This window comes from Dermacentor andersoni, chromosome 1 (genome assembly GCF_023375885.2).
Source record: "Dermacentor andersoni chromosome 1, qqDerAnde1_hic_scaffold, whole genome shotgun sequence".
Taxonomy (NCBI): domain Eukaryota; kingdom Metazoa; phylum Arthropoda; class Arachnida; order Ixodida; family Ixodidae; genus Dermacentor; species Dermacentor andersoni.
The window spans coordinates 70,474,661-70,546,749 of record NC_092814.1 but is presented as its reverse complement, the minus strand read 5'-3'; the positions used below and the strand labels follow the sequence as shown (position 1 = coordinate 70,546,749).

Genomic DNA, 72,089 nt, shown 5'->3' with positions numbered 1-72,089 from the left:
AAAAAATAATAATAATAAAGTACCAACAACACGGGGCTGGAGGAGCAGGCGAGCTATACCACCTGACTGCTGAACAGGACAAAAAACCAAAGCTTCCTGTTCGCAGAAGTGGAAGCGCGCAAGATGGGCAGTCGCACAAACCACGAGTGCATCCAGAGAACCTTGTTTTGGCGGGCTACACTTTCATAAGGACCATTTTTTTTTCTTTGAAGCGAGGGAATTAGGCAAACTGGAAGCATAAAGAAAATTTCGTAAAAGAAAAACAGCTGAAGATGTCACACAGGACAGTCATAATTAAGACTTCGTGCAGATGTTGCAGCTGAACGTATGCATTTGCTTATGACGAGCGCCGCAAGAATTACATGCCTGTGCAGTCCTCCAACTTTGCACGCAAGGCGCCAGTCAGAGTTCCTGGACTAGAATGCAGCGTATCCATGCAGCTGTTCGCAGTAACCAAGCATTAGCATTCGCCAACACGGCAAGATCAAATTTTAGCGCTGTGCCAAGAAGAAAAAGTCGGATGAACGCTTGCATGCGAACCAACTTCACAGTGACACAGCTGTCCGCCGAATGACTGCCAGGCTCAAGGAGCCATTCGGAAACGTAAGCGCGTGACAAACCCTGAGAGAAATGAAAAGGACCACAGCCTGCTTCATAATGTATTCTTGAGGAAGTTCCGGAAGTGGAGCCGCTTTATGTACACGAAACATAATATTCAGGTGTCCCGATTCGACACACCCTGCGACTGTCGGATACTTTTTTTGAGAAATATTCCTGTTCTGCGTGGCGTGAAGCACACCACCCCACGACGGATGACCCGTCGCCTGCGCCCCCCCCCCCCTTACGGCGAAACTCTTCACCCAATTTCAAACCACCTTTACACGTCAGAACTCACGCTGCTGTAGTTATGCCGTCTAACTTAACATGAACAGTGAAAATTCAGGTCAGAGTGTCGAAATGAGACGCGATTCCATCATTGAGGAGATTTGTCGTCAACGGGCATGAGTGCCTACGTGTGGTGCACAGCAAGCTACACAGTCCACCTGAGAATGCGCATTTCGTGCCACTCCAAGCTGCTCGCGCGTTTTCAATCCCTTGTCCCTCTGACACGAGTGCACTGGTATCGCAGTTGGGCTTTCTTGAGGCCGTTCTTCGCACTCTGTCGATGGAGACTATAAACGGGTGGCAGTTTTCATTTAGGATCGTCCCCGCGGACTGTGAGGCAACGCATGCAGAAGGCGTCAGAAGGTATACCATAGATAACGCAGATTACATTAAATGCATACAGAACCCTCATTAGATCCGCTTCAGAGTATGCTGACACTATTTGGACCCCACACCAGAAGTATTTAACCGACAAACTAGAACGCATACAGAACTTAGCATTGAGATACATATATTCGCAATATTCGCGTCAAACGAGCATTACGAGCCTGCGCGTCAAGGCTAACGTTCAACCACTAGCTCAACGTAGAATGATCTCCAGACTAAAATTTCTATACTTACTTTATCACGGCTCCTATCGAATACCACAAGCAATATACATTCAAGCACCATTTAGACGTTCTGCCCGAACGAATCATGATAAATCAATACGGCACCATCCCAGCCATAATAACACTCACAAGTACTCTTCATTGCCACACGCCATTTCCCATTGGAACATGCTACCCTCTGGTGCTGTAAACTGCTCATCTGTCAATGCATTTATTGACAGTATTCAGAATCTGGAATTCGAGTGCTAATAAAGTGACTCATGTTATCTGTATTTCATATGAAGCCTCTTGTCGCTGCATACTTATCGTAAACGTTGCTTTTCCTGCTTGTACGAATCGCTCATTTAAGCAGAGCGTATGTATTTATTGAATATGTTCATTCTGTATACGTGCTAATGTTCTTTGTTTGGATACAGTGGTTTCACTTTTCTTTTTTCTTTTTGTACTGCATTCCATGTTGTAACCACTCCTGCATGGGCCCGAGGAGGGCTTGCAGCATTGTAAAATACGTAAATAAATAAATATACATAAATACATCGAAGGAACACTCAATCGGGCCTGCTTCCCGCCCACGAAAGGTACACGAGACAACACACAGCGCTGTGTGTTGTCTGAGAGTCTGTGTCTGAGCGCGCGCCACAATTTGAAGGTAACCTACCAACAAGTCCACAGAGCTATATACTCTCACCGCCCTCTGCTTCAACTGTTGATAATCTCACCGTTAAAAAACCGGAGTATAGGTCAGACCGGAATATATAGCTCCAACCCCCAAACATTAATTCTAAAAAAAAAAAATATTTAAAAACCAGTATAAACCGGTAAAGAATGACCGGTACAAAAGATGGGGTTTGAATTTTTGCCACGGTTTTTTTAAAGAAAGTTTGACCTATATTCCGGTTTTTACGGTACATCGCTTCGGTAGCGCCACCAGGATGCCTTCTTTTGTACCACGGTGGCATACAAGGCTGCATTCATGCTGACCGCATGGCGAAGTCGTACATATACATATATATAGCAGCTCGACGAAGTACTTTCAAAAACCGCCTTTGAGGAAAGACGCACCGACTCTGCTATCTACTGTCGCGCGGGGCGTCCGCAGCGGTCTGTCCGGTGTGATGCAAGCCTACAGAACGGTGCCCTTTATAAAATTTGATAAATTTTGTGCGCTTATCCAACAGTGTATACACCTGGAGTAGCATGCCAGGACGTCAGCACTTGAAACCCACCGCTGGTCAGTGCATGCGAGCGTGGTGCGATATCGTGCTGAGCACGCCCTCAGACACACAGGCAGCTGACGCGGCACGCGTGCGACCTGTCGCCTGAAGACAACGCATCGCGCATTGAGTGCTATGCTAGAACCACGGCCGCTCAATGCGAGTTTTCACAGAGCGGCCGCGCTATAGAAGGCTCTGGCACGTTCCTTCAGGAGCTATTAAGCGGCGGCCGCGGCAGCTACCACTCCCAGGGCTATAGTCTTGTAGACATACACAAATACCCGGGAAAGTTGATGGGAGGAAGGCCGCCGCGGTAGATTAAATGGTATAAAGCACCGCACGCGAAATGGGGAAGATGTGGGTTCAGCTCCAAACTGCGGCAAGTTTCCGTATTTCTGCATATCAATTAAGACAACTGCTAATTTCCCCTATATATGCCTTCTTTGGCTTCATTATCTGTTTGCTTAAGATAGGTCCAACTAAAGAAAAAAAAAATAGAGCACCTCGGTTCCTCTCATTCTTCTCGATCTATTGCGAATGGGTTCAAGAATCTGACTTCGTGCGCGCTCATGTGAACTTGAACCTCTCTTTTCTGTTTTCTTTGGGAATATACTGTCAGTGATTTACACGTAGCATCTGTAGTGATGCCATTTGTACTGCGCTGTGTGAAAGTAACTTCGCTGTTTCGATTTTTCGTGTAAGTGCACAAATGTCCTGGTAATATACGCTCCGACTGGACGTTCGCGCGTTACTGATATATCGCACTCTGACTGTACATACAGTAAAGCAGGCTGTCGTTGATTTACGCAATTTTTCACTCCATTGACGCTTTTTTATTTTCTTGATATTTCTTAGTCGCTGATGTGGGTTATTTTTTTATGTTTGAGAAAGCCCGCGAATCGGTGGCCTACTTTCCCGGGTTAAAGAAAGAAAACAGCCAAACTGTTAGCTTTTGTCGTCACTGAGTCTTTTTAAGCATGAAATGCTAATTACAGACGGTCCCAGTGAAGTTATCTTGGGATTTTGCGTAAAAGAAAAGCTTGTCGCTTCTGCTCAGGGAAACGTTACTAATGGAGTATGCATCACTTTTCATCAGCAATAATACCGGCGAACTCAAACACAGCGACCTTCAACACACGTGCGCGATGGTTTCCCGGTTCCTGGAAATCCGCTCACCATATGCGGGCACTTCACGTAGACTAAGCTACGGGCCCGTAAAGGTTTCTACCATCGTTCGAGACTATTCATCCCACTGCGTTCGTCTGTGCTTATTCGTCACCGTTTAGATCAATTTTAGCCAGTTTATCTTAAGACAACGCATGAGCTTATTTTTTCGCAAACAGCTAAATGAGCGTTAGCATTCATGACGACTCGGTGCCGAGACTTCGCGATATGTGACCCAAAAAGACTTTATATTACCGAAATCTCACGACTGATCGCGAAAACGCTCCTCCTGTACGTGCACGCGTACGTCCCGCTTCCCTCATTTAGCTGCTAATGGCAGTCCTGCTAGTGCATTAATTAATGGAAAAAAGCATATATGCTAGCGTCTGCAACATGTGTTATTGGCAGACTGCCAAGGACAAAACCATGATATGCACAGTGTGTTAGACGAACGCTGTACCGAGTTCACGGGGACAGGCGTAGAGTGCGTATTGCATTAACCCTCACCCGGTCGTCTGCAATTAAGCGAAAGTCGGTCTAACTAAGAATCCTGATGGAGCTTACGAGGCTGAAGCAGACCAAGTAGAAGGCGAAGGGGCAAAAGGGACGATGTGTGCCGCCGACGTCAGCACTTAATTAAGCAGCAGTGAGAAATACATGCAGTGCCGAAGAGGACAGTCAAGGAAGTCGCCAATTAAAGAACGAGGGCCACTAAAGCGCAGTGCGATCAAGCCGCTGAATAAATGGTTTCAGCGTGTGCGTCGTCGTTAAGCTAGAGCGACCTGAATCCCTATACAGAGTGTCGCCGTTTCCACAGGTCTGTTCTCGACGTTGAGATAGGCATTAAATATATTTTGTTTATTTCCTGTCTGTTCCTGCAACCACTAAAATTGTTAACCCCCCAACCTCGCTCGCGCGGTGCAGTCAATCTCGCGCGTTGTTAGACTTGTAGCAGAAAGAACCGGACATCTACACTCCGCGATGTCTCTCGACGTCTGTGAACGATTCTCGCGTGGTTCCCTATCACTAACGTTACTCATAATTTCTCGCTGTCCAAAGTTCGGCAGAGCTCCTCGCACGCACCACTGTGGTCGAGTAGTTGGTACATGCGTCATGATTTACGGAACTCCGGCATACACGGCTGACAGTCAATGAGAACAAGCTCATTACAGCGCTATCCTGAGCATGTTATCCCCCCCCCCCCTTTTTTTTTTATCCTCAGTGTTCCGGTGCTGCTTAAGAATCGGGCTGCAGCGGCGACCACTTTGTGCAGCAGCCGGTCGTCTGCGACGCGAAGCCGCGCTTTTGCAGAGCAACGCGGCGGCGCCCCTCGCTTGATCGCCACCCACGCTGCATACATGAGCGGATTATCCGCCGCGACGCTGCGCCTGGAAAAAAGCAGCAATCGTTGCGCCAGCCGACACAGAAGGGACACCGGCAACGCTGTTGGTGTACGCGAAATCACCGCGTCCATTAGGGCGCTTCCTGAAAAGGAAAGGACACGGCAGAGAGGAGCGTCTCCGGAAGGCGCGCTACCAGCTAAAGAAATCGCGTAGCGTCCAAAGCAGGCGATTGCAGCGCCGCTTGGACTGCCATCACCTTACGGAGGCCGCTTGATTTAATGCGCAGCTCTGCCAAGGGAAGGTCTCGTCTCGCATCGTCATCAGCGAGCGCCAACTCAGGAAATGAGCCTAGCGATCTGAACGAGTCCACGTAGTTTAACCAAGCGCTGTAGTTCCCCATTCTTCCGCGCATTGGAGTGAGTATCGAGGGGGCGTCACGAGCAAGCTCGACCCTTAACAACTAAACACCAGTCTCACTCGGTGCAAGCCGCATAATTAAATTCTGACGGGCTGCACGCGCGGATTACCAGGCTTCAAGAAGCGCACAATATTGCTTCAACGGACGGAGGATTCTCTCACGTTCAACGTTTTCATCAGCTGCCGTCAGATCACGTAATAAGCGCAACTGTGACAACGTGGTCGCGCAAGAAACTTCCGGGCCCGCAACTGCGCAGTACCGTAAATAGCGTTCCTTTACGACCAAGGGTTAAAATAAGTGAGGTCCCGTGCAAGAATGAAATGACTGTGGTATTCTTAATGATCAACTTGCTCAATATAAAGTACATCAGCACGCCTCTACTTTCCCCCACGTGCTAAGATTTCTTGCAGGAAAATCGTGGAGTGCATCTGTACGAGCGATGATTCAATTTTATACTGTCCTTTTGCTCGGGTTCATGCGCTACAGCTTACCCGTGGTCGGCAGGACCCGAAGAACAAACGCACCTGTGCTCCAGTCGATTCAAACTCAAGCAGTGAGAATATGCCTTGGCCTTCCGAGATGTGCATCTTCAGCAGCGACTGTTGTCATCGCGCGTGACCACCCATTACAACATATATTCGCGTCGATGCTTTAAGAATGCGCATCAAGCATTTCGCCCGGATTCCATCACACCACCTCGCCTCCCTTCCTGCTTCTAGGCCACACTCTGTGTTCAGCGATATTATTGCTTCGCATCGTTCAGTGCTTCCCTCGAACTTCCCGCCCGCAGCAAGACCACCATTACCGTTGTGGTGCCTACATCCCCTCGAAGCCCTCCTAACCATTCCTGGAATCAAGAAGAAAACACAATCGTCGTTTTTAGCCCTACCACAAGTCACACTATAATGCTCCTGCATGAGAGACACAGCAGACGCCTTCACATTTACAAGGATGGTTCAGTTTCTTCAACAATCTCAGCAAGAGCAGTGATTATTCCCCCGAAGTCCGTCACCATAAAATTAAAGACATTGCATTTTACATCATCGACGGCTGCAGAACTAGCCGGCCTCCGTGCTGCTCTAGAATTCGTAATTCAAGAACCGTCACAGACGTGGTCAATCTTCTCCGACTCCAAGGTCGCTTTCCAATGCATTATGTGGCGATTTCGTCATGAACCGAATGAACAATTAGTCGCTGACACATGGGTTTTTCATCACCACACAATAGAGAAAAAACACAACATCGTTTATCAGTGGATACCAGGCCATTGCGGTATCTACGGAAACGACCGTGCAGATGAGGCCACCCGATCCGCTCATGACGGCCTCCACTGTGTAGCTATACCGTTATCCGGAACAGACGACGCTACAGGTCTTCATTTACTCGCACGTGAACTTACACTTGCACATTGGAACTCGACGGAATTTACCAACGTTCATCTCCCTAACTAGGATCCGCATCTACGGCTACGTCTTCCGTCAGGACTACCTAGAGCTAAGACGCTTCTGTGCCGCTTGTGGCTTGGCGTGGCCTTCGCGAGCGTGTACTCATTTCGGATCGGAATGGCCAACAGCCCTACATGATATAACTGTAGCTGCGAGGAAACAATCGCCCACATTCTCTGCGAGTGTCCCCGTTACAGTGCACCCAGGAAACAACTTTCAAGAGTGTTAGTCTTGACAAAAGCCATTTGTCTGAGGAAAGGTCCTGGGATACTGGTCGAAACCGTCCTCAGCACAGAAAGCTTTGAAAGCGTTGTTGCGCTTCTTGTGGCGGACTGGTCTTAGAGACAGACTTTAAGCAGTGCCGCATTCTCCTCCCCCCCCCCCCCCCTTGTTTTCGCTATTCTTTCCTTTTCTTTTGTAATATCTCTTTTCTATTATCTTTTATCCCCCTTACCCCCTTTCCCAGCACAGGGTAGCCAACCGGTCCTCCCTGTCTTTCTGTCTATTCCTACTCCCTTCTCTCGCTCTACTTTCCACATAATAAACTAATACAGTAATGTAATAAGATGTTCATTATTTTGATTTCTAGTTAGTACAGTCTTGTAGCTTAATTCAACATGTTTTCCAGAAATACTGAAGCGTATTATTATTATTGTAGTGAAAAAGAGGATGAAGAAAACGCTCTTGCGTCTGCCGTGCGCGCTATCAGCGTTCGTGTACTGCCGGTGCAACTAGACTGCGCGTAGTGCCTTATAATAAATCCTCATATGACATTCGGTGGAATGTGCTGCACTCCCCGACCTCACCCTGGAACTTTGCAGAAGAACTTTGACAACTGCTCCAGCCGCTACCATGAACCAGGCTCCCAACAGTCCGCTTGGAGCATCCGCCGGTCCTATCATGTGCGGCGCCGTCCAGCGGCAGCGGGACCCTCCTGTTTTTAGCGGATCAGGTGAGACTGACGTGGAAGATTGGCTCTCTACCTACGAGCGCGTCAGTGATCACAGCAAGTGGGATGACCCCACGAACCTACGTTGCGTCATCTTCTACCTTGCTGACGTTGCGAACCTGTGGTTCCACAATCATGAACGGGAACTATACAAACCGGCGAGACTTACACCAGCTACATAGAGGATGTCGTGGATATTTGCGCCCGTGTCGATTCCACCATGAGTGAAGAGGATAAGGTGAAGCATATATCCTCAAGGATATCGAGGACGACACATTTCAAATGCCTCTGGCGCGAAACCCTACTTCTGTCGCTGCTGTCGTCACTCTTTGTCAGAGCTTCGATGAGCTGCGTCGACAAAGGGTCCTTGCGCGCAGCGCTGTTGCACCTGGCGACTCTCTCTTGGGCCTCACGCTTCGCTCCAACTCCACGCCAGCATCATCGCTCTCTGTTGAGATTAAGGATTTCATTCGTGAGGAGATGGCGCCAACTGTCTATGCTGCCTCTCAGCGATCGCCCTACCCAGCCTGACACATCTCTGGCTGCTCCCATTAGGCGGGTCATCCGCGAGGAACTTGCTGAGTCGCTACCTTTATTTCAATCCTAACCTCCTGCGGCTGCATCTCTGACCTATGCCGAAGTCGCCGCGCGACCTGTGCCGCCGACGTTCGCGTTTCCTGCGCCAATACGACTTCAAGCTGCGCCTCCTCCCGCCTCGCCTCCAATTCCGTCTCGAAGCCCAGTTCAGACCCCTTGGCGCACACGCGACAACCAGCCCATATGCTTCGCTTGCGGTTTCGCCCGGCCATGTCGCGCGCTTCTGCCATCGTCGCATGCCACCTGCTAACCCTGCTGTCGCGACGCCTGGATATGGCTATTTCCACAATGCTACCGAACATGCGATGCTTCCCAACCCAGAGTTCTCGCCGCCTCCTCGACGCCCTGTCGACACCCATCGTTCGCCACAACCACGTCGTCGCTCGCTTTCCCCCTTACGTCGCCGCCAGTCACCTAGCGAGGGAAACTAGTTGCTGCAGTTCCGCGCACGAACTGCAAGCTTCGCGACTTCTACAAGGCCTGCACAGTCGCCACGCAATTTATTGGACGTTTTGGTCGAAAGAACCGCTGCAACTACGCTTATTGATAATGGGGCTGCAGTTTTGGTTAGCGACGAAAAGCTTTGTCGTAACCTCCACAAGGTCACAACGCCGTTGTCTGGTATGCTTCTACGCACCGCGACTGCGCAGCATATAGCCCCGTTTGCTCAATGTACTGCAAGGGTGGTCATCGATGGCATTGTCTATGTTGTTGATTTTTTTGTGTTGTCTTCATGTTCACATGTCATCATTCTCGGCTGGGACTTCTTGTTTCACCATCGTGCCATCATCGACTGTGCCCGGGCCGAAGTGGCGCTTTTCCCGCTTGCCGATGCCCCGCTGACTGACCCTTCTGAAGATAAAGCCTCTAAGCTCACCGTTGTGTCCGATACAGACATACCACCCGAAATGTCGGTGCTTGTGCCCGTCTCTTGCTGTAGCGTGCCAAACGCTACAGTACTTTTTACACCGTCGCCTATTTTTCTACGTCGCAAGGCCGTACCTCTCCCGTTTGCTGTCCTCACCACTGCATCTGGATTATCTTCTATGCTTGTGTGTAACCCGTTTCACTACCCTGTGACACCTTACTGCGCGACGAATCACTAGGTCGTATCCAGCTCCTTGACCCGCTTCACATTCTCGATACTTCCGACGACACGGCCTGTTATCAGCTCGACGCCCTCATTTCTCCCGTGCTGTGCACGTCATCATCATCATTGCGGTCGTCGTCGTCAGACGTTCTTGAATCTGTCGTAGACGCTGATCTGCCGCCTCCGTATCGCCAGCAAGTCCTCGCGCTTCTTCAGAACTTTCGCTCGTCGTCTGATTGTGAACAACCATCTCTGGGGCGTACGGCAACCGTCACTCACAGCGTCCACACTCGTTCCTATTCTCCTTTACATCAGCGACCATACCGCGTGTCGGCAGCCGAGCGACAGATCATTAACGAGCAAGTCGACGATATGCTGCACCGTGGCGTCATTCGCCCTTCCCACAGTCCTTGGGCGTCTCCTGTAGTATTAGTACGCAAGAAGGGCGGGTCAATACGCTTCTGTGTGGATTACTGTCGACTGAATGAGATCACTCGTAAATATGTCTATCCGCTGCCTCGGATAGATGTCGCCCTCGACTCCTTACAAGGCGCGGAGTAGTTCTCATCTTTCGATCTTTACTCCGGCTATTGGCAAGTGCCGAAGGCAGAAAATGACTGTGAGAGGACAGCTTTCGTCACGCCCGATGACTTGTACGAATTTACCGTAATACCATTCAGACTCTGCAACGCGCCCGCTACTTTCGAGCGTATGATGGACACCATCCTTCGTAACTACAAGTGGAAAACATGTCTGTGCTACCTTGATGATATCGTGGTGCTTTCGCTAGATTTCCCGACGCACCTCGTTCGCTTGCGTGAAATATTGACCTACCTCACCTCCGCTGGCCTCCAACTCAACATCAAAAAGTGCCGTTTTGCTGCCCGCAAGTTAACAATATTGGGACACGTTGTATTGAAGGACGGTGTGCTTCCTGACCCAGCCAAGATTCGCGCGGTCGCAGAGTTTCCGATGCCCACTACTCTTAAGGCGCTCCGCAGCTTTATAGGGCTCTGCTCTTACTTTCGGCGTTTTGTGCGCAATTTCGCAACTATCATTGCACCACTGACCAATTTGCTTACAGCTACCAACGACATCTCCGCGTGGTCAACTTCCTGTGACGAAGCCTTCAAGCAACTACGTCGCCTACTTACTTCGCCCCCGATTCTTCGACACTACGATCCCACAGCGCCTACAGAGGTACACACGGACGCAAGCGGCATTCACTTGGTGCCGTCCTCGCACAACGGAAAGACGGCTATGACGAGTACGTCGTCGCGTATGCGAGCCGCACTTTAAAGAAGGCAGAAGCCAACTACTCGGTAACAGAAAAGGAGTGCTTGGCCATTATTTGGGCTCTCGTCAAATTTTGTCCGTACCTATATGGTCGCCCTTTTGACACTGTTCCCGACCACCATTCCGTTTGCTGGTTGTCCTCGTTGAAGGATCCGTCAGGTCGCCTAGGCCGATGGGCACTTCGCTTACAAGAATATGACATACGCGTTGTCTACCGATCGGGCACAAAGCACTCTGACGCCGATGCGCTTTCCCGAGCACCGATACCTTCTGATGTGGCTTCAGTCTCTCCACTCTTCGCATCCATGTCAGCCTTCAACGTCCCTGATATGCCGGACGAGCAGTGTAAGGATCCCCTGCCTTGAACTATGCTGAATTTCCGCCACGACCCATCCGTCACACCCTCTTCTCGAACACTTCGTCTCCAAGCCGCTCACTTTGCTGTACGCGACAACGTCCTTTACCGCAGAAATTATTTGCCTGATGGTTGCAAATGGCTCCTTGTGATACTACGACACATGCGTTCTGGCATATGCGCTTATTTTTATGCTGCTCCTCATAATGGTCACGCCGGCGTTCTGAAAACGTATACTCGGCTAAGGCAGCGTTTCTACTGGCACGGCATGTATCACTTCATGCGCCAGTACGTACGCGCTTGCACGGCGTGCCAACGGCGTAATATTCCGCAGCGCCCTCCTGGTGAGCTACAGCGGCTGCTCTGTGGGGCTCGGTCCTTCGATCGCGTCGGCATAGACCTATACGGGCCACTTCCCTGCAGCTCCTCGGGTAACCGATGGATAATTGTAGGTGTCGACCACTTGACGCGCTACGCCGAGACTGCCGCACTCCCGGCAGCCTATGCGCGCGAAGTTGCGTTTTTCATCTTGCGGAACTCCGTTCTTCGACATGGCGCACCACGCAAACTGCTCAGCGACAGGGGACGTGTCTTCTTGTCCGAAGTAATCCAAGGCCTTCTCGCTGCATGCAGCATCGTTCACCGCAAGTCTACAGCCTACCACCCGCAAACGAACGGCTTGACAGAGAGGTTCAACCGCACACTCGGTGACATGTTGACTATGTACGTCGCCTCGAAGCACAGTAACTGGGACACTGTTTTGCCGTTCGTCACGTATGCCTATAATACGGCCACACAAGCTACCACTGGCTTTTCACCCTTTTTTCTGCTGTATGGACGAGAGCCCTCGTGTACTATGGACATACTGCTCCCATACCGACCCGACGCTTCCGAATGCACGCCTGTGTCTGAAGCCTCCAAATACGCCGAGGACTGTAGGCAGCTCGCGCGAACCCTTACGACCACCGCTCAATGTCGTCAAAAGCTGCGGCGTGACACTGGCGCGCATACGCCACTTTTCCCGACTGGTTGCCTCGTTTGGTTGTGGGTCCCGCCTCACAGCCCTGGCCTTTCAACCAAACTTCTTGCATGCTATGATGGCCCCTACCGCGTCATAGACCGTACCTCCCCTGTCACCTACGTTGTAGAACCTGTGACGCCATCACCTGACCTTAGGCGTCGCGGGCGTTACGCGGTTCATGTAAACCGACTTAAGCCGTACTATGACCCCCTCATCCTACCTACGCTGTAAGTCGCCAGGATGGCTCCTCTTCTTTCCCGGGGCCATTGTAGTGAAGAAGAGGACGAAGAAAACGCTCTTATGTCTGCCGTGCGCGCGATCAGCGTTCGTGTACTGCCGGTGCAACTAGACTGTGTCTAGTGTCTTATAATAAATACTCATATTACATTATTATTATTATTACTATTATTCAATTAAGTTAAGAGGCCTCAAGTGAATAACATAACGGCCTTTAAACGATGACGCCGGCGGCTCAACGACGTTGTGCAAGATGTCTGGACCCCGACAGAAATTTGCGCAAATTCCCTAACTGCGCATCGTACAGTACTCCTATACAGGCTAACTACAGAGCATAAGTGCGATCCGGTATAGTGCACATCACTTGCTCTTTCTTTTAATGAGAATAACATAGAGCTTTCCAACCCGATTTTGGAGCCGTGCTTATCTTGCTGCGTGACGCTGGTTCGAGCTCATGTATAAATCTCCATTTTTTTTTTTTTTACCACAGGGGCCGTGCCCGTATTTTGCAATTATACTTACGCAGTATCTTTCCCCTTCATGTCACACTAACTCGCACGAAGCCGCAATCGTTGGGATCGGTCACTCGATCAGTGGGATGGAATACAATAAACGAATATAACCGGAGGAAAAGAACCCTTACATCCTTAGTATCTGTTTCTGTACGTCTTCCTGACAACACGGCGGAACAGCTACCACCGAATACAAATGGGTTGCTGCGCCAACCATCAGGCACTTGCTGTGGGTGTGCCCCACGCACGCAGCCCTCCGACAAAGGCACCGGGGGACAAGTGCCCAGCTTCAAAGAGCGGATCCATTCCTCAGCCGAGGCTGTCCTGAGGGCACTGTACGCGTTTGCTGCAGAATCGGGCACTCTCCGCACGGTGTAACCGTGCGGGGGAGCATTCCTCGGTAGCTGACTCTGTCGACATCTCCTGATTCCCCAAACACATTACCCTTAGTAGGCCGATGAGCCATACTATAATTTATAAAGCTTCATCTCATCATCATCATCATCATTGTTCATTCGACACATATTTTATTACTTTATAAAAGGCAACTGCTCCTCTTTAGAAGGCCCGTTTTCGTCTACGTTGGCTACACAGTACATCGCCGCTGCCACAACCGCTTCCTCGGGGTGTGAACGAAACGAGTGAAACGTGTCACTTTATTAAGGATTGCTGCGACGAAAAGTTTTCAAACTATAAATTTCGGCGAAATTCCCAACGAAGCGTTCGCCAATAATTGTCATGCAGACGCTTGTAGTGTAGGAACCGTAGCAGAAACAAGCAACGGTCACTGCTTTGATTCGCGTTACAGATGCTACTCGCTATTCCTGCAGTCGGCGAAAAACTACTCGACGCGTGTGCTGCTGCGTTTAAGCACTGCATTCAGCGACAACAGTGAACGGTATCCTCTGCCGACCCTTGTCAGTCTGCGAATGAAAACCTAGCGCAATCGGTCTAGGACTGACCTCAGACGCCGGTTCCGCACAAGTCACGTGCGCCCGCCGACATGCTGTCCGAAATGCAAACGGGGGTCGCCCTGAAACAACCACTAGATACGTTCCCATGTCATGTCTTTTCAACGGGCCGCACAACCAAAAGAACACGAAGCGGCACGTAGGTTATCGAGACGCCGGTACACAGGCAAATACATATAGTTCCGTCGTGCACTAGGAATTTCAGGACATCGCTGTCGCACAAGCTACATCGGTATACCGCTGTTAAATAGACAAGAATGTGAACGACTCGGCGTTTCGCGGGCGAGAGATCTTCCTCTCTCTACAGCGTCAGGCGCACCAGTGTAGAATCACCCGGCGGTAGAATCTACCCGGTGGCCTGTGAAAATGCAACCCACGTCTCTGCTTCACGTCTCGAGCGAAAGAAGTACGTATATACGTAATGTCTCCCCCAGTCACGTCACGACCCCAAGCAGCAACGAAGAGTAGATTGACAGCAAAGCGTTCGCGCGTTGCAACCATTATATAATGCACGAGTTTACATGCCGGAACGCTATCGGCTCGTCGACGTCAATTGGTCAGACGGATGACGTTTTTGACGACGGGAAGCGCGTTTTCGCGTCGGCTTCTAGCACAGTCAGAAAAGCTTTACGGCTTTTCATGTCCTGTTCCATTACCATCACCAGTGTTTCGTCATAAGGGGATATGATAGGATATACGAGGGCGAATCAGAAAGTATTTGCCCCTATTTTTTATTAGCCAAAATAAGGTACATAAAGGTAATTACAAATATACGTACCATTCTACGTACCTTACACTGTTTTTCCACATAGTCCCCACACCGGTTCACACATTTGTCCCATCACAGCACTAAATTTCAGATGGCCCTGTCGCCAGTCGGCGACGCACGCGGCCTCCCCGAACGCTCGTTGTCATGCAAGTCTTCACGGCCTTTTACGAACTTACATCACCACCTCACATTTCTCAAAGCGAGACACCTTTTCCCATACATGGGCTGCATTTCCCTGTAGGTCTCGATGGGCGTTCGTCCCTTGCTCCATAGAAAACGAATCACACTACGTCGCTCGTACGCCGTGAACGTGTGAAGCACAACCGCCATCTTCAACAACTGACAGCAACGCCGTGCCACAGAGCTAGAGGCAGATAAGGCCAGGTCGGTCCAAGAAACGTCCACCGCTTGGAATGGTTATGTTGACTTCGCATTTACAGCCGTAAGTTGGCTAAACAATAACAGGGGCAAATACTTTCTCATTCACCCTCGTCGAACATGGATTGTTGCATACACACCTGCTGAGCCGGTAGAATGTAGCCATTCCTTATGATCAATTATATGCCGCTCTTATCGTTCCATTCATGGCCTGCTTTTATCCCGTTGATAACGCAGGCAGAGCGCCGCTCTGACCAATGACAAGCGCGACAAGGAATTGCATTGGCATAGAATCGTTACATTATCCTGGCCCTGGGTCTCTCTTATTCCAGTTTCGGCGCCCTTGTGCATTAAAGGAAGACGTCAACTCTCGCGAAACGAAACAGCTATAGGGCTTCGCTCATAAGAGAGATTTACATTTGGATTAAAGAACGTTATCAACTTGAGCTAATAGCAATTGCCTTGGTGGAAATCGGGCAGTTCTCGAATACATTCGCACTTTGGAGGCAACGTCGGCATTTCTGCATCCTCCTTCCCACTATTAACTGTCCGTAGGTCGAGTAACACGAGTGAGCGTTCTGTACTTTTTCCGGAGATCAAAATTTAACTAACGGCGCTCTCAATTCTGACCTGTGCCCCCCATTCAACCGCATTTACATGTCCACCATGGGTTCGAGTAAGCGCCACCGTTGCAAGTACGACCGCTGCATCGCCACGCAAGCGATGCAGACCGTTGTCAAGAGCTCGTGTTAGGGTTCGTTATTGCAAGAATGCAACCTCTGCGATTCCATTATTGTGTGCGGTTGAGATATAAGCTGAGCTCCTCTGCAAACTGCACGAAGGAGACGACGAAACCGGCAATATTAAGTTTTAGAATGCCGCCACCGCTGCACCGTTACAGCTGCAGCTACGGCTTCGCACGTACAGTCAACCACAAAAGTTTATAGACCACAGGGTATCAGAAAACGTTCAATTTCCGAGCAGCCTGTAACAGTAGTCAGTAAAACCGAACATCACAATGCTGTTCACATATACTGGTAGAGGCTGTAAATGCGAACACGAGGCTACGTTGTGTGGCTGCGTAGATATTCAGCTCTATCTCAGATTTCGTTTTCCGTAAAATTTTGTGGTCGAGTGAACGTAGTTGAGTGAATGTAGTCGACTGAACGTAGACTGAGCGTGCCCATCTGGCATTACCAAGCTATACATATAGTATGCACAAAGCTGCTGACCGCGGAGGCGGTAGCAGTAACGGTAGTTCTGTAGCGGTATGATAAAACTCGCTAACGGTGTGTCACCAGGCTATTTCTCAAGACAGAGCGCAGCGAGAAAGGTTTTCTTATTCTCGTCGACGTGCCAACTGCTCATAAAATGAATGAGTACGAATGCACTTGTAACGCTGAATTCCGAAGAATTAAAGAGACGCAGAACATTTTACACGCCAAGAAACATATTCAAGATGTGTCGGTTCTGAGTGTACATAAACGCACTAGGCTGTATGTCCGTGGAGCCGAATCGAGCCGCCCCGAGCTAAGCTGACAAAGTACATCAAATTTTAATCATAATCAAACACGATAGCGCAAGTTCTACAAATGACAATGCGCAATAAACATATCGTGGTGGTAACGAAATTTATACCGTACTTTTGCACACAACTACTGCTTTCTTGAAAGTTTCGGCGAGAAATGGGCTGCCCTATTCGATAGTCATCAATAGTTCTAGATTCCTGGTAACGAACGGCATGAGAAAGGTGGTTCCTTATTTGTACGTAAACATCTCCAATTTTATCATGTCAATAAATAAAAAGGACTAACATGCCACAGAATTTTATTGCTTTCACCAGCGGGTGTACCATCGACTTCATAAGCACCCCTCTTTACTCCGCCACAGCAGAGGGTTCCCACGGACGAAGTCCCCATGACTCTGCCATACTCTTATTAAAATTCACTTGAAATGTTAGTGTGGAGTACGAAGACTTTTCTAGCGCAATCATATAGGTGTTCGCAAGCGGGACATTTCCTATAGTCATAATTTATGTTGCCATCGTTCGGATGAAACAAGCGCTACCGCAAGATGATGTAACAGTGATGGTCCTAAAGTGTTTCCACGCTAACATTGCGACTACCTAGTACGTAAGTATGACTACTTTTCGGCTCCATTTGGCGATTTGTAGGGCTTTTATCGACCATTTGCAGGGTCAAAGAATGTCACACCATGTGATATGAGTCTAACACCCGCAGAATGCGAATAACGAACCTCGGCTGGCTTTCAGAAAACATGCTGACATCGTGACGTAACCACACAAAATGGTCACCCGACTACCGCAGCGACACCTGCTATCACCGGCTCTATGATAGTATACTAACGAAACTACCGGATAAGAACACTCGGCGAAAGGATGGATACAATATGATTTAGCCAAACCTGGGCTTATGAGTTTATGACCTGGGTTATGAGATTTAGCCAAACCTGGGCTAATTATGAGTAAACCGTACCAACTAGCCCAAGAATCAGCTTTCTGGGCCGCATCGCAATATAAAACAAACACGCCACGAAAAGTTTCTCAAGTTGAGGTAGGAGCCTGAAAAAGTTTTCGTGGACGCTCAAAAGACGCCTCACGAAAGCATGACAGCGTCAGAGTTCGAAAGACGAGCGCTCTAGCGCCCTCGTAGCGCTTCCGTAGCCTAGGAGCCGGCCTATTCAGACAGGTGGTAACTTTCGCGGTGTGTGTACGAGGCGCGTCGGATGCCTCCTCTCCCCCTCAAGAAAGCGCGCCTATACAAAAGTGCCGGCCTTCCAAACAACGCGCACCACCTGGCACTCACAGGCTCCCGCAAAAAAGAAGACAAAACAAGTTGACAAGTTCACCATCTCCCTCCCCCCTCCTTCCCGCCGTCACGCACACGCGTTTCTGCTATCGCTGCGCGGCTTGGCTTCTCGGCCGACCGACGCCACCAAATCGCGGTGGCTGCGTACGAGCGGCGGCTGCTGCTATCGGCGGCGCGCGTTCGCTCTTTGTGCAGCCGGTCGCCAAACACTCGGGAGCGATTACACAACACGAAGCCCAGCGTGCACACACACAACACTCACCTGCAGTCAAACTGGCGACTGGAGCGGGCAGACTGACGCGGGAAGCTCGCCGTCGAGCAGACTGCCGGCGATCGCGCGCACTGTCAGCACGGCGGCGTGCGTCCGCGAGGCGTCGGGCGAATGCAAAGCAGCAGCAGCAGCAGCGCGTCGCGAAGTGTGAGTCAGCCCTCGCGCAGGGGCCGAGACGGGCGCAGCGGCGAAGCCCAGCGGTAGCCCAAACTGCCGCCGCTACTGGTGTTTGAATAGGAGCCCCATTGTGAGTCGCAGGGCATGCTGGGAGCAGTGGTGGCGGCACCTGACGAGCCCCCCAGTTTCTAAAGCTGCCCAGTTTATGCGCTCGCGGCGCAGCGGCTGCCGCCGCCTCTTGGCATGCTGGTTTCCCGGCCGGCCGCCGTCGCTGCTGCTGCTGGGATGGGCTGCTGCTGCGGCCCGCTGGCGTTATGCGTTGATCCGGCGGTGGTCGGGCGATGGACAGACATATCGATTTTTCCCTTTCAACTCGCGTCTGCTTGATCACGTCGACTCAAGCCGCAGATTTCGGGCGCGTGCGCCTCGCTCGAATATTCTCGCTCTGCCGCCGGCGTCGCACATTGCTCTAGGAATGCCCAGTATTTTTCAATATACCGCCGATCACAACCATTCGTTGCTTTCAGCCTTTGAGCGAACTATTGCACGTAAATGGAGTACAGAAAATGCGGTTTCTGCTCTAGAAAAAGCACTTCTATAACTTGTTTAATATCATCCAGCGTAGATATAGCTTTGGCACCTTCTTTTCCCACTGCCACCGCTTTTTATTTTTCTGCCTCGTTCATCTCATAATGAAAGCCTTGAATAATAAAATCGCAGTCTTGTTCGCTTATTACGGTGGCCCTATCATCAGAGATGGAAATAATGGGGAGGGAAGGAGGAAGCAAGCAGTCATTACTGAAAATAGAAAAAGAAACCAACTCTGCAGCAATCAATAGAGAGTTTTAGATTAGGGGACGCAAGCGGTGTGCGGACGCAAGAACTAGGGGCCACGGTACTGCGCATGCGCAGACCATTACGTCTGGCTCCGCGCATGCGCAGTACCGTAGCCGCTAGGTTTTGTGTACGTAAGCTGCTTGCGTCCCCTAATCTAAAGCTCTCTAATAACTTTTGCTTATTTCTCAGTGTAAATTTTGTCACCCAACCACAATTGTCATCATTAAACTAAATTTTCATTTGGAACGCATGATATTTACATGAAAGTGCATCGAGCCTTGTTTGGACCCATAGCCGCAATGGCTAGTACCAAGTTCATTCTCGTCAGCGTTTTGTTAGGGTTCACTGTGTGCGGCGATGAATGGAACGGATGCCAAGCGCCTGAGACACGACGCGCCTAATCGGCACGCTCGTCAACATGAAAAGACTTGTCCATCGGGTGTGTGCAATGGGTTTATGCACCAGTGCAAATCCTACTTTCCTCTGTTCTCCGTTCTCCACCTCTATGCCAGGGAGTGGTTTCTCTCCGTATTCCTGTGTGTGGGTTGACCAGTGGGCTGACAAGGCCCTCTACCAAGCGAGCAAGAGAGAATGAGGTTGCCCGGATTGTGTAGGGTATAAGAAGGCCAGCGAGACGCCACAGAGTCATCGTCTCTGCCCTTGCATGCAGGAGCACGCCCGCCGAACATTTCTGTGCGTTTTGACTTGGAGCGCACTGCTCACCCGTAATGATGCATTAAACTTCTGTTATTGTTTTTACATAATCTCGCCTTCCCTGCAGGACCCTCTACGATGGTTACTTTGGTTCGAGATCCAAGCAGACGCTGTTGAAGGTCACCAAAACCCAGTCCTCGTAACAATAGGCGGCAGCCTTAATAACTGGTGGCAGCAGTGGCATATGGATCTACGAGCTTCGTCTACCAAGTCGCAACTGAATGCAGCGTTTGCGATGGTCTACGCCGGATTCTTGGCAGCAAGGTGGTGAGTGTGGGACATTCTCTGCTGAGTTTTGTCAGGTTTTATTGAAGGGTCAGAACAGAACAGGTAATTCGAGCTATTGTCGCCTAGTTAGGTTGCGACAAGATAGTTGTGTGCAGTAGAGAGAGCAGCTCTGAAAACAGGCATCAATTTGAAGTCATTGCTTAAACCGGAGTTGTTGGAGCTGGTGAAGGAGTTTCACCTGGATGTCACTGTCGCACTCCGAAAACCACGGTTGATTGAGGCTATTCTTGGTCTAGACGCTGAGGATGATGACCTTACGGAATGACTGGAAATCATTAGAGAGAGGGTGACTGCAAAAAGTCAGGCTGAAGAGCGTGAGCAATGGGAACGTAAAGAACGTGAAGAACAGGAACGTAGAGAACAGAAAAAACGTGAAGAACGGGAACGTAAAGAACAGAAAGAGCGTGAGGAAAGGGAAGACGTACTTGAAGTGAAGCGACTCGAGCTTGAAATGGAACGCGCTCGAGTAGCAGGTAAGGGGAACGAAGGAAACAGTGCAGGAGAGCGCGTATCGTTAAAGATGACAGAGTTAATGCGGCCCTTTAGCCCGCAGAGGACATTGGTTTGCTCTTGGTGAACTTTGACAGGAAGTGCAAGAAGCAGGGGTTCTCCCGCGAATCGTGGCCGCAGCGTCTGCTCACACTGTTACTGGGCGACGCAAGGGACGTAATCACTCGCTTAACTAGAGAGGAAGCAGATGATTATGGTAAGGTAGAGCCCAGTTTCCTGAGCAAGTATAGGCTGTCAGCGGAAGCGATCCTGCGGAAGTTCCACGAAATGGAAAAAGCTAGGAATGAGTCCTGTTTCTTCTTGGCTAATTTCACTCTTTCTCGCTTCACGTTGAGGGAAATCCTAGACCTCACTAACCTATAATCACTGCACTGTAGCCTACCTAACGCTTCCGCATCCTGCACTATGCTGAGATCGGCAGAGAGTATTAAATCTATTTAATTTATTGTTTCTCCATTAGGGCATTTCCAGGTCTTGCTACGCTTCTTGAAGCAGGTATTCATTATTTGAAGCTCATTCCTTTCCGCTAACTCTACCGACATCTCTCCTCTAGTGTTCCTAGAACCTGTTCCGCAGCTGACAATTGCTTGTTCACTAGCTTCTTTCTCCTCACTTCGACATTGAAGGTGCCCATGACTACAGTATGGTGAGGTTTTATTTTTCTCATCGCTAATTCAACATCTTCATAAAACTGTTATGTTTCATCATCGTGACTGGATGTCGGACTATAGGCTTTTACTACCCTTAATCTATACCTCTTATTAAGTTGATTACGAATACTGCTACCCTTTCATTAATGCTGTTGAATTCGTCAATGTTGCCTGCATGTCCTTATGAATTAGGAATCCTACCCCGTATTTCTTCTTATCTGGGAGATCGCTATAGCAGAGGACATGGCCGTTAGTCAGCACTGTGTAAGCCTCATCAGTTCTTCTAATCTCACTAAGGCCGATGATATCCCTCGCAATGCCTGATAGTTCCTCAAAGAGTCCTGCTAAGCTAGCTTCACTCGAGAGAGTTCGTGGGTTGAACGTTGCCAGGTTCAGTCTCCATTGGCGGCCTGTACGGATACAGATATTCTTAGCACCCTCTGCCGCGTCGCAGATCTGAGCGCCGCCTTGGTCAGTGCTCCGCAGCTGCTGGGGACTGAGGGCCACGGGTTAATTGTGGGAGTCATGAACGAGGTAGTGGCCGAATACTGCACCAGGGAGGCCGATTCCTGTTCTGGTGAGGGCGTCGGTCAGCATCTACTTTTTTTTCTTTTCTTGAAAAGCTCACCGGTCTTCCAGTAAAGCGTAAACAAGAATATAAAGCTTACGTTCCCGGGTTCTTACATCTAGAGTCGGTCGCGCTTTTGGGCGCAGCGTGACCGCTCCACTGGGTTCCTAAGTGGCGTCTCCCATCGCTATATATAAACACAAACTGTTAAGGCTGTCATCTGTTGTTACGAGGGATGGGTATTGGCGACCTTCAACAGCGTCTGCTTGGAGCTCGAACCAGGTTGACCAACGGAGAGGGTATGGCAGGCAAGACCAGGTGATGTAAAAACCATACGAGAAGTTTAATGCATCATTACGGGTGAGAAGTGAACTCCACAGCAAAAAGTACAGAAACGTTCGGCGTGCGTGCTCCTGCACGCAAGGACAGCGAAGACGAGTTTGTGGCGTCTCGCTGGCCATCTTATCCCCTACAGCATCCGGGCAACCTCATTCTCTCTTGCTCCCTGGTAGAGAGCCTTGTTAGGACACTGGTCAACCTACACACTGGAATACGTAAGGAAACCACTCCCTAGCGTAGAGGTGGAGAAGAAGGTCAGAGGAGAGTAGGATTTGCACTGGTACATAATCCCATCGCGCACACCCGATGGACAAGTCTTTCCATGTTGACGGGCGTGACGATTAGGCAATTCGTGTCTCAGGCGCTTGACATCCATTCATTGCCGCACACATTGAACCATAACAGACTGCCGTACCGCCGAAGGAGATCCTGTTGGGCAGGGGACGATATCCGCTGGCCAGAGGGATGGCGCAGGTCGGTGCTTGTAGTCGTTGTCGGTTGCCACGCAGCTCTCTGCAGCACGAAAGACTGTGGGCGTTTTCGCAGGTCGTTCAACGTCTCGGTCCGAGTCTAGATGCCCCTGAAAGGTATGCAACAGTTTCTCGATGATAGCACGCAACGGCAGAACTTCAGCGAGACTCAGCCGCTCAGTCAACAAGCACGATACAAATTCTCGCTGAGCTCTGCCAGGCTTATTTCCCACTCAAAAGTGACAGTTTTACAGAACTTACAGCGGCACTAAATGCATGCATGAACTTGTTAAACGCTTCACAAAGCATGACTCAACCCAACTGCGAAAACCAGAATGAGATCCTTCCCATCCTACGCCAGGAAAAAAGAAAACACAAGTTTTGGGAAACGTTTGAGGCTGATTCTCGATCTAGGGGCTTCGATTCAAGCCATCGACATTGTCATGGAGAGTTCCCTTTTTATAGCGTATCTCAAAAGACTGTTGCTGCAAGGCGAGAGTCCAACGCAGGAGACGGACATTTTTGAAAAAGGTTGTCTGCAACCATTTAATGGAGGACAATGATCTGTTTCGCTGAACAGCCTCGAGCCCACATGATAGCAAGGCAATCTTTGAACAGGCCATGCGAGACGTGCGCATTATTTCTCAATAGCGCTGTACGCCTGTTGTCGACTAGTGAGCTTCCGACTAGCGTAAAGCACGGGGTGTTCCTCGTCGTTCTCTCCCTTTTGGCATAGTACAGAGCTTTAGTATAGCGTAAAATCCTTGCGTTAGCGTTAGTGTGCGACGCAACGCTAACGCAAAGAAAGACTGCACTGCGCGGCACAAGGTAGTGTTTTAGAATAGCGGAACGGAGAAAAGCGTTAACGTTAACGCAAACAAATACAGCACCATCTAGATGTAAAAACACAAAGTACTGGAAAGCCAAATCCCCACGAAATGTCGAGCTTATCCAATGCCGAATCCGCAAGTGTGTCCCTAAGTCAAGCTTATCGCAAGCCACAGTCGCTGCGTTAATTACGCATGTAGGTGTTTGGTTTGAGCGTTGTTTTGTCGAGAGTCGCGAAACACACCGATTAATCTTGGCATGCCGCGATCGAGTGTTCTGTGGGACCCATATTACGTGTCCTTTTTAAGTTGGGATGACATAGACGCCCTCATGCTTCGGGAATGAGAGCGACCGCGCAGGTTATACGTGTCCTCAAGATCCACACAACGTCTAAGCTATACCGGAGGGGACGTTTCGCCGGCAATTTCGCTTCCAGAAAGCGGATTTCCCACTTCTTTCCAACTTTTTGCAACGGACGCCCACCTTGACGTCCATCCGAATGGGTTCAAGGCGAAAACCTCCTTCACGAGGTTCATATCGTCGTCGTTGGTAAAACGCACACACATTGTGACCACAGCACCGACCACACTACTGTGTTTTGCCGCGGAAAACATGACATGCATCGGCTTCACATGCGGCTTACACCAAGCGAACGAGCGAAATACACTTGGGCGCCATCTCGAGGCGGATACAGCAAACATGAGCAAACATTAGCAAACCCTCTAGTTAAGCCTACTGCCCGGCTAATCGAGGACGTATATCGCAAACAACGCTCATTTGTCACCTGTGCGCCGCTGCCGAAGCATCATCACACAAATCTAAGGCGAACACGAGCATTAGTGGGGAAGGATAGAGCCTAGCAGTTCAGGCAGACGACTCGATAGATCCGAAGCGGGCTGCTCTCACTTCGACTGGCGCCGCCATCTTGCCGTACGTAAGGCTCCCCTTGCGTGCGTTAGCGTTCAACGCTAAATCCTGAAAGCGTACGTACGTAAGAGCTCCAGCAGCGTTTACGTATAGCGCATGCGCAGTGTGGTGCACGCAACGCTAACGCTAACGCTAACTCTTTGCGTTTGCTGCTTTACGCTATACTAAAACTGTCTACTATAGTACAATGCCCATGCCTCGCTCGCTCGCATCGCGTTGAACCACAAATCCCCTCGTGTAGTCCGGCGATCTTAGCACGGGCTGCCTCGTCAGCGCACTCTTCAGGGCATTGAAAGAGGATTCCCTTTTTTCGTCCCATGCAGAGGTCACTCAGTTTTTCGAAGAGAATTAGAGCGCTAGCTCTAATTCGCTAGTTCAGCGCTAGTTCTAGCGCTAATTCAGAATATCTATAGGGATCCACCGCTGATAGTTCCCGGCGATCCCTAAGAAAGATCGCATGTCGGTCTTTGATCGCACCTACCTTTAGCTCAGAGGGACGGCCACGGCCTTGGCCGGTTACGTGACCGAGATAGACTACTTCCGCTTGCGCCATTTGGCATTGTGGTGCCTTGACGGTCAAGCCTGCTTCACGCAAGAGGGCCAACACTGCTCTCAGATGTTGCATATAATTCGACCAGGATGCGGAATATATAGCCACATCATCTAAGTAAGACAAGGCGAACTTTTCCTGTCCTCGCAACACTTTGTCCATCAGGCTTGAAAAACAGTACGATGCATTTTTCAAACCGAAGCTTACGACCTTATAGGGATCAACGTTCCCAACGGAGAAATGAAGGCGGAATATCTGCTAGCCAGCTCTGTGAGCGGAACCTGCCAGTAGCCCCGAACTAAATGCAGTGTAGAAATGAATCGGGCGTAACTAACTTTTTCGACGTGCTCTTCGATGTTTGGTATAGGAAAAATCTGATCTTTAGTGATCGCGTTTAGCCTGCGATAACCTACGCAAGGACGCGAATCCTTGCCCGGTACCTCAACTAAGGTGAAAGGCAAGGTGTAATCGCTCTCTCAACGCTCGATCACACCTAGAGTCAAGATTTTTCCCACCTCCGCATCCATAATCTCACGTTGGCGCGGTAACAGCCGATAAGCCTTTGAATGTACTGTCTCCGAAGAAGTGAGCTCGATGTCGTGAGGAAGAATCGATCTCCTTCCTGGCCTATCTACAAATAAATCCTGATATTATTGCAGCATTTCCTGCAATTCCGTCATTTATTCAGCCTCCAGCTGCGCTTTAGAGACTAGTTCCTTAAATTGTTGTTCCCTATCCTCTCTGTTAGTGACTGACACGAGCCCCGAAAGCTCTACCAGAATCTCTTCGGGAACGTCTACCATCATGCATACAACTACTAACCGTTCGCTGTAAGGCTAGAGCAGTTTACAGTGATAGTCCTGCTGCATCGTCCGCTTACCAGGCAGACTTATAACGTTGTTCGCGTGAGACATTTTCTGCGCTGTTATGATGGACCTGTCAAGTGTGACAAACGTTCAAGCGGGCGTTCCCATGTCGACATAATTGCCCTCTTCCCCAAAAAAGCGTCCCCCTTTTATTCCCTGAGCAGTTAGAAAGGGAAGGACGAAGAAGAGAAGACCCGAAGGGAGGAGCTCGTTGACTTCAGAACCTGACGAAGGCACTGGTAATTCCACAAGTTCCCCAAGTTTTCTACGAAGACATCGACGACAAGAAAACCGCGAGGGGTTATTTAAGGCCGTGCCTGGCTACCGTGTTAATCAGAACCACTCGAGACTCGGATAGAGTCACAACCATGTACCACTCAAGTGAATACATTCTTTGCTACTTTTTTTCGTCATCACGAGGCCCGCCTTCGTCATCGTTTCCTGATTCTTGCGGTGAATACCCACCTCACCCCGGTCGAGATTTTATCAGCTGGTTGGCAGCAATGGGATACTCCACACTTCATCCTGGCTTCAGAACAATGGTGAGCGCTTGACTTTCTTTGAGAATTTGCCAGGTTTTAGCTCGTGTGTTTTCTAAAACGGCAAATTAGTTTTGGTGCGTGCAGGCTCCTGTTGAAAGCTTCCTCACGTCACAGCAGAGTAAGAAAGTCCTCGTTTGGTATTGCCCATGGATTTAAGCAAACGGAGAAAGCCATAGTTGTTGTTAATTTGTGAAGAGCTGGGAATTGAGGTCGGGAAAAGTCAGAGAAAGCCGCAACTTCTTGAGGCGATTGAGAAGGGCGGGACTCTTGAGGACGAAATTTCAGAAGCATGGGAAGACATAGAGAAACGAGCTGAAAGCGAGAGCGAGAGAAAGAGAGCAAAGAGAGGAAAGGTAGGGAGGTCAACCAGATGAGCGTCCGGTTTCCTACCCTACACTGGGGGTGGGAGAAAGGGGGAACAGAAGGAAGAAAAGAAGAAGGAAGTGATAACTGTGTGTTCAGTGAAGCACCGTGACACTAAAGTGGAGTTCCATGGCTGGTAATCTGCGTTGATGACATCTGGGACGACCAAAGAGCCAGTGGTCATTGCGCGAATAGGAGGCTGCGGGTGAGCTATGGGGCTTAGTCGAGACTTGCAAGCACTCGATTAAGATCATCCAGCACTTGCACTGCACTTCGCGCTGACGGGGTATGCAACTTGCTGAAAAGTACATGAAGGTTATTTATGAGGGACAGAAGCATCAAAACCACTTGCCGGTCTTCTTCAGACAATTTATCGGGAGTCGGTGCTATGGACTCTACCGCGGTGCGCTGTATTCTTTGATGTGACTGTGGCTCCGCTGTAGCTCCGGCTGTGGTATCGGCTGTGGCATCGGTCGTGACTCCGGCTGTGGCTTCGGCTGTGGCACTAGCTGTGGCTTCAAATCTGGCTTAAGCTGTGCTATCGGCTTTGGCTCCAGCGGTTGCTTTGGCTGTGGCTTCCGCTGTGGCTTCAAATCTGGCTTAAGCTGTGCTATCGGCTTTGGCTCCAGCGGTTGCTTTGGCTGTGGCTTCCGCTGTGGCGGGGGCTGTCGCTTTGGTAGCGCGGGCCATACTTCAGTATTTGGGTTGTGCGGCACGACCTTAGACTCAACTCAGCTAGGTCTAGGGGACAGGGGAGGAGGAGTTATCGGATGTAGCGCGCTCTTCACGGAGGCATCTGCGTTCTGTGAAGTCCTACGGCGTGGGGAGCGTCGCTTTCTAAGTGCCGCAACAACTTCTCGACGAGACGAACGGTCTCTCGCCATCTGCTTCAAGACCTCCATTCATTTCCGGACAGTCATTTGAGGTAGCATCATGGGACTCTATGCAATTGCGGCATTTGAGAACCGTGGCTATACAGGAATCTGCAGCATGGGGCTCTGCGCATCGCGAGCAAACTCTCGCACACAGCGCTTATATGCCCCAGCCTCATGCAGTTGCGGCATTGGAGTGGCCTTCGAATAAATGGTCGTACGGGGTGTCTAAAATGTCCCACATTCAAGTGTGAGGGAAGAGAGTAGCCGTGAATATTACCTTCACAAAGCGGGATGCGTCGAGTCGAGACACGTGAGTTATGACAAAGCCATCGACATCTGGCTTCACTAGTATAGGCAAGTCAGCGCTGGAGATGGAGTTCCACGTCGTAGATGACACCAGTAGTGGTGTCACTCTCCAGAGGAATATACGAGCGGTCCTTCATGCCGCCAAGTTCCGTAAGTTTGCTCAAAGTTCGCAGCGCAGTCTCATGTACAACGTCAATAGCCAAAACATTTTTTCGTGTGTTGACTCTGACGTCCGTGACTTGATTTGGCGTGTCATTGCTTCAAGGAGCACCGAGACAGTCTGTTGAGTCACCTCAGGTTGTCGGTAGTGAGTTCCGGTACAAATAGAATTGTATTGACTAAAGTATTCCGAGTTGGTCCTGCAGTCGACGGGCTCGAAGACAGGTATAGGCCCTGGTATTTCTTTCGCCTCGCGGCTCCTCACAAGCTGAAAGTCGTCATCGGAGATGTCCTCACTGCTTAGCGACTAAACACTGATATCGTCGCCGTCAGTGTTGCTCTGGAGGCCAACCCGCTTCCTAGACGCTGTCAACACTGAAGTCGCCATCCGCAGCAGAGGCGTGGGGACGTCAAGTTGCATCTGTGCCACAACCCGCGGCGGCTCCCCCGTTATATACATAGAAATCAGGCGAAAATAGTTGAGCTCGAAAAATAGCGCTCTGGCTCGCAGTCACTTTGTCTTCGTCGTCCTCGTTGTCCTGAGAAAGCTGAGAAAGCTGAACAAAACACTGGAGAACAAAGGCAGAGAACTGAGAAAGCTGAACAGAACGCTGCAGAAAGAAAGGAACGAGAGGAAAAGAGAGCTCACGAACTAAAGCTAAAAGAACTACAGGTGTAGCGGGATTTGGACAGGCAGTCGGCAAATAAGCTCTCAATAGATGCAAGACGTTCAGATGAAGCAGGAGTAAAAATAAGGGATCTCATGCCGTCGTACAAGGTAAACGATGACATGCGATTCTCTCTCGTTACTCTTGAATGACTCTGCGAGAAAAACAGGTTGGCACTAGAAAGTTGGCCATAACAGATTCTGACCGTTCTTCCTTGCGAAGCAACCGAAATAATTGCAAGGCTAACGAGAGATGATGCAGATGACTATCAGAAAGTAAAAGCTGCGTTGCTAAGGAAATATCGGCTCTCAGCGGAGGCTTTCCGCTGCCGTTTTCGGGAGGCAGCTAGAACACCGGGCGAATCTTTTCAAGATTTCACTTCCAAGCTGAATACAAATTTAATTGAGTGGCTAAAAGGGGAAGACGTGTTCGGATGTCACGACAAGGTTGTGGAGCTAATCTGCATGGAGCAGTTCTATGGGTCCTTGAGCGAAGAGACGCACCTGTGCATTCAAGATAGGTCGGGCGAAAAGGGCTTGGAACGTGCTGCAGTGCTAGCAGATGAATTAGCCGCACGTCGCGAATGCGAGAAAATGCGTGTCAGGCCACTGACAAATTCAGCAAAGAGGAAAACCGGGGACCCGTTCACCACGAAAAAGGTGGAGGTGGGACAAAAGACGTGCAGCCCGATAATTCAGGAGAGAAAAAGACCGCAGTAAAAGACAAAAGAAAAAAACTGAAAAAGCGCTTGGGACTAGAAAACCGGTCGTCTGCTTCCGTTCCCAAGAGTCTGGACACCTTGCGATCGGCTGTCGTAAGCCTAGAATTATTTTTTTTTCTTTGGTGAATGACAACAATGACAACTTGGCCTTCTTAGAACCCTACCTTCGCGACCTAGTAGTGAATGGAATGCCGTGTAGGGTTCTCAGGGACTCAGCGGCGACAATGGACATTGTACAGCCTGTATTGGTGAAACCTGAGGATTTCACCGGGGAACATGCGCGGATCCGGCAGGTAGCCGCGGAGAATAGTGCTTGCTTGCTCATAGCCAGCATGAAGATTGAAGGGCCGTTCGGACTATTCGCCAAATCTGCCGAAATAATATAACTACTTATTTTCAAAACACTCGGAAATGCTGTTGAAGAAAAAGGGCATGTATTTTGGCGACCATACGGTCGAAGCTCTCACGCGTGCCGAGGCTCGAGAGATTGCCGCGGAGATAAATCACGGGAACGAAGCCAAAAATATGCCTCGTGACATAGACACTCAGGAAGCACAACCCATAGCTAGTGAAATCAGTGGAAAAGGCGCCAGCGAGTAGGCATCCGGGTCAGTGAGAATACCGCAGCAAAGGCTAGCAGAGGAATTATAGGCTAATTTGGTACTGACACATTCGGAAAGCTCTTTAGACTTACTGAAGGTTGTTAAATAAGGAATCGTGACAGAAGAGAGCAATTATGTCGAGAAAGTAGAAAGAGTGACTATTCCGGAGGACGTTCCTTGCTGAGATTAGGCTTGTTTAAGGAGCCCCAAAAATGTCAAGGAGGCGCTGAAAAACTCCCTCACACCTCCGCACTTGATCGACGTTCCGTAAGCGTCAAAAGGAGAAGAGAATGCCATGGCGGCCAAGCAGGGCAGGAACCCGACGCTCAAGGATTTCAAAGGCACATTCGGTCACCGAATGTGCCTTTTTTCAGTCGGCGCAAGTTAAAACGAGCGAAGTATTCGGCGCAGCGAGAAATCGAGAAAGACGCCACACCGCAGCCCGTAAGACAAGGGAACTGGCCATCGCACAGAACTTCAAAAGGTTCGTTGTGGCGGTTGAGATGACGGAGTGGTCGCCTAAAAACAAAACACGACGCGTCTCTGCGAATAGGGGTGCGGCTGAAAGGTCCAACCGGGCTGAGATATGCGTGTACGAGCAGGGCCAGTCAGGCAGTCACTGCAGTGGAATGTGCCACGAGAGTGAGGACAAAGTGAAAATGGCGATTCTTCCGGCGTTTACGGCTTCCTTTTCAGGGACGAGAAAGCAAGCCGCGGGTACACAAAGTGGCAGGCGACGACAGAGACAAGTGTATGCCTGGCGCCCTTTGTTGCTGTCGGCGAGGCCCGAAGGCCTTCAGACAGCTATCCAATCGAGTGCGAATTAAGTGGTAGTAATTATCGAATTTGGGGCATTCATAGGTTTCTTGCCTGCAAATAAAGCGCGATGCAGAATTTTTTCGTTGTTAGTTATTAAGAGCTTATTAGTTTTAATTTCTAGGGTATTGCGTTACGCTCAGAATTTCTTTGTATTGTTTGTTGTACGAGCCAGTTACAAGAATGCACAACCGGTGTTGCGATGATGGTGGCTCGTGGTCGCCCTCATTTTTGCAGATAAACACTGACATTGGACGTTTGTAGAAACAAACCATTTGGGGTAATCCAATACTTATAGAGCAGAGTAGGTGCGTTTATCGGTCACCATTGCAGATATTTGATTTTGTGAAGCGCGTTTGCAGACGGTAAGAGTTGGGGTCGGGCATGAAATAAGTGGTAGCTGGCCCATGCCGTCGTCCGGATCATCCACGCTGAGAACGTTGTTTAAGGGAGAGACTTGTTCTCATCGACAACGAGGAATATGGGATTTACTTACAATATATACATGAAGGATGGAAAACGTTACATTACATCAGTCTAGCAGGACTGAAAAAGAAAGCGCACCGAAAAGCCGGAAACGGCTGCTTAAAAACCCTGTCCTCCCTAGATCCCTAGGTGAGAGAAAACTGCCGTTCTACCTTCATCCAATGGGAGCATCTCAAAGGCATCGTAATCGACCCGCCTTTGAGGGGGAGGGTTCACACACTCACTTCCGCACTTTGGTTTCGCGCAACACACCGAGGGGAGTGGGTCGTCGTAGACAGGGGTTGATACGCTTGACCCAAGCAGGCGCGCGCCTCTTGATTTCAGAGCTGACCCCACAGCTAGCCTCCGCGTCTGTCCATTGACTGTGACGATTTCTGGGGCCCGTTAGAAAGCACCGCAAAACACTATTTCCAAGTAAGCTCCAAGTAGACCGTGAACGCGACAGCGAATCAACTAACAATACTTGGTCCGCCGAACAGTGTTAAGAATGGCCATCTGCGGTGCAAGATTGCCGCACACTTACGACTATAGGCGGCAACATCCCGGCGCTGCTAAGGACGGCGAGCTGCACTGCAAGATTGCCGCACACTTACGACTATAGGCGGCAACATCCCGGCTATGCTAAGGACGGCGAGCTGCAGTGCAAGACATGCCACAGCGTGACTAAATCGACTTTGTGACGGGACGAGTTCGGCGGGCCAACTATTGTTCCCAAACTCCCCAACGCGCTACTCGGAATGGCTCCGAGTTCTACGGGGCCCTCTGACGTCGGTTCCGGACCTTCGAACGTGTGTGCTTTTGTGTGCGTAGACCGTCCTGCGGGAGGCGGCTGGTTTGTGATACGAACGTTCGCCGCCTTGTATCGCGGGAGGACCGAGTGTTTAAAAACTGCTGTTGTGCGGATGCTCGACACACTTCTCTTGAGCAGTCATGTTGGACTGACACTCTCTCTCAAGCAGTCATGTTAGACTGATGTACTTTCTCAAACAGTCATGTTAGACTGATATAAATATTGTAAATAAACCCATATTCCTCGTTCTCGATGAGAAGCAGTCCTTCCCTTCATCAACGTCCTCAGCGTGGATAAGTTGGACGACGGCATGGGCCAGCTACTTTCTAATTCATGCCGGACTCCAATCTTGACAACGGATCACGAGCGACAGGATTGAGCCCCCAATCCTGACAACTGGCTGACAGCGGTGAGATGGACTTCGCGACGTGGTGCTGTGACTGCGGTGAGTGCTTGGTTCTTGCTTTGACTCTCTAGGCTTCATTTTGTGGTTCTGTTTAGAACAGCAGGGAAGCTAGATTGTTGAGTGTTAGCTAGGTTGTGTTTTCCTAGCTAGATTTAGAGAGCAGGATCAAGGCAGTAAACCAGCAATCATGGAGTTAAGGACACTGCTGAGAGACGAATTGTTGATTGTTGGTGAGGAACTTGGCCTAGATGTGCGCAAGGAAATGCTAAAATCGGAATTATTGGAGCTAATTTCCGAAAAGGCCAGTGAGGAAGAAATTGAAATGGGGTTTGAACTTCTGAAAAAAAGAGAGAAACGGGACAGAGAAAGAGAAGAACGGGACAGAGAAGAACGGGAAAGAGAGAGAGAGGAACGCGATAAAGATCGCGAGTTAAGAAAAATGCAACTTGAACTTGAAAGCAAACGTTTGGAGTTGTCTCAAGGAAGTGAAGGCGCTCTGGGACGATCAAGTGAGGCAGAATCGTACCGCATGGACAGGCTATTAAAGCCATTTGAGGTCGGGACTGACATAGGCTTGTTCCTAAGCAATTTTGAAAGGACTTGCGTAAAGATGAACTTCGGCCCGAGTACATGGCCACAGCGGTTGCTGTCTATGTTGCCGTGTGAGGCGGCGGAAGTAATCGCCAGACTGAGTGCACAGGATGCATATGATTATGCAAAAGTTAAGGCTAGTCTCTTGAAGAAGTACCGCCTTTCAGCCGAAGCTTTTCGGCAAAGGTTTAGGAGCACAGGCAAGAAAGATAGCGAGGGATATCCGGAGTTTGCATATAGCTTAAAGGCCAACCTAGTCGAGTGGCTTAAAAGCGCGGAAGCGTACGACAGCAGAGACATGATCATTGAATGCATGTGTCTAGAGCAGTTTTACAAAACCATCCCCCAAGCTGTGAAACTGTGGGTGCAAGACAGAGGGAATGTAAACACTGTGGAAAGGGTGGCTGAATTAGCCGAAGAGTACGCAACCCGTAGAAAGTTGAACGCCGAGGACGGAAACCTGGACGGTCGAAATGGACCGCGGAAGCCATTTCCGTTCAAAAGGGGTGCGCAGACTAGACGATCGGAGCCTGTAGACATGGCGGAAAAGCGCGCAGAAAAGAGCGAGGAGAAACTTAACGGAGAAACGACACAAAAAGAACAGAAAAGAAAATTCGAATCTTTTAGACCAATTCGCTGTTACAAATGCCACAAACTGGGACATATAGCTGTAAACTGCGGGAATCCTAGCGTAGTTTTCTCCTACGTGGAGGAAAAAGACGAGAATATGGAACTTTTAAGTCCATATCTTCACGACTTGCAAGTTAATGGCAAACCATGCCGAGTGCTAAGAGACAGTGCCGCCACGATGGACATTGTCCATGCGTCTTACGTGACGGTAGATGACTTCACCGGAGAAGTAGCATGGATAAAACAGGTTGTAGAAGAACACAGCGTGTGTCTGCCCATGGCCAAAGTCAAAATCAGTGGACCATTCGGGGAGCTAGAGACTGAGGCTGCAGTTTCCAAATTTTTGTCACAGCAGTACCCTTACATCTTTTCGAATCGTTCGAATCAGTTACTGCGTGACAAAGGGCTAAAACTGGGAGAGGGCATAGTACAGGCATTGACCCGAGGCCAAGCTCGTAAGATCGCGTCGCTTTCGGCTGAAAATGCACAAGCTCCTCCAGCGGAAGCAGAAAATGGGATAACTTTAATACCCGAATCCGCGCTAGGCCCGAGGGACAAAAAAAAAAAAACAGTTGAGGAGAGCCTGCCAGCTGACCAGCTCAATGAGAGCGTAGCACTAGAGTGTCAAAGTTCTAGCCTGCAGGAAGAGCAAGCTGACGCACTCACAAGCGAGACAGGGTCGTTATTATCACCGGCCTCAAAGAACTTTGATCAGCTCTTACGTGTGGATAGAGAGTCACTGGCAGCCGAGCAAAAGAATGATGACAGCTTAGCTAAATTACATCACACAGCTAAAGAAGGCATTGCTAGGCGCAACGTGACGATACATGAGAGAGGAGGATTGTTGTATCGGCACTACAGAGATCGAAAGGGTAGGGTTTTAGATCAGTTAGTCGTACCTACTAAGTACAGGGAGGACCTTTTGAGTCTCTGTCATGGAAATGGGTGGTCCGGCCACCTAGGCATAAACAAATCAAAGGAAAGATTGCTTATGGAATACTACTGGCCTGGCTGTTTCAAAGACGTAGAAAACTTTGTAAGATCATGCGACGCCTGCCAGCGTTCTGGTAAACCAGGAGAGACATGGAAAGCTCCACTGAAGGTAGTGCCCTTAATAACAGAGCCTTTCCGACGACTTGTAATAGACTCGGTAGGGCCTCTTCCAAAAACAAAATCGGGCTACAGGTACTTGTTTACCATGCTGTGTCCGGCTACCAAGTTTCCAGAAGCAATCCCTTTGAAAGAGCTCAGCTCCACCGAAGTAGTAGACGCGCTTTTGACGGTGTTTGCACGAGTCGGGTTTCCAGCCGAAATTCAGGCAGGTCAAGGGTCAGTATTCACGAGCGCACTGACTTCCACATTCTTGCAAAAGTGCGGGGTAAAGTTAATACACAGTTCTGTCTATCACCATCAGTCAAACAGTGTAGAGAGGTGGCATTCGGTGCTTAAGCGAGTTTTGCGTGCACTCTGTTACGAGCACAAGGAGGACTGGGAGAACTGTCTGCCGGCAACTTTGTTCGCTTTGCGAACGGTTCCACATGAAGCGACAGGGTTCTCGCCAGCAGAACTCGTGTATGGGAGGACACTCCGTTCTCCACTAAGAATGTTAAGAGAGATGTGGGAGGAAAGAGGGGAGAGTCCCAGAGTGGTTGAATACGTGCTAAAATTGCTGGAACGGCTAAGCGCAACCCAAGAACTAGTCGGAAAGAACATGGGAGTAGCTCAAAAGAACGCCAAATTCTATTACGACAAGAATGCGAGGCTTCGTACGTTTAACGCCGGAGACCAGGTAATGATCCTCAAACCCTCAAGAAAGAACAAGCTTGAAGTTCACTGGGACGGGCTCGTTAAAGTGTTGCACAAACTTTCAGATACTAACTATGCTCTGAAAATGCCCGGTCGCAGGAAGGAGGTGAGCATATATCACTGCAATTTGATGAAGCCGTATATACAGCGGAGCGGAGTCGTTAACTATACCATCAAAGAGCAGGATGGCACTAGTACCAAGTTTAAGGAGTATAGGGCGACCTCCAACTCTGAAATCGGCCTAGAAGAAGTAGTAGAACACTCGGTAAGCTCGCACGCTCTAAGACCCGAGCAGCCAGATGACCTAAAAGTGGTGTTAGGGGAATATCTCGACAGATTCAGCGATCGGCAGGGTAGAACCAAACTAATAACGCATGAAATTGAGCTGACATCAACCGAACCAGTAAGATCAAAGCCTTACAGGGTGTCTCCAAGACAGAGAGAGATTATGGAGGCAGAGATACAGCGCATGCTAGAGTTGGGAGTTATTCAGCCCGCTTAGAGTGACTACACGTCACCGCTAATACTGGTAGAAACCCCTAACAAGGACCCTCGTCCGTGTGTTGACTACAGGAAGTTAAATGCCATCACAAGGGATCAGCTGTACCCGATACCCAACATTGAGGAACGAATTGAAAGAGTTAGCGCTGCTAAATACATTTCAACTATAGATCTCGTGCGGGGGTACTGGCAAGTTCCCCTTTCAGAAAGCGCCAGCCGCTATGCCGCATTCATCTCACCTGTAGGCACTTTTCGCCCTCTCGCACTCAGCTTCGGGCCGAAGAACGCGCCGTTTAGCTTCTCTAAGTTAATGGATATTGTCCTAAAAGACTTGCAGGAGTTCGCCTTGCCCTATCTTGATGAAGTAGCAATTTTTTCGGACAGCTGGGAACAACACGTATCGCACCTCAAACAGGTTTTATCACGGTTGAGGGAAGCCGGCTTAACGATGAAAGCGGAAAAGTGTAGGTTTGGTTGTTCACAGGTTACTTATCTGGGCCATGTTGTCGGCCAAGGCAGGAGACGGCCAGCCGAGCTGAAAATAGCTACGATTGGAGAATTTTCTCAGCCGCGCACGAAAACAGACCTTCGTTCATTTTTGGGACTTGTGGGGTACTATCAACGGTACATTCCGAATTACTCGCAAATGGCAAGTCCATTAACGGACGCCCTCCGAAAGGGAGCACCGAGTAACGTACACTGGGATAAGGACAAAGAGAACGCTTTCCAAAGTTTGAAAACGCTATTGGTTTCTCGTCCTGTGCTTCGCGCGCCAGACTACATAAAGGAATTCATAGTTCAATGTGACGCAAGCGACAGAGGTATGGGTGTGGTACTTAGTCAGGTCGGCGACGATAACGAGGAGCATCCTATCCTCTATGCCAGCCGTAAACTAAATGTAAGAGAGGAAGCCTACAGCGCTTCAGAGAAGGAATGCGCTTGTTTAGTTTGGGCCGCCCAGAAGTTATCGTGTTACTTGTACGGAGCGAAGTTCATCTTCCAGACCGACCACTGTCCTCTGAGGTGGCTCAATCAAATGTCACACAAAAATGGCCGCTTCCTCCGATGGAGCCTCACTCTCCAAGAGTACAACTTCTCCGTTACATATAAGAAGGGAAAGTTGCATAGCAATGCGGATGGTTTGAGCAGGCTAATTTGAATTCTGCGTTTGAGGGTCCCGCCAAAATTTTAGGGTTACTAGTGTTAATTTTTTTTAAGCCAAGAAGATCTCCTCTCATTTAGCAGGATTCCCTCCATGATTGCTGAATTTGTCAGCACGAAATTGCTTCAGAAATTGGCATAGCGAAATGCAGCATTTTTTTTTGTTTCTGCACTTATGTTTTTTTTTTTTTTGAAGCCTAGCGGGTCTAAGGTGAGAGCCAATGTACGTCATCTCGGCGCAGAGCCGTGTTGTGGGGTTCATTTTGCAGTTACCTGTCCTTGTTGGATGTTTTGGGGCGGTGACATCAATACACAAGTGGTCGCTGCGAGCCAAGGCATCAATCACCCCCTGACCAGCAGCCGTTCTCTTCCTGCCCAGCGGTTGTCGGTGCTAGACAGTCGAGATTATTCGGGCCATGGAGGCGCTGTTAAGAATGGCCATCTGCGGTGCAAGATTGCCGCACACTTACGACTATAGGCGGCAACATCCCGGCTATGCTAAGGACGGCGAGCTGCAGTGCAAGACATGCCACAGCGTGACTAAATCGACTTTGTGACGGGACGAGTTCGGCGGGCCAACTATTGTTCCCAAACTCCCCAACGCGCTACTCGGAATGGCTCCGAGTTCTACGGGGCCCTCTGACGTCGGTTCCGGACCTTCGAACGTGTGTGCTTTTATGTGCGTAGACCGTCCTGCGGGAGGCGGCTGGTTTGTGATGACTAAACGAACGTTCGCCGCCTTGTATCGCGGGAGGACCGAGTGTTTAAAAACTGCTGTTGTGCGGATGCTCGACACACTTCTCTTGAGCAGTCATGTTGGACTGACACTCTCTCTCAAGCAGTCATGTTAGACTGATGTACTTTCTCAAACAGTCATGTTAGACTGATATAAATATTGTAAATAAACCCATCTTCCTCGTTCTCGATGAGAAGCAGTCCTTCCCTTCATCAACGTCCTCAGCGTGGATAAGTTGGACGACGGCATGGGCCAGCTACCTTCTAATTCATGCCGGACTCCAATCTTGACAACGGATCACGAGCGACAGGATTGAGCCCCCAATCCTGACAACGGCTAGCCTTGCCGGTGCCGCTGGGCTGTACGAGGAGACGAATTGTTGGCTTACAAAGGGACTGGTCGCAGCGGGCCGGGAAGGGTTCCACGGTCGCTTCTCCGAAGAGTGCCATCCCCGCAGCAGCAGCGGGCTGGGAAAATTTTGCAGGTCGGTACCCCTGCAGGCCGATCGTAACAAGATGGAAACATATTTTTGTTTTTGCGCATAGATAGTACTTTTTGTTTTGTTTTTGCGTTTTAAATGCCACTTAAGGAGTCTCTTTAATTCAGAATTGCAGTGGTCAGCAGAGCCCAGCACGCTTTGCATTAGAGCCGCTGGTACCGGAAGGTAGCATTGACCGAACGAATAAATCACTACACGGCTTTTATCCGTTTGACCATTTTCAATGCGTCCTCGGTCTCTCGATGACCGTGGCTTTCTCGGGAAAACGAAAAAAAAAAAACAAACGTTAGGCGTTAGGCTGGTTGAAATACGCCTGGTCTGGTTTTCTTCTTTGTTAATTTTCAGGAATCTCGAAAGAGGGCTGCAGGTACGATTCTCATAAGGTTCTATGTGAAGAACGTGTGAACTTGGCGGTTCTCCCGGTTAGTTGGGTGCACTGCGTTTGTTGTGCCTCGGGCTTGGCGTGGTTTATTTCCAGAAGGTGTCACATGGTAGAACCTGGTAGACCTGGAACGATCGGCGAAACGAAGCAAATACACGGGGTGTACCGGTCTCCTCTAGGTGCTTGGATACTGCAATCCCTTCGAGTCCTCTTGTGGCGGCGGTCGGGCTGGTATGATTGACCTGTCAAGTGTGAGAAATGTTCAGGCGTGCATTCTCATGTCGACATAATTGCCCTCTTCCCCGAAAAAGCGTGATGCTTTATGCCCTGAGCAGACACAAAAGGAAGGAACAAGAAAAGAAGGCCCGAAGGGCAGGAGCTCATCGCGACTTCAGAACTTGACGAAGCCACTGATACTTCCATAAGTTCCTCAAGTTTTCCAAGAAGACATAGACGACCACAAGACCGCAAGGGGTTATTTAAGGCCGTGCTGGTCCAGCTGTTAATCAGAACCGCTCGAGACTCGGGTATACAGTCACAATCATGTACCAATAAAGTGAACACATTCTTTTCCATTTTTTTACATCATCACGAGGCCCGCCTTCGTCATCGCTTCCCGATCCTTGTGGTGAAGACCCACCTCACCCGGTCGAGATTCTATCAGCACCACGTTTGCGAGACCTTCCCACTGCACCTTGGGCTTGTTTTTCTTCGTTGGTCGCAGAATCATTACTTTAGTACTGACTACAAATCGACGGGTCATGCTGCCCAGTCGTAATACACATTGGACCTATATCGCCTCTTCTGACAACTTTTGCGCGTTTCTTAAGCGTTCTAATAGCTTAAGTACTACCAGAACAGGGTCTTCCCCGCGTCCTTCCCATGATTAGCGGAGCATGCGCAACGGCGATCGCAGCGAGCCGCCGTATACGACATGTGCTGGCGAAAAACCGGTTGCTTCATACGGCGAAGTCCTCAACGCAAACATGGCAGCAGGCAAGCACCGCTCCCGGTCTGTCTTCCTTTGGAAGTATGACGCCCTTTAGTGCGCGCTCCAGAATAGAGTGTAGCTTCGCTACGGAATCGGACTGCGGATGGTACACTGAGCTATGAATGATCCTTACCCCACATCATTGCAGAAAGGTCGTGGTTAGGCACTAGTAAACACGGTGCCTTGGTCGGACTTTACTTCGGCGGGAAAACCAATACGCGCGAATATCTGGAGCAGTGCATTAACTATTTTCGCCGAACTAAGTGCTTTAAGTGGAACGGCTTCGGGAAGCTTAGTAGTGGGGCAAATCGCTGTCAGGATATGACGGTATCCTGAGGTTGTTACTGGAAATGAGCCTACTGTGTCGACTACGAGCGGGCGAAAGGGATCAGTGATGATCGGCACTAGCTTCATCGGCGATCTTGCTTTTTCACGCACCTTCCCCACGCGCTGACATGTCTCGCAAGTTCTTACAAATTGCTCTGCGTCGAGGAAACCACCTGGCTAATCATACTCCTGTAATGGCCGATTCTTAGTTTCCTTGACACCTCAGTGACTAGGCCAAGAGCTTCCGAGCGACAAGCGCAATAAATCCTGCCGATAAGCCTGCGGCACGACCAGCTGGTCAAACGTGACACCCCTGCGATCTAAATACTTCTGGTACAGTAGGCCACCTCTCTGGTAAAAAGTTTTTCCGTGCCACACCGCCGTTTAGGTTGCTTTGCACGTTCCGCAGGCTGGGGTCCTTGTTTCGCCATGACTTAAAGCTGAACTGTCTACTTTTAACAGCCGCTGTAGACCTTCCGACGTAGGCGCTACATGCAAATCAGGTGACTGCTCTTCCCAAAACTTGGCTGCTGCCGCTACCGGGACTTCTGCCTTCGTGGATCCAAACCCTTGTGGTTCCAACGCGGAAGCATTCTCGATCTCCACTTCCTGAGACTCCGAACTGGCATCCACCTCACTTAGTGCCATTTCGGATACTGTTTTTGCAGTTAACTCACCAACTTTTCATCTCGTTAGGGCCATCACGCTAGCCTCCCCGAACATTATCCCTTCTCGCGCAGAATCTGACGCGTCCGATTTGAGAATAGGTAAGGGTACTACGGAAGAAGCGTAGGCGATACAGCAACTTCCGTCTCAAGTGTACCAAAAGGACCTTTAATAGTATAGCTTTGTGAGCTTCTACAGCTTGCTTAATAAAGGCTCTTAAGGTTCACTTTGTGCAGCCATGAATGGAACGGATGCCAAGTGTCTGAGACATGATGCGCCTCATCGTCACGCTCGTCAACATGAAAAGACTTGTGCGTCGGGTGTGTGTGACGGGATTATGCACCAGTGCAAATCCTATTCTCCTTTGTCCTACGTTATGTCCCTCTATGCCAAAGAATGTTTCTCTCCGAATTCCTGTCTGTGGGTTGACCAGTGTGTTTACCCGACGTGACCTATCGCTCCCCACCTCTGCTCGAGTGAACGGTTTTTCTCCGTGTTCCTCTGTGTGCGCTGACTAGTGTGCTGACAAGGCCTCTACGAGGGAACACGAGAGAATGAAGTTGCCCGGATAGTGGAAGGTATAAGAAGGCCAGCGAGAGGCCACGACACATATTCTCTGCCCTTGCGTGCAGGAACACGCACGTTGAACGCTTTTGTACTTTTTGTCTTGGAGCTCACAGCTAGTTAACCGCTACCTCAGCCAGCGCGGCCAGAAACGGATCAGAAATTTTCGTGCGACTTGACTCATTCGCTTAAGTGGCGCGTCACCTGTATGAACCCAAGGACTTATAACCTGGATAGAGGCTTTCCACATGGTTCCATCTTAGGACCAACGCTCTTTAATCTGGCCATGTGCAGGGTAGCCAAAAACCTTGAACGGGACACAACGGCTAAATTTGCCACCTACGCCGATGACATCACTATATGGACAGAAGCAGCAGACTAAACTGACAAAGAAATGATGCAGACAGAGCTGAAGGCAGCCCTCCTCAGTTTAGAGGCCAGCCTTAAGGAAATAGGTCTGCAGCTCGCTCCGCATAAAACAGAACTTATCAGTATAGACGGCAAGCATCTCACCAACCCCAACATGTGCATCTCGCTACGCATTGGGTCGCACACCATGCAAACAAAAAACGGACAGATCAAAGTCCAACTGCAACAGCTCACAAAAGTGGGTACGCGTACTGCGGCAGGCATGGTCGGCCTATCATATGTTACATACTTTCCAACAAATATGGGGGAGCGTGACAACACGCCTGTCGAACTCTCGCGAGAGCTGTGGCCGTTGGAAAGATTTTGTACGGCGCACCCATATAACGCCTTCTCTGCTACGGACATCTGAAATTTGGAATGCCTTCATAGGGCCACCCTCCGCACTATCACGGGACTCCCTAACACACTAACATAAGTGCATTTACACTTGCTGCGGGCTTGCCTCCACTGCAGGACGACATCCGTGAAGCCCACATTCGACATCATATCCGCATGGAAAACACGCCGCAAGGCCGCTGCCGTTTGGCCTGGTGTTATCAGCAACATGACGGTGCGCCCCCTCTCAATCTGCCCTTGCCACTATGGGAAACCCCGATTGCTTCTCGACGATTTCGTCGTCCGATACATCCCATATAACGCTCCTGCCCACCAACTTCTTACCACGCGACAACTCAAGGCAGCGAGCTTATAGATCCACTTGACATCTACACTGACGTTGCTCTGTTTGATGACCAGGCCTATACGGCATGGGCCTGCACGTAGACCACCGCCTACACAGAGGTCTATAGCTGCCACTTTCAGTGCGGTACCCAGGTGCATGCTGAACCCCTTGCTCATCATCATCATCATCATCATCATCATCATCATCATAAAAACTTTATTAGAAAGACTCAGGAGTTTGGAGCACGCAGGCTCCCGTGCCCCCGCACGACCGGTCCGTGTCTTCAAGCTGTTACGGTTCACTGTGAGCGGCGATGAATGGAACGGATGACAAGCGCCTGAAACTCGATGGGCCTAATCGTCACGCTCGTAAACTTAAAAAAACTTGTCCGTCGGGTGTGTGCGAGTGGATTATGCACCGGTGAAAATCCTATTCTCCTTTGTCCTACGTTCAACCCCTCTGTGCCATGGGGAGTGGTTTCTCTCAGAATTCCTCTGTGTGGATTGACAGGGAGTGGTGTTTCTCCGTATTTTTATGTGTGCGCTGACCAGTGTCAAGGCCCTCTACCAGACAGTAAGAGAGAATGAGGTTGCCCGGATGGTGCGGGGTATAAGAAGACCAGCGAGACGCCACGTGGAGATCTCTGCCCTTGCGTGCAGGAGCACGCACGCCGAACGTTTCTGTACTTTTTGTCTTGGAGCGCACCGCTCATCCGTAACGTCTGTTATTTGTTTTTACATAATCACGTCTTCTCTGCAGGACCCTATACGATGGTCAATCTGGTTCGAGATCCAAGCAGACGCTGTTGAAGATCGCCGAAGCCCCGTCCCCGTACCAACTGGTGGCAGCCTTAACAACTGGTACGCAGCGGAGGGATATGGATCTACGAGCCTCGTCTACGAAGTCACAACTGAATGCAGCGTTTACGTTTGTCTACGCTGGAGTCTTGGCTGCAAGGTGATGAACGTGGGGCTTTCTCTACTGAGTTCTGCCAGGTTTTGTTGAAGGATTAGAACAGAATGCGTAATTCGTGCTATTGTTGCCACCAGTTAGGTTCCGGCAAGATACTTGTGTACAGTAGAGAGAGCAGCTCTGAAAACAGCCATGAATTTGAAGTCGCTGTGTAAACCAGAGTTGGAGCTAGCGAAGGAGTTGCAACTGGATGTCACTGACGTACTCTGAAAACCACAGTTGATTGAGGCTATTCTTGCTCTGGAGGCTGAGGATGATGAGCTTACGGAATGCCTGGCGGTCATTAAAGGGATGTTACAGAAAGTCAGACAGAAGAGCGTGAAGAACGGGAACGTAAAGAACAGAAAGAAAGTGAAGAATGGAAACGTAAAGAACAGAAACAGCGGGAGGAAAGGGAACACGCACTTGAATTGAAGCGACTCGAGCTTCGACCGGAAGTGCGAGAAGCAAGGGTTCTCCCGCGAATCGTGGCCACAGCGTCTGATCACACTGTTACGGGGCCAGGCAACGGACGTAATCGCTCGCTTAACCTGAGAGGAAGCAGATGATTATGATAACGTAAAGCCCACTTTGCTGAGGAAGTACAGCGGGAGCGTTCCGCCGGAAGTTCCGCGAAATGGAAAAGGCTAGGAATGAGTCCTATACAGAGTTTTCATATCAACTTATATCAAACATTGAGGAATGGCTCAAGGAACAAAAAGCCTATGGTTATCACGTGAAGGTTGTTCAGTGCTTTGCACTTGAACATGTTTATAACCGGTTACCTGACAACGTGAGGTATTGGGTTCAAGATAGGCCAGAAGTTAGCACGATAGCAAGAGCCTCTGAACTAGCCGAGCAAATTGCGACGCGTCGGGCTCACGAAGTCAGCGATGGTCGAAAAGGAGATCCCAATTTCACCTCGGCAGGACATAGCTAGGGCCCGAAAAAAGAAAGGCCAACCTATGATTAAGGGTACCTCAAAATATAATACTTCCTGGTCCGAAGGGACCCCTGAAATTAAGGCAGAGCACCAAAAGAAATAGGAAGCGATGGAACCCTTTCTTTTCAACAAGTGTCACAAACCAGGGCACATTGCTCCGCAATGTAACAAGGCAAAAGTAATGTTTTTATCGGTCGGTTGCAATGAAGAGAACAAGAAGCTGCTCGAACCGTACATGCGCGACCTTGAGGTAAACGGGAAACCGTGTCGCGTTCTGCGCGACTCCGCGGCTAATATGGACGTGGCTCATAGCTCTTATGTGGAAACTGAGGTGTTCACAGGTGAATGCGCCTGGATTAAGCAAGCTGTAAAAGCTCACAGTTTGTCCTCCGGTCGCAAATTTATCTATTAAATGTCCTTTCTGCACACTTGAGACAGAAGCAGCCGTATCGCTTACGCTTCCTCCGCGGTACCCTTACCTGTTCTCAAATAGCCCGGATCAGATTCTGCGCGAAAAAGGGCTAATGATCGGGGAGGCTAGCGTGATGGCCCTAACGAGATGAAAAGTTCATGAGTTAACTGCAAAAATAGTCGCTGGAACGGCATAAACTGAGGTGGATGCCAGTTCGGAATCTCAGAAAGCGGAGATCGAGAATGCTCTGCGTTAGAACCAGAAGAGTTTGGATCCACGCAGGCAGAGGTCCCGGTAGTGGCAGCAGCCAAGTATTGAGAAGAGCAGTCGCCTGATTTGCATACAGCAGCTACATCGGAATGCCTACTGCGGCTGTTAAAAGTAGACAGTTCAGCTCTGAAATCCAAACAAGACAAGGACCCCAGCCTGCGGAACATACAAAGCAACCTAAACGGCGGTGTGGCACGGAAAAACTTGAATTTTTACCAGAGAGGCGGCATATTGTACCAGAAGTATGTAGGTCGCAGGGGCGTCACATTTGACCAGCTGGTCGTGCCCCGGCTTATCAAGAGGATCTTTTGCGCTTCTCGCACGGAAGCTCTTGGCCTATAGTCACTGAGGTGTCAAGAAAACTAAGAATCGACTATTACAGGAGTATGATTGGCCAGCTGGTTTCCTCGACGCATACCAATTTGTGAGAAATTGCGAGACATGTCAGCGCGTGGGAAAGCCGCGTGAAGAGGCAAGATCGCCGATGAAGCTAGTGCGGATCATCACTGAGCCCCTTCGTCGGCTCGTAGTCGACACAGTAGGCCACCTTCCAGTAACAACCTCCGGATACCGTTAGTTCTGACAGCGATTTGCCCCGCTACTAAGTTCCTTGAAACGGTTCCACTTAAAGAACTTAGTTCGGTGGAAATAGTTAATGGCGCTCATCTCGATATTCACGCGTATTGGTTTTCCCGCCGAAGTAAAGTCCGACCAAGGCACCGTGTTTACTAGTGCCCTAACCACGACCTTTCTGCAATGATGTGGGGTAAGGATCATTCATAGCTCAGTGTACCATCCGCAGTCCGATTTCGTAGCGAAGCTACACTCTATTCTGGAGCGCGCGCTAAAGGGCGTCATGCTTCGAAAGGAGGACAGACCGGAAGCGGTGCCTGCCTGCTCCCATGTTTGCGTTGAGGACTGCGCCGCATGAAGCATCCGGTTTTTCGCCAGTATATGTCATATACAGCAGCTCGCTGCGATCGTCATTGCACATGCTTCGCTAATCAAGGGAAGGATGCGGGGAAGACCCAGTTGTCGTCGAGTACGTCCTTCAGCTACTAAAATGTATAAGGAAGGTGCAGAAGTTGTCAGAAGAAGCGATGTCTTAAGCCTGACATAGGTCCAAGGTGTATCATGACCGGACAGCTGCAGGACCCGGCGATTTGAAGTTGACAATAAAGTAAGGATTCTGCGACTATCGCAGAAAAAACAAGCTCGGGATGCAGTGGGAAGGTCCCACAAACGTGGTTCATAAACTGTCTGACACGAACAAAGTTATAAGCCTGCCTGGAAAGCAGAAGACACAGCAGGTTTATCACAGTAATTTCTTCAATCCCTACAGGGAACCGGAAGCAGTTGTATGCATGATGGTAAATGTTCCCCAAGAGATTCCGGTAAAGCATCCGGGGCTCTTCTAAACGCTCTGCAAAACGCGGTGAAACTGCCCTCGCTAACATTAAAGGACCTCTTGGTGCTCAGCCTAACATAGACGTGCCCGGCATGGTGGAGCCCGTGCATCGCAACTCAAGGGAAAGCTACTCAAGGCAGGGCGAATGCCCCGCTTACCTAAAGAAGAGGCCAAAGTCATCGTAAGACCGAGAGGAGGGCTCAACATCTCCAGGATGGGAACCCCGGTGATCGCCAGTGCCCTAGTACGTGCGGCTGGGATTGCAGAGAGTGAAGCAGAAGAGGACACCATTTGTCCCAATTGGCAACAGAACATCATCGTGGTCAGCACACCCAAGAGCGAGAACGCTACCCTGTACGTGAGAACGAAGGTCATCGAGCTATATGGCAAGGTATTGGCGGCGAGGAGTTACGGAGTCGCCATCTATCGGAAGCGCCTCGCTGGCGTATTATGAGGGATCACGTGGCGCGCTCCTCATAGGTTTTGCTGTCAGCGCTCACTGAAAACACCATGCGCGAGCTCTCCCAGACATTTCTGCAAGTACTTTCGAAACGAGAGAAGTTTTTTACTGTCTAAATAATAATCTTGGGCAAACTGAAAGCACAGAATCGTTTACAGACGCTATCTCTTTACCGAATACGTACAGTGAACGCCACTGCGCGCGGTCGCCGCGATGGAGTCTCCCGAACCGGCTTCTTGCGTGAAAGGTAGGTAAACGCTGAGAGCAAACTATGTGAAATATGTTCTTATAGTGTTTGTATAACTAAATGGAGTGTAATAGAACGAAGCCTCAATGCAGCGATCGCGCAGATTCGGAGCGACCGACTGCGCGTCTGCATGCTTGTCCGCGCACTGTTTCGTTTTCACCGCGCGCGCGTTTTCGCACCGTGCCATGAGATTTAGGCAGCAGAATATGAGCATTTGACAGTATACAAGCAACCATTGTTGCGTGGGCGCTATCACAGCTGTTCAAAAATAATTTCATTGTAGAGACTTCGACGCCTACGGGGACTGTGATGTGCCGTCGCGACGATTCAATCTTTTATTTCTTCTAAATTCTTTGACCTTTCAATAGTATTTCTCGAGTTGCGTCGCACTGTATGTTTATCGGTGTTCTCAGCGTGCAATTTCCCGCTGCTCCTTTTTTGTAATTTAGCGCATTAATTCATAACACAAACATGACCATATGCCATGCTTTCCTTAAATGTGCTTCTTACCGCTGCCTTTCCACTCCACTGAACTTGCCAGTATCTATAGCATCGACAAGTTCATAGACCAAACCGTCACGACATTAGTCGAGCAGCGGACTCGGGCGAGCGTCTCAGTGCGCGTTTTCAGAACATTGCAGACCGGGCGCCGTAGCAGAAATCTTCCTCGCGTCTGTGCTTGCTGCATACCCGAGTTGTAGCCGATGACTGTTTGCCGGTTTTATGTTTCGCCAGCCAAGCTTCACGCAGCTTCTTGTCCTGCGGCTACGTGTGAATAAGGCTGACACCGGCCTCCGTTACGTGCGTCCGGCCCTGCGGCACCGAGCAGTAGCCTACCATGTTGCGCGCCTTCAAAGGCAGCCACTACCCATTGTAGTGCTTTCAAGCGTTGTAAAGGAGACACTCGAAGCGGGAAAATTTCGCCACTAAATGAGGACCGCAGCGTACGAGGGAATTTAAACTCGTTTTCAGCTCGCTTCGGCGCGACCGAAGCAGCCGACGCGGCCGCTATGTCCACGTGATCCCTCCTATCACGTCACGCCGACAGTGGCGCCAGCTTTTCCAGTGGTGGAGCTCGAGGCCAATACGAGATCAGCGCCTACGAAGCGGCACCGCACAACACGTGCAAAGGCGTTATCCGCGGCATCCCCATTGGAGATAGCCCCGCAGAGGTGCAGCGCCGCATCATCAACAGCAAGTACCCGCTAGCCCTCGAGGCTAAACGCATCAAGGACACGGGCACGGTGATTGTGGCCTTCGATGGACTCAGGGTGCCCAATTTTGTCAAGTATGGTCCTACCCTTAATTGGTAGATGTACGCTATATCGCAAGCAAGTGAATACGTGTTACCAATGTGGCGTGCTGGGGCATCGCGCGGATGTATGCCCAACGCCGGAAGTCAAGGCATGTCGACAATGTGGAGCCCTTCAACCGGAGGAGGGACATCTCTGTACGCCAAAATGCAAACTGTGTGAAGGCGCGCATGTAACCGCGGACTGCCAGTGCAAGCAAAGATATCAGGTACCATACGTGGTACGACGCAGAAGATGGGACAAGGCGGCGGCCTTGAGTGGCACCGAGCCATCACACGCCAACCCCAGGTCCCCTGATCATCGAGACCGCGCCACGGCGGAGAACCAGCGGGTCGGGCACACTGGAGCCGAGAGCCAGCCACCATACTGGAGACGCTCCATATCCAGGGGGTGCTCCAGGTCCAGTGGGCGCTCCAGGTCCCGAGGGAGATCTCGCAGCAGATCCCTGCCGAGAGGGCGTTCCCAGTCTAGGGGGCGCTCGACTTCAGGACCCAGAGGCAGCGGGACGAGCCGTGTGCAGTTCCTGGAGGACCACCACCGAGGAGGCAGGCCGACGACAACCGGCACAGCATGGGCCGACCGCTTGAAGGCAACCGGCCCAAACAAGGTAACCGGGCGCGCGACAACGGAGAATGTGAGCAATGACAGGCCGGGTAAGCTAGAAATCGAAAACGCGCATATGCGATCCGTGATTCAAATCCTCATGAGAAAAGTAGATGAACTTAGGAGCGGTAATACGGCTACGATGACGGTCGAGCCTACATCCCAGCCACGACCGATTAGGAACGACGCAGATGATGATATCAATAGCGAGAGGCCCACCAAACGCAGGGCTCTGAATATCGAACAAGAATCGACGGCGGCCGGGCGCGCTCGCTCCGAGATCCGCGAGATGCTGAGTGCGCTCAGTGACAGTGTCAAGCAGCTAACGGAGTCGGTAGCCGGCATGCAGTCCAATATCGCTCGTCTGGAAGCAAATGTAGCTAACCTACACACTAACATAAACCGTCTCCAAACCAACATGGCGGCTATGGAAGAAAGATATAACCAACGCTGCATAAAGATTGAGGAGTTCCCAGACAATGTGGTGGCCTCTGCACCACGACCCCGAGCGACTACCTTCTCCGGGATGGCGACCAGTGTACCAGTTGCTGCCTCGAGATCCAGACGGATCTCGAGGCCGCAACGCGAACGGTCACCACTGACCTGGAAACTGAGAAGGCGGACAGTAGACTCGCCCACATGCTAGAAGCCAAGCAATCGTACTGTAATGCCAGGCAGTCACGCCAGCATGCATAGAACTCCTCATGATGGCAGAACCCACTAGCGACTTCATAGTATGGCAGTGGAACTGTCGAGGACTGGGAGGCAAAGCCCACACGCTACAGCAGTACCTCAGAACACACGAATTGAAACCTAGCGTGATCCTGCTACAGGAGACGTTCACCGAGCACATTAAAATCCAGGGCTATCGTACCCTGGCCAAGCATTCCGGTGGTAGGGGGGTAGCCATTCTGGTAGGGAGCAAGCTCACTTTCTTACAGCACGACATTCACATGCTGTCTAATAACATTGAATATCTGATGGTAGAGATAGCAGGCAAAGGGCAACGTAGCAAGTCAACATTCATCCTCAACGCATACAGCAGCCCAAAACAGCACAGGCAGAGGTTTCGTGCTTTCCTAACCAAGGCCACGCACCTGGCAGGTAGTAACCCCCTTCTCGTGGCGGGAGCTTTTAATGCCCCGCATCCGACGTGGGGATATGTGCAGAGTACACCTAAGGGCAATGATCCATGGGAAGAGAGCATCGAGGCAGGCCTCAAGCTCATAACCGACCCGACACAACCAACAAGACGGGGAACTTCCACCAACAGGGACACCACGCGCGACCTCGCCTTCACCAAGAACATTACTCTAGCGTCGTGGTCTAACAAAAGGGTGGGTCTGGGCAGTGACCACTACATCACAGCGATGACGGTAGGCTCGCACAGGACCGAGGAAAAGATATTCAAGCTAGTGGACAGGGACAAGTTCAGAGAGCTGAGCACCGGTAGGTCCGCGGAGGACGCGAACGCATCCCTACACGGGTGGATGACGCAACTCCAGACGGATCTCGAGGCAGCAACGCGAACGGTCACCACCGACCTGGAAACTGAGAAGGCGGACAGTAGACTCGCCCACATGCTAGAAGCCAAGCAATCGTTACTGCAAAAATGGAAAGGGCAACGCCTGAGCTGTCGGCTGCGGAAGAAGAATGCGGAGCTAAACCGGAGCATCGAACAGCGCTGCTCCACCCTAGCTAGGCAGCAATGGGACGAGATCTGCAACATGACTGACGGGCAGGTACGCAGAGGCGGCTCTTGGAACCTTCTGAAACACCTCTTGGACGGCGCGAACACCAATACCTCGCGGAAGGACGCGATGAGCAAGCTGCTATACGAGGCATGCAAGACCAAAACACCGGACGAGCTCGTAGCAAGACTGACGGCCACGTACCTCCCCGTGGCGGATGCGGCAGCTACCAAGGACGCGACCTCCCGATACTCGGGTCGGCCTAAGGTGGAGCTTGATGCTGACTTCACCACGGAAGAGATCATACAAGCGCTCAGAGGTCTCAACAGCCGATCCGCACCGGGGCCGGATAACATCACCAACAAGGTCCTCCACAATCTGGACGAGAGCGGCGCGGAACAGCTCACTGCGATAGTTAATGAGATGTGGCGTTCAGGCAAAGTTCCCCTAGAATAAAAGACGGCCAAAATAGTCTTAATACCAAAACCCGGCAAACCTCTCAGCATGGACAATCTGCACCCAATCTCGCTTACGTCGTGCGTAGGAAAGACCATGGAGCGTGCAGTGCTTAACCATATGAAGCCTTACCTTGAAGAGAACGAGATATATCCTCACAACATCATTGGCTTTCGTCAGGGGCTGGCGACGCAAGACGCCATGAAGCTGGTCAAAAGTCAGATACTAGACAACACAACAAGAGGCGTCAAGGCCATCCTAGGCCTAGACCTAGAAAAGGCCTTTCATAACATACAGCACTCCTCCATTCTACAATAAATCTCAACACTCGGACTTGGTCAACGTCTCCATGACTACATCAGTGACTTCCTGAGGGGAAGGAAGGCCTCGCTACGAGTCGGGTCCTTGCAGTCGGAGTCAGTCGTACTGGGCGACAGGGGTACCCTGCAGGGCTCGGTGATATCCGGCCCCTACCCTCTTCAACCTGGCCATGATAGGACTATCCAGGCAACTGACTCGAATCGAGAACCTCCGACATACCATCTATGCAGAAGACGCGACCTTGTGGGTGGCAAAGGGGAGCGAAGGACAAATCGAGCACACTTTACAAAATACGATCCGAACCACTGAGGTGTACCTCAAACCAACAGGCCTGCGGTGCTCGCCGAGCAAGTCTGAGCTGCTGCTATATAGACCCAAGAGACGAGGTCCCAAACCGAAGGGATGGGACACAGCCGCCGACCCATGCGTCTGCCTGTACACCGCTGAAGGCAACACGATTCCGGTGGTCGGTCACATCAAGATGTTGGGCATGACAATAGAGGCAAACGGCTCGAACACCATAGCAGTCGCTAAGCTCACCACGAAGGCGGAGAACGCCACACGCCTACTGAGACGAGTGGCAAACCGGCATCAAGGGCTCAAGGAGGACAACCTGCTTAGACTGGCACAGGCCTTCGTAATCAGTCACTTCGTGTACATCACGGCCATGAACAATTGGTCCAAAGTGGAGAAAGACAAGCTTGACACGCTCCTGCGTAAGGTCGCCAAGAGAGCCATGGGTCTGTCCATGCACACGAGCACGGAGGCACTGGACGCATTAGGCATGTACAACACGCTGAGCGAGATTGCGGAGGCACAGGAACGGGCACAGATCACCAGGCTGTCCGGCACACCTGCGGGCAGGTGGATCCTACGAGAAATCGGCATCGCGCCTCGGGAGATCGAATGTAGCAGCCACGGGCTAACACCCGACCAGAGGAAAAAGATCAGGGCGGCCCCTCTGCCCAGGAATATGAACCCAGAGCACAACATTACAGAAGACTTGCTCGAGCCAAAGCACTCCTCCGACAGGCAGCCGCCACCGGGAAAGCATGCTGCTTTACGGACGCAGCCAAATATCCTGGCAGACGAGCCTATGTAGCAGCGGTGGTGAACAAAGATGGCACGGTCATCAACGCGTGCATGGTCCGCACTGATAGTCCTGAGGTGGCCGAGCAGGCGGCCATCAGCCTTGCACTCCTAGAAGACGACAAAAGCTTGATATACTGCGACTCCAAGAGGGCAATTCTGTCCTTCGGAACAGGGAGCATATCCCCAACCGTCGGCAGAATACTTCGTACTCATCACTTCACCTCACACTACATGAATTGGTTCCCGGCACACATGGGACCATTCGAGGGGCCGCTCCCTAACCTCAACGAGATGGCACACGAGGCCGCACGAGGCCTAACTCACCGTGCGAGCCCGGAATCCCTCTCGGCAGGATGGGAGAGCGAACGCGACCCGCTCTTCACTTACAACAATCTCACCCTGCATTATAAGTTACTCAAGAGAACCATGCCGCTACCGCACAAAGCACTCAATAAAGCACAAGAAGTCACGTGCAGGCAGCTTCAGACGGGCACCTACCCATGCCCGGCCTTCCTGCACAAAATCTTTCTGGACGCGCACCCTCACAATGCGTGTCGCTACTGTCAGAATATAGCTAGCCTTGCTCACATGCTCTGGGGTTGTCCCCTGCCGCCGGGGGCCAGGACCACCAAGGAAGACTGGGACCGACCTCTACGCAGCTCGGACCTTTAATCACAGATCTGGGCTGTCCATCGGGCCCGCGACGCGGCGGAGGGGCATGGCCTCTCTGTCCCGACGTGGGAGTGGCCCGCTGCGCACTAATCGCGCGCACTGATGGACCTCAAGAAAGTTATTCATCCATCCATCCATTCGGGTCTTCTGATACTCAATAAAGGAGAGGATAGGGAACAACTATTTAAGGAACTAGTCTCTAAAGCGCAGCTGGAGGCTGAACAAATTACGGAATTGCAGGAAATCCTGCACTTTTGACTCTATGTGTGATCTAGCGTTGCGAGAGCGATTATACCTTGCCTTTGACCTTAGTTGAAGTACCGGGCAAGGATCTGCGTCCTTGCGTAGATTATCGCAGGCTAAACGCAATCACTAAAGATCAGATTTTTCCTATACCAAACATCGAAGCGCGCATCGAGAAAGTTAGTAACGCCCGATTGATTTCTACCCTGGATTTAGTTCGGGGCAACTGGCAGGTTCTGCTCCCATAGCGGGCTAGCAGATATTGCGCCTTCATATCTCCGTTTGGAACGTTCACCCCTAAGATTTTAAGCTTCGGTTTGAAAAATGCATCGTACTGTTTTTCAAGCCTGATGGACAAAGTGTTGCGAGGACAGGAAAAGTTCGCCTTGTCTTACTTAGATGATGTGGCTATATATTCTGCATCCTGGTCGAATTATATGCAACATCTGAGAGCAGTGTTGGCCCGCTTGCGTGAAGCAGGCTTGACCGTCAAGGCACCAAAATGCCAAGTGGCGCATGCGGAAGTGGTCTATCTCGTTCACGTAATCGGCCAGGGCCATCGCCGTCGCTCTGATCTAAAGGTGGCTGCGATGCGAGATTTTCCGCAGCCGCGCACAAAGACCGACATGCGATCTTTCTTAGGGATCGCCGTGTACTATCAGCGGTGCACCCCTATAGGTATTCTGAACTATAGCTAGCACTCTAACTAATGCTCTTCGAAAAACTGAGCGACAAAGTGTCCTCTGCATAGGACGAAAAAAAGGAATCCTCTTTCAATGCCCTGAAGAGCGCGCTGACGAGTCAGCCCGTGCTAAGATCGCCGGAATACACGAGGGGATTTGTGGCTCAACGCGATGCGAGCGAGCGAGGCATGGGCGTTGTACTATGCCAAAAGGAAGAGAACGCCGAGGAACACCCCGTCGTTTACGCTAGTCGGAAGCTCACTAGTCGGCAACAGGCGTACAACGCTACTGAGAAATAATGCGCACGTCTCGCATGGCCTGTTCAAAGATTGCCTTGCTATCATGTGGGCTCGAGGCTGTTCAGCGAAACAGATCATTGTCCTTCCAAAAATTGTTGCAGACAACCTTTTTCAAAAATGTCCGTCTCCTGCGTTGGACTCTCGCCTTGCAGCAATAGTCTTTTGAGATACGCTATAAAAAGGGCACTCTCAATGACAATGTCGATGGCTTGAATCGAAGCACCTAGATCGAGAATCAGCCTCAAACGTTTGCCAAAACTTGTGTTTTCTGTTTTCCTGGCGTAGGATGGGAAGGATCTCATTCTGGTTTTCGCAGTTAGGTTGAGTCATGCTTTGTGAAGCGTATAACAAGTTCATGTGTGTATTTAGTGCTGCTGTAATTTCTGTAAAACTGTCACTTTTGAGTGGGAAATAAGCCTGGCGGAGCTCAGCGAGAATTTGTATCGTGCTTGTTGACTTGCGCGGCTGAGTCTCGCTGTAGTTCTGCCGGCGCGTGCTATCATTGAGAAACTATTGCATACATTTCGGAGGCATCTAGACACGGACTGGGACCTTGAACGACCTGGGGAAACGCCCACAGGCTTTCGTGCTCCAGAGAGCTGTGCGACAACCGACAACGACTACATGCACCGACCTGCGTCTTTCCTCTGGCCAGCGGATGTCGTCCCCTGCTCATCGGGATCTCCTTCAGTGGTGCGGCAGTCTGTTACGGTTCAATGTGTGCGACGATGAACGGATGCCAAGTGCCTGAGACACGACGTGCCTATAGTCATCACGCTCGTCAACCTGAAAAGACTTCTCCATCCGGTGTGCTCGATGGGATTATGCACCAGTGCAAATACTACTCTCCTTTGTCCTCCGTTCTCCACTTCTACGCCAGGGAGTGGTTTCTCTCCGTATTCCAGGGTGTGAGTTGACCAGTGTGCTGACAAGACTCTCTACTGAGGAGCAAGAGAGAATGAGGTCACCCGGATGCTGTAGGGGATAAGATGGCCAGTGATATGCCACAGACACTAATCTTCTCTGCCCTTGCGTGCAGGAGCACGCACGCCAAATGTTTCTGTACTTTTTGTCTTGGAGCTCACTTATCACCCGTAATTATGTATTATACTTGTATTATGGTTTTGCATCACCTGGTCTTTCCTGCCAAATCCTCTCTGTTGGTCAACCTGGTTCGAGCTCCAAGCAGACGCTGTTTAAGGTCGCCAAAACCCCTTCCTTTGTAACAACAGTTGACAGCCTTAACAGCTTGTGTTTCTTTATAGCTGTGGGAGAAGCCGCTTGGGAACCCAGCGGAGCGGTCACGCGGCGTCCAGATCCGCGACCGACTCCTTCACTTGCAAGAACCCGTGAACGTAAGCTTGATATTCTTGTTTGCGCTTTGCAGCAAGACTTTAGGCGAACGCAACGGAGTCCGTTTTCCAACGCACAAGGTGTGAACTTCGTCAATACGGTGCAGTTTTCAAGAAAAGAAAAAAAAAGTAGGTACTGACCAACTACTCGTCGAAGCCGGCGTCTCGTCGACATGTACAGGATGTTAATTTTTATGTTTCGTAGAATGTTTAAAAATAGCCTGTTACAGTTAACATAATTCTAACCCTTGAGCTGCATTATTCGGAGAGGCGGACAATCATCATCATCATCATCATCATCATCATCATCATCATCATCATCCCATTTATGTCCACTGCAGGGCGAAGGCGTCTCCCAGTGATCTCCAATTACCCTGTTCCTGCACCAATCGATTCCAACTTCCGTCTGCAAATTTCCTAATTTCATCACCCCACCTCGTTTTCTGCCATCCTCGACTGCGCTCGTGTGCACATAAGACACTTCGCCCGGACCCCTACCCACCACCTAGCAAGTCTCCCAGTAGATAGGCCCCACACGACATTCAGTGCGACTGTCTTCGCGCACCGTGCCTCTTTCAGGTCAGGTTACACACCTGCGGCAAGGCCTTCTATTCCTCCATGGTGCATGCGCCGTACTCAAGTGAACCTTACAGTCCCAGGACTTCAGAAAAAGTCGGACTTGCCATCATCAGCGCTCAAGCAACTAACTTTGCTTCTCTTGTACGAGAAATACAGCGACTGCACACACGTCTACACTGATGAATCAACTACATCAACCAGTTCCGGCGGCGCTGTAGTTATACCAGCAATGGGAATAACCAAGTGGTTCAGGACTTCCCATGTCACTACGTCTACAGCTGCAGAGCTCGCGGCTCTCCGCGACGCGCTTCAAGTGATAAATACTGAAAGTCCTAGAAAATGGGCAGTCTTCTGCGATTCAAGGCCGGCCTTGCAATGTGTGCATTCATTTCTCCGACATGGAACTCACGATCAGCTCACGTGTGAAATCGCGGAACTTGTCCATCACTTAAGAGAAAAAGGCCATTCGGACGTCAAACCAAGAAGACCGCTGCGTCCCCATTCCGCTCTCAAGGACCGACGCCGCGAGACAACTTGGCATTCTGGCAAGCACTATCTCCTTAGCAGAGTGGAATACCGTACATACAAGGCGCACAAGACTGCACCGACTAAACCCGTCACTTCAACTCAGACCTCCAGCCGGTGTGCACCGGCGTGAAGCGTCTCTTCTGTGTCGGTTATGGCTTGGAGTGGCCTTCACAAATGCCTACTCAGCACTAATTGGAATGGCTGATAGTCCTGCATGTGATGTTTGCGCATGCGAGGAGAACATTGACCACATATTGTGCCATTGTCCTCAATTTCAAGCACAAAGACAGTATTTGTCCGACACATTGAGGAAACTAGACGATCGTCCTCTGAGTGAACAGACAATATTAGAGCACCGTCCCGACCGATCATCGGCTCAGAAGGCAGTGAAGGCACTTTTGTGTTTTCTCAGAACTTCTGATTTGCTCGAGCGACTTTAACTGAAGTGCTATCCGTACACGTACCTACACCTTCTCTCTCCCTTCTTTCTCTTCCCCTTCTCCCTTCCCCCAGTGTAGGGTAGCCAACCAGACTATTGACTGGTTAACATCCCTGCCTTCCTGTATTCTTATCTCTCTCTCTCTCTCTCTCGACTGCGCTTCCAATTTTTTTCCTCTTGATGTTAATTAGAATATCAGCTATCGCTGTTTGCTCTCTGATCCACACCGCTCTCTTCCTGTATCATAATGTTACGCCTGATATTTTTCGTTCCATCGCTCTTTGCGCGGTCCTGAACTTGTTCTCGAGCTTCTTTATCAACCTCCAAGTTTTTGCTCCATATGTTAGCCCCGCTAGAATGCAGTCATTATACACATTTCTTTTCAATCATAGTTGTAAGCTCCCAGTTAGGATCTGGCAATGGCTGCCGTATGCACTCCAACTCACGTTTAATTCTTCTGTAAATTTCCTTCTCTTGACCAGGGCTACTTGTGAGTAATTGACCTAGGTAAGTATACTCCTTCACAGACTGTAGGGCCTGATTGGCGATCCTGAACTCTTGTTCCGTTGCCAGGCTATTTGACATTATCTTTGTCTTCTGCATTATAATCTTAAAGCTCACTCTTACACTTTCTCTGTTAAGGTCCTCAATCATTTGTTGTAATTCGTCCCTTGTGTTGCTGAACAAAACAATGTCATCTGCAAACCGAAGGTTGCTTAGATATCCGCCGTTGATCCTCGCTCCTAAGCCTTACCAGTTTAAGAGTTTGAATACTTCTTCCAAGCATGCAGTGAATAGCATTGGAGAGATTGTGTCTCCTTTCCTGACCCCTTTCTTGACAACTAACGTTCTACTTTTCTTGTGTAGAATCAAGGTAGCTGTGGAATCTTTGTAGATATTTCCCAAGATATTCATGTATGCCTCCTGTATTCATTGAATACGCAATGAATGTATGACTGCTGGTATACCTACTGAATCAAATGCCTTTTCATAACATATGAAAGCCATACAGAGGGGTTGATTGTACTCTGCAGATTTATCGATTACGTGATTGATGACGAGGATGTGATCGACTATAAAATATCCCCTCCTGAAGCCAGGCTGCTCTCTTGGTTGACTGAAGCGTTGCACTTATTCTATTGGGAATTGGTGAATATTTCATACAATACTGAAAGCAAGGGAATGGGCCTATAATTTTTCAATTCTTTGACCTCTCCCTTCTTGTGTATCAATATAATGTTGGCATTCTTCCAGTTATCTGGTACACTTGAAGTCGTCATCATTGCGTTTAAAGCGCCGCAAGCATTTCAAGCATGATATCTCCTCCATATTTGATGAGATCGACTGTTATTCCATCTTCTCCAGCCGCTTTTCTCCGGGCCATGTCTTGCAAGGCGCTTCTAACTTCATCGTTAGTTATAGAAGGAGCCTCTGTATCCTGTTCATTAGTACTTCAAATGAAGGTAGCGTGCCTGCTCTGGGTACTGTACAGGTACTTATCCACTTCTTCCGCTGCCTTTACTCTATCTTTTAAATTGCTGAAAGGCAACTTCAAATTTCTGAAAGGCGGACATTACGTGCACAATAAATCGAAACACATATTCAATCAAATATCAGAAGTCCACTAATTATCTTTTGAATTAATTATTTCATGGCACATATTGCAATTTACTAATTGTAGCCGGTGAATTTGCAAGGTGTGTCCACTTGGAATAATTTCCAGAATGACGCTAGTTTGCGAACTTTTTTACGAAGCCCTTACGAACAAAAAAGCTTTGTGAATTCGGCTACAAAAAGTACTTACGCTACAAATGTTCGTAACGGTAGATTCCGGCCAATTGTGTTCACGGACGTATTATCGCAAAGAAGCCGGCCGGCCAATTGGAAACTGCAGCACATACGAACGAAAAGGTATGTGAATTCAGCCCTTGATTTCTTGAAATCCCTCACCACATCACCTGACGACGCCCTCAAGACTTGTTGACTGGTTTATGGGGTTGAACATCTCAGCGCAACACTGGAGCTATGAGAGACGCCGTAAAGGGCTCCGGGTTGATTTTGACAGCGTTGCATTTTTTAACGGGCACATAAACCTAAATACACAAGTGTTTTGGCATTGGAACTCTATAGAAATGCTACCGCCGATGCCGGGAATCGAAAGAGCGACCTTGTGTTCAGCAGCAGAGCTTGCGCAACTGCCGTGAGTCTCCCAACAGTGTCACCATAATTACATATACGACCGGCAACATGGTATTCAATTCCACCAACTGATGGAACTGCGACTGCCAGGATACTATCCTCTCGGAATCAATAAACCAGCAACCAAGCAAAGTGATGTTACGAAACGTCGGGAGAACTACACAAGCTGATAATGTCGAATCACTATAGAAGAAGCACATTGCGTGAATTCGTAAGGAGCCACAATACTAGCGGCATGCCCAACGGGTAGAAACCAAACATCAGTGTTCACTTTCTCGACGCTACGGTCTCCGCGTATTAAGTAATGGGGCAGGCTGAGGCCGCTCAACCTGCGCGAGCAGAACGTTTCGGTATAACCTTCGCGCTAACAGTGAGGAGCTCTGCCCAAGCAGCGACTGGACAATTAAAAAGGTATATGGCCACACAAGTACGTAGACGACGCCCTGAGACGGTTACGGTCAAGGAACTGGCGTCTGGGAAAGAGAAGCAGTGTTGCCGTTGGGTACATCCAAGCCGAAACCAGCCTCTGCATTAGAACTGGCATCACGTATCTTCGATATCCGCTAATCCGCTTTCACTGGGAAAGAGTACTCGTTAGAGATGACTTCACTGCTCACCACCCACATTATGCGAAGACGTGCCTCCGAGAGGACGCCAATTCGACTAACAGGCGGTGACCACGGAAGTTATTATAGTTAACAAATGAGACCGACTATCCAACTCAACATGCCGTCCACTCAAACAGCATCCTGGGCCTAACTTCCAACACCGCGGGTTTTTTTTTTTTTTCGCAGGCTGGCGTTGTGACACTGCCGAGAAGCAGCGGCCATTATGCGACCTACACGAACGCTTGATTCGCGGACGAGAACACACCACGCGCGCAAGGTCAGAGTCACAGACTGCGAGCGTTTGCGCTACGCGCTCAAGTCTGGAGAAAGCGGAAGGATCACTGACGACACGAGTGCTTCGTGGTGTGCAACGGAGCGCGAGTTATAATTCAGTTTGACAGTCATTCAGTTCTCAAAAGCACCTGCTGCAAGCTTGGGAGGAGCGATCCGAGCTGCATGCCGCGTTGTTGAATGCCGCGGCCGCACGCATCAATTAATATCTGATCAAAGTTCAGCACAAGACTGCGCCGGCGAGACGTCACGCCAAGCAGCTCACCAGAGACCACTGATTGTTCTACACAGCGTAGTTTGATGAGCGTCGATCAGTAAGCGTGGCACACGTACTCGTGATGGCGAAACGTACCAAAACCCGCAATACTGTTACAAAAGCGCTGCTCAGTCTTCAACGCACATACGGGAAATCTGAACAAGCAGCATATGCTTTTCCCAACGACTTGAGAGATACCAACCATCGTCGGACATATGCGCACCTGCGGCGCTATAACGTAAGGCTATTACATTGCAGTTTTAATTGCAAGCGTCGTCGAACGTATACGCGGGCATGAGATCAAATTATAAGCATAATAATAAAAAAAATTATGGGGTTTTACGAGCCAAAACCACTTTCTGATTATGAGGCACGCCGTAGTGGAGGACTCCGGAAATTTCGACCACCTGGGGTTCTTTAACGTGCACCTAAATCTAAGTACACGGGTGTTTTCGCATTTCGCCCCCATCGAAATGCGGCCGCCGTGGCCGGGATTCGATCCCGCGACCTCGTGCTCAGCAGCCCAACACCATAGCCACTGAGCAACCACGGCAGGTAGCATAATCATCATCATCATCATCATCATCATCATCATCAGCTTGGTTACGCCCACTGCAGGGCAAAGGCCTCTCCCATACTTCTCCAACTGCCCCGGTCATGTACTAATTGTGGCCATGTTGACCCTCCAAACTTCCTAATCTCATCTGCCCACCTAACTTTCTGTCGCCCCCTGCTACGCTTCCCTTCCCTCGGAATCCAGTCCGTAACCCTTAATGACCATCGGTTATCTTCCCTCCTCATTACATGTCCTGCCCATGCCCATTTCTTTTTCTTGATTTCAACTAAGATGTCATTAACGCGCGCTTGTTCCCTCACCCAATCTGCTCTTTTCTTATCCCTTAATGTTACACCTATCATTCTTCTTTCCATAGCTCGTTGCGTCGTCCTCAATTTAAGTAGAACCCTTTTCGTAAGCCTCCAGGTTTCTGCCCCGTACGTGAGTACTGGTAAGACACAGCTGTTATAAACTTTTCTCTTGAGAGATAATGGCAACCTGCTGTTCATGATCTCAGAATGCCTGCCAAACGCACCCCAGCCCATTCTTATTCTTCTGATTATTTCACTCTCATGATCCGGATCAGCAGTCACTACCTGTCCTAAGTAGATGTATTCCCTTACCACTTCCAGTGCCTCGCTACCTATCGTAAACTGCTGTTCCCTTCCGAGACTGTTAAACATTACTTTAGTTTTCTGCAGATTAATTTTTAGTCCCACCCTTCTGCTCTGGCTCTCCAGGTCAGTGAGCATGCATTGCAGTTGGTCCCCTGAGTTACTAAGCAAGGCAATATTGCTACGGCACAATATGCGCGATCACGAAAGGCCAGCAGTGTGAAGACGACGACGACGATTAGAAGCTAGCGCGGGCTGTTGCCTCTTGGCCAAGCGCAGCGTATTTTCCTTGTAAATATATTTGTACATAGCTTTTCGTCTGCGTCTTCCTACGTAACATATCTGGTGGAGGTGGACGTTCCCTGTACCTCGTCACGGAGCTTCGCAGTGGACGGTACGTCGAGCCTTCCTTCATGGCTCCCGGCGACGACAACCCGACTCCGCCGGCTCCGACACCTGCTGCCACTTCGACGACCTACATCACTCTCCCCGCTCCCCGTGATCCTGGCGTATTCTCGGGCCAAGATGGGGAAGACGTCGATGACTGGATCAGCCTGTATGAACACGTCAGCCGCAATAACCGGTGGGACCCTACTATTATGCTCGCCAACGTAGTCTTTTACCTCGGTGGCACACCTCGAGTTTGGTATCGCACGCACGAAGATGAGCTCACCAGTTGGGATTCACTTAAGACACAGCTTCGAGACTTGTTCGGCAACCCCTACGGTCAACAACTTGCCGCGCAGAAGGCGCTTTCCGGCCGTGTGCAGACGTCAACAGAGCCCTATGTCACGTACATTCAGGACGTCTTGGCTCTGTGCCGCAAAGTTGACACCCACATGACTGAGTCAGACAAGGTTTCCCACATCCTCAAAGGCATTGCCGATGACGCCTTCAACTTGCTCGTTTGCAACAACGTAGCGACGGTGGATGCTGTTATAAGAGAGTGCCGCCGCCTGGAACTCGCCAAAAGCCGACGTATTGACCAGCAGTTTGCCCGTCTGCCCAACACCCCAGCGACATCTTCCTGTGCCGACGCTCCTCGTCCCAACAACACTGCCGATGTTACCAGGATCATCCGGCGTGAGATCGAGGCCGCCTATCCGGCTGCCTTCGACTCCAGTCCCACCAACACATCTGCAGTCACGGTCTCACTGATCCAGGCAGTTGTCCGCCAGGAGTTTGAAAACATGGGTCTTCACACCATCTGCTCGGCCCATCGCCCTAATACCCGCCCGGCTTCTTCGATTTCACCCCGTCCCGCATCTTCTTACCCACCACGTTTCCGCAACCCATCTGAATGGCGCACTGCTGACGACAAGCCTATTTGTTTCCACTGCCATCGAATCGGGCACATTTCTCGGCACTGTCGTAGTCGCTGGAGTTCCCCGAGCCGGCCTACTTATACTGCCTACTCTCGCCCCTCAGGTGGCCCTTCTCGTCCCTATGCCGCACGCTCCGATAATGCCGCCACTGATTCTCCTGCAACGAACCGCCCCTATTCTCGTTCGCCTTCGCCCCAACGACGACAATCTCGCTCTCCCCAGCCCCGTCGCTCCTATTCGCCGACTCCCTTCGGACGCCGCTCCCAGCCGGAAAACTAGACGATGCAGCGCCTCGAGGTGACGCTGCATTGCTCCCTACGCCGCCAAATCCTCTACTGACTTTGCCCACTCATCTGAACCTTCTTGACGTGCAAGTCGACGGTGTTTCTGTGTCTGCTCTCATAGACACTGGGGCGCATTTGTCCGTAATGAGCGCTGACCTTCGTAACCGGCTCAAGAAAATTATCACGCCCGCCACGACGCCTGTTGTCCGTGTCGCCGATGGCGGAACAGCCCCCGTAATTGGTATGTGTACCGCCCGCGTCTCCTTCGCCGATCGCTCAACAATCGTGCTATTCACAGTCATCGCCCACTGTCCCCACGACATCATCCTCGGCTTAGACTTCCTTTCCGCACATTCTGCTCTCATCGATTGTTCCGCCAGTACTCTCCGCCTTGACCTGCCTGTTCTGGATCCTGCTGAACCACACCCCAGTCGCCTCAGTTCCGCCGACTTCGTTCGCTTGCCACCTTCGGCACTGACCTACGTTGACCTAGTGTCATCCCCACCAGTCCCCGACGGTCACTACATCGCGGCTCCTATGCAAGACGTCCTCCTTACACATGGGATCACAGTACCCCATACAGTTTTATCTATTACGGCGAATTGCGTCTACCTGCCAGTGGTCAACTTTGGCTTGACGACACAAGTGCTGCCACGTGGGATGTCTTTGGCCCAGCTTTGTTCATTCGAGGATCACTCAGTAGCATCCATTGCAGTAGACGACACTTCATCCGATACTCCTCTACCATCGCAGTCGGCAAATTGTACCATCGCTGACTTACGGAAAATGATTGCCCCCGACTTGCCCTCCGAGCACGCTCGTGAACTCTACCGCGTTCTGTTTTCCTACCACGATATTTTTGACTTTAACGATCGCCCTTTAGCCCAAACTACAGCTGTCAAACATCGCATTAATACCGGCGATGCCCCTCCTATTCATCGCCGCCCGTATCGAGTGTCACCAGCTGAGCGTCAAGTTATTCACGCAGAAGTTCGCAAAATGCTTGCCAAGAACATTATTGAACCATCATATAGTCCATGGGCGTCACCTGTAGTACTGGTCAAAAAGAAGGATGGCTCATGGCGCTTTTGCGTGGATTATCGGCACCTTAACAGGGTTACCAAAAAGGACGTGTATCCCCTACCTCGGATTGATGACGCCCTTGACTGCCTCCACGGTGCTCGCTATTTCTCTTCTATTGACCTTCGCTCCGGCTACTGGCAGATTGCCGTGGACGATCTCGACCGCGAGAAGACTGCTTTTGTCACACCCGACGGTCTTTATCAATTCAAAGTGATGCCGTTTGGTCTATGTAACGCCCCTGCCACTTTTGAACGCATGATGGACTCCCTTCTTCACGGTTTCAAATGGTCCACGTGCCTGTGCTACTTGGACGACGTTATCGTATTCTCCCCAACGTTCGCTACGCACCTCGAGCGCCTCTCAGCAGTCCTGGACGTTTTTCGGCGAGCCGGTCTGCAACTCAACGCATCGAAGTGCCAATTCGGCCGTCGCCAGATTACCGTCCTTGGACATCTCGTTGACGCGAACGGAGTGCAACCGGACCCAGGCAAGATCCATGCTGTTACGCACTTCCCTGTTCCGAAGTGTGTCAAGGATGTGCGCAGCTTCATCGGCCTTTGTTCGTACTTCCGCCGTTTCGTGAGAAATTTCGCCGCCATAGCACGACCACTAACCGACCTTTTGAAAAAAGACGCTCCTTTCCAGTGGGGCGATAACGAGGCCTCTGCATTCTCTCATCTAATCGACATTCTCACAACGCCTCCCGTTTTGGCCCATTTCGATCCTTCTGCGCCTACCGAAGTCCGTACTGATGCCAGCGGTCACGGAATTGGAGCAGTACTGGCACAACGCCAGCGTGGCCACGACCGTGTTATCGCTTACGCCAGCAGGCTCCTCTCACCCGCGGAGCGCAACTATTCCATCACTGAGCGTGAGTGTCTGGCCCTAGTTTGGGCGGTTGCGAAATTCCGCCCATACTTATATGGCCGATCCTTTTCCGTTGTCACAGACCATCACGCGCTTTGCTGGTTATGCTCACTGAAAGATCCTACAGGAAGACTTGGTCGCTGGGCCTTACGCCTCCAAGAATATTCGTATACTGTCACCTATAAATCTGGCCGACTGCACAAGGACGCTGACTGCCTGTCTCGCTACCCGGTCGACGAGCCTGACGACGCCGACAGTAGTAGCGCCAACGGCATTTTCTCTGTCTCTGCCTTCGGTAACATCGCCGATGAGCAGTACCGAGACCTATCGCTGCGAGCACTTATCGAGCGTCTGCGCTCTACACCTACCGACGCATCCGTTCGCCGATATGTCCTCCAGGGTGGCATTCTGTATCGAAGGAACTTCCTCCCTGACGGCTCTGACCTTCTTCTTGTCGTGCCAAAACAGCTACGACAGACTGTGCTCTTTGAGATGCATGACGCACCCACTTCAGGACATCTTGGGGTAACCCGCACGTACGACCGCGTCCGCCGCCGCTTCTATTGGCCTGGTCTCGCTCGCTCCGTTCGACGCTATGTTGCTGCCTGTGATCCCTGCCAGCGTCGGAAGACACCTCAGGTGCTACCTGCCGGTCATCTCCAGCCGATCACCGTCCCTGTGGAACCGTTCTTTCGTGTTGGATTAGACCTGCTCGGTCCCTTTCCCACGTCATCTTCTGGGAACAAATGGGTAGCCGTCGCGACTGATTACGCCACCCGATACGCTATCACTCGGGCTCTCCCTACCAGCTGCGCCACTGACGTCGCGGACTTTCTCTTGCGTGACATTATCTTGCTTCATGGCGCCCCGCGACAGCTGCTTACTGACCGTGGTCGAAACTTCCTCTCGAAAGTTATCGCTGACATTGTGCGTTCCTGCTCCATTCAACACAAACTGACTACTTCATACCATCCTCAAACCAATGGCCTGACAGAGCGGTTAAACCGTACTCTTACCGATATGCTGGCCAAGTACGTTTCCAAGGACCACCACGACTGGGACATTGCCCTTCCTTACGTAACATTTGCGTACAATTCTTCCCGGCACGACACCGCCGGATTTTCTCCCTTTTATCTACTGTACGGTCGCGAACCTACCTTGCCCCTAGACACGGCACTTCCTCCTGCTGCGGTCTCAACAAGCGAGTATGCGCGCGACGCCATCGCCCTCGCTGACCATGCACGCCAGCTTGCCCGTGCTCGACTGACGGCCTCACAGACCACTCAGCAGTGTCAGTACAACGCCCGCCATCGTGACGTACAGTTTTCACCTGGTGCGCTCGTGCTCCTGTGGTCGCCCTCTCGTCACGTCGGACTTTCAGAGAAGCTCCTTTCGCGATACACAGGGCCCTACCGCGTGCTGCGCCAGGTGACGCCTGTGACTTACGAAATTGCTCCTGTGGCCTCAACCTCGTCCTCTCCTGTGGCATCTAGTGATGTCGTACACGTCAGTAGGCTCAAGGCCTACTACACTGCTTCCGAGTCCGATCTTTAGTCGCTCCGGGACGGCGCTTTTGCAGCCGGGGGTAGTGCTACGGCACAATATGCGCGATCACGAAAGGCCAGCAGTGTGAAGACGACGACGACGATTAGAAGCTAGCGCGGGCTGTTGCCTCTTGGCCAAGCGCAGCGTATTTTCCTTGTAAATATATTTGTACATAGCTTTTCGTCTGCGTCTTCCTACGTAACAATATCATCAGCGAAGCGCAAGTTACTAAAGTATTCTCCATTTACTCTTATCCCCAATTCTTCCCAATCCAGGTCTCTGAATACCTCCTGTAAACATGCTGTGAATAGCATTGGAGAGATCGTATCTCCCTGCCTGACGCCTTTCTTTATAGGGATTTTGTTGCTTTCTTTATGGAGGACTACAGTGGCTGTGGAGCCGCTATAGATATCTTTCAGTATTTTTACGTACGGCTCGTCTACACCCTGATTCCGCAATGCCTCCATGACTGCTGAGGTTTCGACTGAATCAAACGCTTTCTCATAATCAATGAAAGCTATATATAATGGTTGGTTATATTCCGCACATTTCTCTATCACCTGATTGATAGTGTGAATATGATCCATTGTTGAGTAGCCTTTACGGAATCCTGCCTGGTCCTTTGGTTGACGGAAGTCTAAGGTGTTCCTGATTCTATTTGCAATTACCTTAGTAAATACTTTGTAGGCAACGGACAGTAAGCTGATCGGTCTATAATTTTTCAAGTCTTTGGCGTCCCCTTTCTTATGGATTAGGATTATGTTAGCGTTCTTCCAAGATTCCGGTACGCTCGAGGTCATGAGGCATTGTGTATAAAGGGTGGCCAGTTTTTCTAGAACAATCTGCCCACCATCCTCCAACAAATCTGCTGTTACCTGATCCTCCCCAGCTGCCTTCCCCCTTTGCATAGCTCCCAAGGCTTTCCTTACTTCTTCCGGCGTTACTTGTGGGATTTCGAATTCCTCTAGACTATTCTCTCTTCCATTATCATCGTGGGTTCCACTCGTACTGTACAAATCTCTATAAAACTCCTCAGCCACTTGAACTATCTCATCCATATTAGTAATGATATTGCCGGCTTTGTCTCTTAACGCATACATCTGATTCTTGGCAATTCCTAGTTTCTTCTTGTCTGCTTTTAGGCTTCCTCCGTTCCTGAGAGCTTATTCAATTCTATCCATATTATACTTCCTTATGTCAGCTGTCTTACGCTTGTTGATTAACTTCGAAAGTTCTGCCAGTTCTATTCTAGCTGTAGGGTTAGAGGCTTTCATACACTGGCGTTTCTTGTTAAGATCTTTCGTCTCCTGCGATAGCTTACTGGTATCCTGTCTAACAGAGTTACCGCCGACTTCTATTGCACACTCCTTAATGATGCCCACAAGATTGTCGTTCATTGCTTCAACACTAAGGTCCTCTTCCTGAGTTAAAGCCGAATACCTGTTCTGTAGCTTGATCTGGAATTCCTCTATTTTCCCTCTTACCGCTAACTCATTGATCGGCTTCTTATGTAACAATTTCTTCCGTTCCCTCCTCAAGTCTAGGCTAATTCGAGTTCTTACCATCCTGTGGTCACTGCAGCGCACCTTACCGAGCACGTCCACATCTTGTATGATGCCAGGGTTAGCGCAGAGTATGAAGTCTATTTCATTTCTAGTCTCGCCGTTCGGGCTCCTCCACGTCCACTTTCGGCTATCCCGCTTGCGGAAGAAGGTATTCATTATCCGCATATTATTCTGTTCCGCAAACTCTACTAATAACTCTCCCCTGCTATTCCTAGTGCCTATGCCGTATTCCCCCACTGCCTTGTCTCCAGCCTGCTTCTTGCCTACCTTGGCATTGAAATCGCCCATCAGTATAGTATATTTTGTTTTCACTCTACCCATCGCCGATTCCACGTCTTCATAGAAGCTTTCGGCTTCCTGGTCATCATGACTCGATGTAGGAGCGTAGACCTGTACAACCTTCATTTTGTACCTCTTATTAAGTTTCAGAACAAGACATGCCACCCTCTCGTTAATGCTATAGAATTCCTGTATGTTACCAGCTATATTCTTATTAATCAGGAATCCGACTCCTAGTTCTCGTCTCTCCGCTAAGCCCCGGTAGCACAGGACGTGCCCGCTTCTGAGCACTGTATATGCTTCTTTTGGCGTCCTAACTTCACTGAGCCCTATTATATCCCATTTACTGCCCTCTAATTCTTCCAATAGCACTGCTAGACTCGCCTCACTAGATAACGTTCTAGCGTTAAACGTTGCCAGGTTCATATTCCAATGGCGGCCTGTCCGGATGGCGGCCTGTCCGGAGCATAATAATGGGAAAGCTTTATACCGGGTGTTCAAAATTAAGCTTTATGCTTTTCTTAAAATTAGGCAATGGGTGGCACGCGAAGACCACCTGTTCAAGTAAGTTATGTGGCCAGGGGGACACAAAGTGAGATGATAATTATCGCTGTCAGCAGCCCAATGAACTAAAATTTAATAATTAACTTTTTGTTGACTGCAGTAAATGGATACGTTTGTATTGAAAAGTTAGAGGCAGTCGTATTCTACGCAGCGTCGTCGAATATTCCCAAATACGAACAAAAAGGAGGCGCATATAAAAGCAAATATTTTCGAAGATGAGCTATTTCTATCAACTGACAGCTAGCTCATTGGTGTGAGACCCGAACTTCGTCACAAGGGAGATTCTCTCTCAACAGCTGGTAACCTCAACTTTCCTGACATACTCTCAGCCCGCAAACAACACCTCAGTATTGCGTTTCACTGCTATAAATAGTTTATTTTGGTTTAGATGAGGGGCACCTGCATCTCGGCGTCAGCCAACACACTGTTTTTTGAGCTCCTGCTCTTTGAAAGAAGCTTCCTTTCCCGTTCATTTTTCAATGCGTAGGTCCTTTCTGTTCTCGTCCTCCTTCCACCGTGCGTTCGCCCCATGGATTATTTGAAGCATCTTCTTGGTCAGTTGTACAATCAACGTCTGATTTTTCGGACTCTCTAGGGGCCGCGAAAACGTCTGAAAAAATGAATGCATGTCTTTTACTGCCCTTAAGAGCTCAAATGGCCAAGGCACGTCCGAAAAGGCTTTGAAGGTCTGCCAGTACACTTATTAGGCATCTGGGTGCTCGTACTGTTACGGGAGACGGCGGTTGTATGCGTGTATAATTAACGAATACATACTGTGTCCCACGGCAATTGCCCCTACCCACGCTTGCTAAGCTTCACCGCAATACTTTTTATATGCTTCACCGCGTAACAATTCTGTGATGAGGCGAACATGCGTTTCGGGAACTGGCATTATGCAACGCGCCATGCTTTCTAAGTCAGAGGCGAAGACGGTGCCGTTGCTGACAGCGGCTAATTCTTTCAATGAAAAACACGGCACCGAACGGCAAGAAGCTTAATAGCAAACGTCGAAGCAGCTAGGCCTAGAGCTAGAGCGTCGGTTCGAGGCGGCGAGGTAATCAAAATGACGGCGGTGGTGGCTTTATTGATGCCGTTTCGGACCTGCGCTCACGGCAGAAAAGTCCGGAAAATCGGACGGCGAAGGGTTCTTGCATCCGAAATTAAAGACGTTCTTATACCTAGGCTCTATGGGGTACGTGGTGGTGCCGTTAAGCCGTCCGAATTATCGGGCATCCGGAAAGTAGGTCGTTGACTGTACACTGGCAACTTCTCCAGCCGACGACACGGCGTCAAAGACGATTCGTTACGATCCCTCTCTGCTACTCGAGCAAGCATTACCGGGATTTTCGTTCCCTTTCACTAAAATTACAGCTATCTTTCCCTGATAGAAGCGCAAATCCCATGAGTTTTCCCTGAGTATATTCATGCTTTTCAAAATTTCTGAGAATTCCCGGTTTTCCCTATTGGTGGACACCCTGTGTGTATTTATTTCCTCAGCGGGGCCGTATAGCAATTTCATTTTGACAGAAATGCTCAATAAATGAACAATTGCGTGCTACTGCACACGAAATGGTGTTATAACATTTCAACGCTAAAGCTGTTTTAATAGATGTTGAAATAAACGTAGGTACCCCGATTTTAACGCGACAGCGTTAAGGAGCTCGTGTCGCAGAAAAGCCGGTATCGTCGTCGGCGGCGGCGTTGGCTGTGAGCGAAAAATTCCGGAAGGCATTTCATAAATAAAAACAAATTGCAAGATGGGCTGGGTGGGAATCGAACCATGGTTTCCGGAGTGTGAGACGGAGACGCTACCACTCAGCCATGAGTTCGATGGTTCAAACCGCGACAAAAGCGCCTCTTGTGAATGCGGTGTTGCCTTACAAACGTGCCGTAGAAAGTTATACTGCGGTGTATATAAGTAATTATGAACATGTAAATTACAGAAGTCGCAGTTAAACGAGTAGCAAAATACGTTTCCGCTGCATTTCTTCTGCGCTTGGCGCACACGCAGAGCCATCTTGAGGCAAACACAGAAGATCCCCTCCTCGCAACGTACGGCGCTGCCTTGAAAGGTGGCGCGCCACTCGCCCGCTTCTCCCCTTCGTCTCGTCAAGAGCATGCCGAGCGAATGAGTGGGCGGTGCGAACGGGGTGCGATAACGCTATGGCGTTCCACTCTTGAAGGCGAAGCTTAAGCGTCCTCCATTTTTTTTAAAGCCGTAGCATTATACCCCTCGGTTCCACATTCCATCTATTCAGCTTTCAGTGCTCGCAAAATGGCAGCCGCTGTGGAAACAGCTGATGGAAACAGGCAGTTTTCTCGGCCTTCGTGACATCGCGTGACAGACAGACGAAGTGGGCGTGGCCCTAACTACGTTGACCAATCTCGACGCGCT

The 72,089-nt window shown here is 50.2% G+C and overlaps 2 protein-coding genes across 5 annotated transcripts in view; one reads left to right on the top strand and one right to left on the bottom strand.

Moving 5' to 3' along the window:
- LOC126543093 (LIM domain-binding protein 2-like) overlaps positions 1-18,590 on the bottom strand; it is a 331,870-nt gene extending 313,280 nt beyond the window's left edge. For 3 of the 4 annotated variants that reach the window (XM_050190234.3, XM_050190233.3, XM_050190235.3), the window contains exon 1: positions 18,346-18,590. The gene's annotated coding sequence lies outside the window, so the exon portion shown is untranslated. The remainder of the gene's footprint in view (positions 1-18,345) is intronic. The other variant, XM_050190232.3, reaches the window with a different exon arrangement.
- A 31,420-nt stretch (positions 18,591-50,010) lies between these two features.
- On the top strand, positions 50,011-51,450 carry LOC126543222 (uncharacterized). The gene has a single exon (XM_050190357.1). The coding sequence runs from the start codon at positions 50,011-50,013 to the stop codon at positions 51,448-51,450; it is 1,440 nt and encodes a 479-aa protein (XP_050046314.1).
- The last annotated feature ends 20,639 nt before the right edge of the window (positions 51,451-72,089 follow it).

What these genes read in the sequence shown, in the direction of transcription:
- LOC126543222 (XM_050190357.1), top strand. Translation starts at nt 50,011, where the DNA reads ATGGCAGAACCCACTAGCGACTTCATAGTATGGCAGTGGAACTGTCGA.